The sequence below is a fragment of the Saccostrea echinata genome, unplaced genomic scaffold, assembly GCF_033153115.1.
Source record: "Saccostrea echinata isolate AGI-Se365-2 ecotype Australia unplaced genomic scaffold, CSIRO_AGI_Sech_v1 ptg000064l, whole genome shotgun sequence".
NCBI lineage: Eukaryota > Metazoa > Mollusca > Bivalvia > Ostreida > Ostreidae > Saccostrea > Saccostrea echinata.
This window is the reverse complement of record NW_026889813.1, coordinates 3,024,736-3,095,266: the sequence shown is the minus strand read 5'-3', so window position 1 is coordinate 3,095,266 and position 70,531 is coordinate 3,024,736. Positions and strand designations below refer to the sequence as shown.

The following is a 70,531-nucleotide window of genomic DNA, read 5'->3' as shown; positions in this document are numbered from 1 at the left end:
ATGTGCCGGCGCTAACTTAGATTTCCCAAGCAAGAATCCAATGTCTGTATGATCCATGGTAAGTACCTTAAGGTAAGCAACTGCAGAGATAGCAATCTCTGAGGCATCACAGAAAACGTGTACTTCTACTCTAGAAGCGTCCTGCAAGCCTGACGATGTGTATGGCCTATGGATGCTAACATGGGCCAAGTCCTCTAGTGAATCACACCAATTCCGCCATTCATCCTCAAACTCAGGTGGAAGAGGGTCATCCCAGTCAAATGATGAATTCAGGGCCTTTCGAAACAATATCTTTCCTTTCAGCGTTACTGGACTGATGAAACCAATGGGATCATAAAGGCTGTTTAATGTAGACAGCATCACACGCTTTGTAAAGGGCTTCAACTCAAGAGACACATCAACCTTAAAGGAATCAGTCTGTAAGTCCCATGACAGTCCTAGACTCTTTTGTAAAGGTGCCTCGTCCAGTCGCAAATCAATGTGTTTCAAGTCCTTAGCTCTTTCTCCTTCATCAAATGCACTCATCACTTCTTGAGAGTTGGAGGCCACTTTGTGTAATCTGAGCTTCCCACCATTCCTCAAGGCTTCCTGAGTCTTTCTGATAAGTTTGACAGCCTGCTCCTCAAGTGGCACTGATACCAATAAATCATCCACGTAGAAGTTTCTGTGCATTAATTCTATAATTTCAGGATCTGGATGATCAGCAACAGATTGTCTCAGGCCGTACGTGGCAACAGATGGCGAGGGTGTGTTGCCGAAAACATGCACAGTCATCCCTAAATTCAATCAGTTCATTTGATGGGTCATTGTTCCTGTACCACAAAAAACGTAAGTAGTTTTGATGCTCTTTGGTCACACGGAAACAATAAAACATTTGTTCAATGTCCGCCATGACTGCGATTCTCTCTTTGCGAAATCGAAGAAGCACACCTAACAAGTTATTGGTCAAGTCCGGTCCAGATAATAGAACTGAATTCAATGAAATTCCATTATATAAAGCTGAGGAATCAAAGACCATCATAATTTTACCTGGCTTTTTAGGATGATATATGGCAAATATTGGCAGGTACCAACACTCATCATTAGACTGCAAAGGTGGGGCTATTTCAGCATGTCCTTTGGTAAAGATCCCTTCCATGAAAGTTAGGGCATGATCCATCTTTGTAGGATTCTTCCTGAGATTTGAGTCTAGATTTTTGGCTCTCTTGACTGCTTGAGTGTAATTGTTTGGAAGTCTGGGTCGTCCAGGCTTAAAAGGTAGGGGAGCTGTCCATTCCCCCTCTTGGTTGCGATGGAACTCACTTTCCATAATATTGAGGAAAATAAAGTCTTCCTGAGAAGGTCCTGGCTTATCATCATTTGGCGTTCTCTCGAACACAGAGGAAAACTCTTCCTGGTCGATGCGAGGAACCTTAACTGTGAGTAAGCTGTTGCAGGGCAACAGGATAGAAGGCCTACCATTGTCATGCAAGTATGTTTTGTTCACCGAAACATGTGCAGGTAAGTGTGCCTTGTTCAAGCATGTCTCACCAATGATCGTCCAACCGAGACTCAATTTCTGGGCATACGGAGCATCATTGCTAATTTTCTGGTCGAGGACGTGGTGTGCCACAATCAAGTCACGGCCAATGAGAAGCAATATCTTTGCTTGAGGGTCTAGTTCGGGAATGTGACATGCTATTTCTGAGAGGTGTTGAAACTTTCTCGCTAAAGCTGGGGTTGCAATCTCATCTCGATTGTTCGGTATTTCATCACATTCCACAATAGGCGGCAACAAATGCTTTGTGCTGCCATCCAATGATTCCACAATCAGGTTTTTGGCGATTCTGCTAGTCATAGTTTTAACTCCTGAGCATGTTTGTAATTGATAATCCTTTGTCTCAGAGTTTATGTTTAACATCTCAAAGAGTTCGCTTATTGCTAATGAGCAATTACTTTGATCATCGATCAAAGCATAAGTCTTCACAAAGTTATTTGGTTCTCCTTGTGGATACACTTTAACAAGAACTGTTTTTGAACATGACTTCCCTCCTTGGATACCACTACAAATCTGTGCACATTTATTATTCACAGTAGTTCTTGCTATATCTTGCTTTCTCTCCCCGCCTTGAGGGCTCTTGTGGTCCACATGAAGTGCTGATGGATGTGCATCACTTCCACACACTGTACATGTTACTTTCTCATTACAGTTCCTTGAAAAGTGCTCGGTAGAATTGCAACATTTAAAGCAAATTCCATGCCTTACAAGCGTGTCTGTGCGTTCTTTCATTGGTTTCATGCGAAAAGTTCTGCACTTATTCAAGGCATGAAAATCCTTCAGATGAATAGGACATTTCCTTCTAGGATCAAAATGTTCCTTATATTTTTCACTATTGTTAGCTTCAAGATCCGTCTTTCGGATTATTACCCTGCGCTGTATGTTTTCTTTCCTCCGTTCTTGTAAACATAGTCCAGGGTCATTCCTAATTTGACTCATCTCCATTATGAAGTCCACAAAATACTTGAATGGAGGATGTGGTTGTCCAGAATGTCTCTTAAAGGCCGAAGCTCTAGTAATCCACTTCTCTTGAATGTTCACTGGGAGCTTCCTCACAACAGGTAAGATTCCACTGGAAGAGTCAAAATATGACAGAAGGGTTGAATAGGTAGGGTCCTCCTTAATTGCACCTATTTCAGTCAACAGATCAGCCAATTCATACAGTTTTTTACTGTCACTTATAGACACAGACGGAAACTTGTCCAGTTTAGACTTTAAGGCGGCCTCAACAAGTTCTGGGCTACCGTAGCGTTCTTGTAGGCGCTGCCATATCAGTCGCACAGCTTTCTGGGGATCCTTAGGATTTGCTGTTCTCATGCTCATGGCAAATTTCTTTGACTCTGCACCTAGCCACTTAATGAGTAAATCCAACTCCTCTCCGGGTGTCGCATGCAGTTCTTTCAGGATTCCCTGGAAGCTGGTTTTCCACGCTGTATATGCCTCTGGTTGGTCTGTAAAGGCCATGAATCGTGAAGTTAATAAGTCCTTTTTTAGTAAAAAGGATGTGAAATCACCAATGTCACGCATAACTATTGGCCTTGGAGGGTCGGTATGTTTGGCCTCATGCAAGGGCTCATGCGGAGTCGACACAAACTTAGGCTGAGGCAGCTTCACAAACCTTTCAGAGGATTGGCTGTCGAGTGATGATAGGAAACGAGACACAATTTCATCTTTCGGCATCTGAGAATGACGCTCTTCCTTTATGTGAAATTCTTGTGGTGTCATGTGATCTCTAGCGACTTTCACTTCAGCTTCTGCAACAGCTGTTTCCTGTTCTTGTTTAAGTAAGCGTAGATCCAATTCAAGTTGTGACTTCCTTTTTTCTAGAGTTAACTCATGTTTCAAATACTCTAAGCGAGTCCTTTGTCTTTCCACATTTATTTGTTTCTCAAGAAGTATGGCGGATGGACTCTGTGAAGATCCAGATACCTTGCTGCTACGACTGTTGTACTCTGTTGCCATCCTATTTGAAATATTATCCGCAGCCTCTAGCATACGAACTGCAATACCGGCTAGGAAGCGATCTACAATGCCCTTTCTCCTGACAAAGGTGTCAAAATGCCTTGACCTTTCATCTGAGCTCTCTACAGTATTTGTCCTGATAAGGAATTCCACTAATGAATCGGATGACGCCACAAGCTCCTGACGCAGACAACTAACATCATCTTGATAATGCTGAATCACTTGGGGTTCGAGTTCTGACTCCTTAGAGTTGTAGTCAAAAATTGCTGCTTCTGTGTCCTTCCATATTCGATCGAAGGCTGTAGTGAATTTCTGAAGTTTGGATTCATATAAAGAATGTCCCTTTTCCGTCAAAGTTTTTTGTCGCACAGAGTGATGAAAAATATTATCCTCTTGCTTAATACGTAACTGATTTTCATCATTTGGGTCACTCATGATTGATATATGTAAACAATGTGATATATATGTCAGATACTAAATCACAATATTAGTTTATGATATAAACACACTATTTTAACACTGTCAATATCAGCTTAATAAATGTATCAGTCATGTCACTAGGATACACACTAATTATGCAAAAAGGACTCTTGTACAGTGCACAAAAATGTAAATATAACTACCAAACATGCAACCATTACATGAATGAAACAGACACCTTACACAGTGCACTCAAACTTGCAGTCATTTGACGACGACTAAATAAATACCTATAGACTTGTCCTACTATTGCGTGATATATGCAAAATGATAAACATATATTCAAGTATGACAATATTTGACTGTAAACGGTTTTCGGACAAATAGTAAATACATATATCAACCACGCTGTTTATACACAACAGTATACACACATGAATGTTCTCCTTAAAAATGCATGGCAAATTTAAGCAACATATCAAAAAGTACTGCAGTTTAAAAGTTGTTCACAATTATTACACATAATCACGAATGTTCATGTCCATGCACAAGGAACTGTTGGTTGATCGAGGGGCCAAGGATCTGGTCAGCACACTACCCTGGAACTCCTGTTCGAGCAACCATGCATATGGAATATGGAACTGCAACATCTGGTGTAGAGTAGATGGTTATTTTACTGTTCTGCCTCAATGCTGCGTACACGGGCAGACGTTACCCTTGTCTTGCCAGGTCCAAAGTAAACAACAATAAACAGTTTTCTGTTTATTTATGACAAGACATGAAAGGGTAAAATACTGAAAATAAACAAATAAACAACACATCACAGTATGCTCATAATAATAACATCAGAATTGCTTACACATATCTGAATAAACTTACAAATATAATTTCTCATATTGACCACTTTACGAAATGATGGCACACGTTCGAATTTCCTCACCGGAAATAATGTAAACATTGCAAAACTATTATTCAAAATAATTTTAACCGCACACAGAGCATACACAATATACAAAATTACACATATAACATTACTTACACCATGGGAACACATACTCAGCTGCAATTAAATAAGACGACCGAAGTCGTGAGTAGCCATGCCATGCTGCTGAACGCATACGCAACGTTTCTCTAACGTTAGGCGCATATAAAACATAGAATCTAAAAATAGAACATAATAATCCGGAAAGTGTCAGAACAATAATTATGCTGCTCCCGCAATGACGCTTTACACAGAGTCGATAGACAATGGGTAGCAACTGTTCCTTCGCCATGCACTAGGCACTTTGAAGTGAAAGTGGCGGGTCCTTCGGATGAGACCTTAAAAACGGAGGCCCCGTGTCACGGCAGATGTTAGCACGATAAAGATCCCTCACTGCTCAATGACCCTGAGTGCCGAGTAAAGGTCAAAATTTGAAGCCCTTCACCGGTATAAAGTGACGTCTCTATATGAGAGAAAAATTCTCGAATTGGACGTAAAACAACATACAATCAATCAATCAATCAATCTTTAATGATATAATTATTTATCTACATGATTCTTTTTCCGTTAAAAGTCATTCTTCAAGTTGTTCAGATTTAATCATTCTTTAAGTTGTACATGAAATATGGAGATAACGAACATTATTCAAGCTCAAAGTCCATTTTAATACAAATCGGGAGCAGAGCAAACACGGACCTCAGAATTTAGAGGTGGGATCAGGTGCCACGGAGGAGAGAGCATCCCCTGCGACCAGGCACACCTGCCGTGTTCTCCTTATCATGATCGAGAAATAACGGAAAAATCCTTTGACAGTTCAGTGTGTAGATAATGGCCTAACAATTAGTATGAAAAAAGTCAGTCAGCATATGACTTAATGATAGATTGTATTTGCTTACAAGGACATTGTATCGACCATAGAACTTACGAAATGATGACTTTAAAACGAGACTGTTGAAATTCTAGTTTCATCAACTTGTTTGTCAATAACTAGCCTCGGTTAAGAAATTGCTCTTGCATTTCGAATCAGCTGAGAGATATACACCCCAGATGCAGGTGATAAGGGAACAGATGAAACAGATGTTTCAGACTCTGTGGTATTTTTTTTTCAAGCTAACTGGGATATATCATGTCAACATATGAATGGAAATAACTATTGTTAATTGATAATACGTCATCGATATATCTAAATATCGAGTTGAGGGCCACAGCAAGAGATTTCTTTTTCCCATGTATAAGATTTTGAATAAATTCTACTTCATATGAATACAAAAATAGGTCTGCTAACAACGGGGCGGAATTGGTACCCATGGAAATTCCAACAGATTGTTGGAAGACCTGGTCTCCAAAATCACATAGATATTGTCAATCAGAAACTCTAGCATCTTTTTAATATCAATTTCAGAGTACTTGTGTGTATAATCAGAATGTTTTTAACAAAATAATTTTGCAAATGATGAATGACAAGGTTAGTAAATTTACGAGATCCATTTTTATTGAAAAAAGCAGCTGTCGATGATGTCAAAAAGCCTGGACTTTAATTTATCGTGGTGAATGGAAGTATGCAGAGTTGAAAAGTTGTTTTTATGTCATTGATTTTGGTAAAATTTTGTGATTTCAAATTTATCAAAAGTTCCTTGTATTTTTTAAGTATCCACATCTGACTTACACCACTTCTCGAATATATTGTTGCACAGTACTCCTGAAGTTTCTCCTTCACTGCTGTTAATATTTTGTGAGGAATAAAGAAAGGGGCTTGGTAGAACATTTACTGGACACCGCTATGTATCTTTGTTTGTAAGGTTTTTTATGAAGTTTCGTAATCCAATATAAATATGGTAATTCAAATTCATTTTGGTTGTTGGAAATATTGAAGCTATGGGTGTACTATGGATTGCCACAAATTAAGCCATTTTCTCTGTAAGGCAATGACATAAATCTGTGCGTCAGCTGTAATTTTCAATGGCAAAGACGAAAGTCAACTGTTTGTTTTTGTAACATTCTGCATTGCTTACCGGTACTTAAATCTTTTAGTCATGGAGAACTAAAATAAACATATATTGGCTCCTAATATGCTAAGATACCAAAGAAGGATCTCTAAACTTTGTCTTCAAAGTAGCTTCAAATGATCCTGATCAAAAAATATTATTATATTTTCTACTGCTTATCATTTAAGGTAAACAGAATTATGTTGTCAAGGAAATCCCCATAATAAATACAAAATTAACTAGAGATGTAGTTTGACAACCCTGGTATTCCAGAGTCGGTTGTTTCAAAAGAATTACATCATTTGACGAAATCTGTTTACTGTTGTTAAATAATTGTCCCTTTTTTTATTGAAAAAAGTTATTTTGATATTGATGTCCACAAATTCTGTCCAGCACATATTTCAGAGGGCGATGTAAACCATGGGGATTTCATTTTTACTTATTTTGATAGTTTTTTGTGAAAAGATTAGAAACTTCTCCTATATCCAATTTTTTATACCATGTTATCATCAAAGAAGTCGGCAACATGCATCTTTTCTTGGCAAAAGTCAAGGTTGAGGAATTAATATTTTTCCGTTCTATTTCATGATTTGACCCAAATTTATTCCAATACAATTAATTTTGATGTTCTAGGCATATTTCTTTGAAAGAGATCTGTGGCCTGGAGTAAATAATTAAAAACAAATAAAACCCTGTCAAGAGTGAATGATTTTATGAAACATTGGTTTGTCATGATTGCTGACGTTCACATTCATAGCTACATGTAGAAATAAATTATTCATTAAATTTAACAAATTGTGTAAGATACATGTCTACTCATTCCAATTTCAATAAAGATAGGACTCGTAGTAAGTGGTTGCATGCCTATACCTGCACTAAATAGTCTAACAGTAAAGTATTGTGTACAATTTGCAAGCTCTAATACTTAAACTGTAATTTTTTTTAAAAAATAACTTAGTTTAGTAGAGGGATTTTCTTTTTAAAAATAAGGTTAGGGTAGTCTGACAACAACACATGATTCCGTGAAAATTATCCCATGTCAATTATATTGTCATCTTAGGTTATGGTTTATGATATAGCCATTTGCAAGCTTCTAGAATTATAAACATAAACTTAGAAAGGGATATTAAGTGTAATTAAAAAAAATGGTTTGAGAAGTAACTAGTCTTCATGTCATAGACCCTTATTCAATCACGTCAAATTTGTCTGATTTTTTAAAATAATTTATGACTATTGAGCATTTTTTTATCTAATAAAATGTTACAGATATGTATTAAAGCTTTATCGAAATAATGATGTCATACAGGACTTCCAACGTCCAATCTGAATCCTCCGTTTCTTGAAGTTTTACTAGAGAGACCTGTAAAATCAATGGAGTCATCATGTTCGATTAGATTTCCTGCATCTTCATGATTTACCATTCGACGATCAGTAAAGTTATTTTTAATAGTATGGCTTGTTGCCTTGGTCTGTAATTTATTATCTTTTGTGGCAGGATGATTAGCGATAATAAAACTGGTATCATGGTAAAGCTCTCGCCTTTTAAAAATGGTCAGTCCAAATTGTAGCTTGTAAAATCTCTTTCTGTCGGCCGCTCGTTGTTTAGCAATTTCATCTCGGATTGATTTGCGGTACTTAAATCGAGAATGAAAGCTTTTAATGTGTTCCCATCGTAATGCGAAGATTCCATATAAAACAGGATTGAGAGCACTATGAACCATAAAAATTATTTCCGATACTGACAATGCATACTCCAGTTTCAATTTATAATCACTGTAAATCCTTAGGAAGGATATGATGAAGTAAGGAGTCAAACATACTAGAAATCCCACGATCACAGTTAGTGTCATCTTGATGACTTTCTGTTTGGAAGCAGACACAAGGTTTGTTCGCACTGATACTCTTGGAGAAGCTTTTAATTCCTCATATGGCCCCTCGATGGAGTGTTGATGAGAACTAGCTCGTGCCCATACCACTTTTGCTATTTTATAGTAACAGAATAACATTACCATCGAGGGAACAACTAAAACATAAGTCATAAGGAAAGAAAAGTACACTTTACGTTGCCACTGTGCAGTGTAGCCGTGACTCAAGCACATTTTCACAGATTTTCCATTTTTTATTTGATTCTCCTCAACAAAAATTGCTAGCTGTGGCAGAGCAAACAAAAAAGCTAAAACCCAAGCACTGACAACTTTAGTCCATATTTTCGGTCTTTTTGCCAGGGATTGCATGGGTTTGACGATAACCTGATATCGATCAACACTCATTCCCGTCAGCAAAAAAGTGGCACTAGATAGGGTAACACACTGCAAATATACAGCAAATTTACACAGAAAAGGTCCAAGAACCCATTCATTGAAGGCGAGAAATATAATCTCGGTAGACATGGTTATAAAAGCCACCGCTAAATCTCCGATGGCCAAATTTATGATAAAAATATTGACCCGCTTTCTTCGACGAGATTTTTTATATGTCAGCAAAGCAATTAAAAGAAAATTTCCAATGAGGGTAAATATCATCACTGCCATCACTGAGGCTACACGAATGATCAACTCTCCTGTCCATCTTTGAACAGTTACGCTACTTTCTTCATCACAGTCGGAAGTCTGGTTTGCATTACCAACTAGAGCGGCAAAAGAATCATTCCAAAACTTGGTACACCTCATATTCTTAATCCAATCCGATCGTCATGTTCCTGTTTGAAAGAAAAATGGAATTTAAGAAATCACACCTTGAACTAAATTTACATGATAAAACTTCATAATATTTAGTATAAAGTGTTAAGAAAATAAAATACTGATTTTTAATTGTTCACGAAGGCCTTTTATTCAAAGAATATTCATCAACTGGACAAATATTAACTATTATAAATGAGAGATTTCAAGCGTACTGTGCTACAACATATTCTAGAAGTGTTAAATTTGAGATAATTTGTAATCACAGCTTTTTTTCAATAAAACTGGAACTCGGAAATTTTCAAATTCATATCTTAAAATTGGTCATTTACAAAGTTACTCTGTTAAAAATTATTGTGATTCTTTACGCAACTACTCTGAAGTTGAAATCAAAAAATGCTGTTCATCATCGAAAATATCTAAACAGCTGGTTAGCTAACAAAGGGGCATGGTCTCTAAAGACTACATGTAATCTTTAGAGACCGTGCCCCTTTGTTAGCTGACCTGTTTCATTATCAGCCGGATGCTCAGCGACCTGTCTGTTTGTGATTGTGTTAGAAAGTGCACATGGGGAAAAGATGTGTTTTGATAGAATAATTCCTTACTGATAGCATGCATTAAAATAATGAAAAGGTAATTTAAAAATAATTTTATATTATTTCTTAATTATTGTTTTTAATGCATTTCAATTTTTTTTGGGTCTATTTTAATAAAATATCAAATTTTTAATTTTACAAGAAAAAATGTTTACAAGAATTACTCCCAGCATGAGAGTGTATAATGTTTAAAAGCAACTTGATACGATCGCAAGTTTCTGGAAAATTACAGCATTTATAAAAATTGAGAAATATTGCTACTTAATTTTGTTTTGAATTTGCTGCAGATGCGAATGACAAAACGACAAATTTTCGATACTTTACATTTATTGTGATGTCCGTCATCACGCCTACAGAAATCATCATTTGACATAGATCCAGGGTATTAAGAGCAGTACGTGAAACGTTTGCCGCCGATTTGATGCTTTGCATCAAAATATTATCTTGTATTCTTATGAAGCAGAATGAATCTAAAATATCTGCATGAGAGGAGGAAAACTCTTGCTTTGGCCTTCAATTTAACATTTAGATATACCGATGATCGAAAATCAATTGACAATAGTTATATTCATTCATATGTCGACTTCATATGCATAAGTGAATAAAAGATTGCACAGATACTGTTATATCTGTTTCTTATTTGAATGTTTTACTGACTATAGACTATATGGCCAACTAGCAAATAATTAAACTATGCGACAAAAGTGGAGACGTTAGCTCTTCAATTTCCATTAACTTCCCTTATTGATGCAGTAATATTCCATTATTACCTGTACATGGTGTTTCTAACAAGCTCTTATCGTTTAAAGTCAGCACTTCGTAAATTCTATGATAGTTATAATGATCTTGTTTGCAAAAACATGTATAATCTATCGCTTTGTCGAATTTTGAATGAAATATTTCATATACAAGCATCACTGAAGAGACATATTTGTCAAAATGCGCATCTGGTGTATTAAAATTGGTACCGTATATAATTTACAATACATTCTTAGGGATTTGTTTCTAAACTTATTTTGACTATCTGACTAACGGCGGATGTGACAGGTCAAGAGAGGATGTTTGCTACTTCTAGGCACCTGATTCCACCTCTGATGTTTCCAGGAAGCCGTGTTTATTTCCTCTGTTCACGATTTTGCATTTTTTAACGGATTTATGAGATCGTTCATTATTCATTATCTTCATCTTTTTCATTTAACAATCCCAGTGGTTATATTTTCTTTACTTATTGAAGCCATGAAGGCATACGTTGACGATTCCCATACCGTACAATTATTAACATGTTTCTGGCTCATGTCATTAAACATTGCCAGTAAAAATACGATCCTTTATCATTTTCTTTCAAAATACTGTCAGTGTAATTGATATAGCCGGATGCAATATGTGTGTGAATTGAGGTAACAAGAAAAAAGAAAAAAAAAGAATTTGCTTCGAAGCTGTCATTTTCCGTTAGGGATGTTTAAGAGACGAGAGGCACATTCTGATAAATTCATCATCGTAAAAGACGTGAGGGTTTGTAAATGAACCTAATTAGGGAAAGATCGAGAAGATCTCGAAAGGCATGTTTAATATTGATTTAAACTTATTCTATAATGTTAAAGCTCCATAGCAAAAAATATTCCTGCTGTCATTTATCATGTTACTTGATTTGCCTGGTAGGAGTTATAAAGATTCTATCTTTTATATTTTAATTATTGCCGATCCATGTTTTAGAACTGAACAACTGTACTAATGAAATACATACACACGAATATATCTGTGATATCTTTATATGAAAACAATACATTGATCTTAAATGTAAATATACACATATACGTGTGATGAAATTACTTATGCTATATTTACATGCAGATAATGGTCTTTTGCCAGATAGTTTTTCTGAAGTTTGGCAAGTTTGACCTTTTTTGTATTGTCTGGAAAAAGAAAGGTAGTATTCACTAGTTCTAGTTATTCTAGTGAAATTCTAGTGAAAAATTGATAGTTCTTCAAGGGTGCATGATCCATGATTTTTTTAACATTGAAAGTATAAAAGAATCAGTGTACAACCAATTAACAGATTTTTAATGCAAACACATTTCTGTGTGTTTTTAATGATTACAGTATGCTGTTTTTACGAAACTTGAATATAAATGTCCTCTTATTAAAAAGACGTTAATTGGTCCGGCGCTTCGAATTTACGGTAATTCGAATTAAGAATATTCATTCCCTTACAAAAATTGCTAAGGCCACTTTAACATTGTAATATTTAGTTTACTATAGTTTAAAAGTTGGTTTACTGTGCAACTCCGGTACTGTACTTTGAAAGTATGAAACTTTGCTCTAGATTTTTTTTTTTTAGAATTAGAGCATTCATATCTCTGAAATTCTTCTCAAATGAAAATAATTTTAGAAATAATATTTTAGTGTGATTTAGAAAAAGATGTCTTTAAATTAAAAAAAATGCATTTCATATTTGGAACAAATTAAATATGAAATGAATTTCGGAAACTGGGTTAAAAGTTTTAGTTTCGAGAGAAATGGTTTAACAACACCAATTTATAAACTATGAAATTATTTGACAGTCCATTTTGTTTTCACTTTTGTTGATTTTGATTGTCTTAATTGCATTGGCAAATGTTTTGGCATCGTCATTGTTTGTTATAAATCTCTTTGCTGTAGCAGAGATTTCTTGGGATTAGGGCGTATGTATTAAAGCCCTTTCACAATACCTTATTAATTTCAATTACAGTCTAACGGAGAATTGAATAGAGCCTTACTTTCCATAATTTTAGCATCAGTATATATTAACTTTTATATGCTTTTCGTCTTCCCAATTTAAACACCAAATACTCAGCCATTTCAAATATTTTTGTTTGTTTTGTTTGTTTTGTTGTTGTTTAACGTCCCTCTCGAGAATTTTTAACTCTTATGGAGACGGCACCACTTGCCGATGGAGAGCTGCAATTTTTGACCTTTACTCGGCACTTAGGGCCATTGAGCAGTGAGGGATCTTTTTCGTGTCAGCACCTACGGCGACACGAGACCTAGGTTTATACGGTATCATTCGAGGGATTGGACCGGTCTTCACGTCCCACAGTGGGATTCGAACCCACGATCAACTCCTTACTCCGCAACACTAGAACAAACGCTCTAACCACTGCGCCATGCGGGCGACGTCATTTTAAATATATATTTTACTTACTTGTACAAGGATAGAAGAAGAAGTTTTTTAGAATAAGTTGTATGCAGACTTCAGTTGTCTTACACATGTGTGTTTTTATTCAAAGAAATAAATTTAAGATGTTAACTTACTAACAAATCCTCAAACCAGTAATGTTTTGGTAAATCCTTATATTTTCATTTATGGTACCTACTCTAGTTGGAATCCACAATAAAGTTGATAATAAGTCTTCTTCTTCTCGATTAAAAATAATTCAGGGTGGTATTAATAGTACTGGCCCCAAGAGCCCAAAATGACCATAGACTTTAGTCAAAATATTTTGAATATCTTGATTTTTATTTAACAAACATATTTAAATTTGCATCTTTTTATAATATTAAAATACAAACAAATGATGAAAATTCTGTTTTATTTTTCAAAATTATTTCAAAAGTTATACTACGTAATCTGAGATTTTAACGTGAGTCTGCTTTCAGTTCAGAGACTTGTATCATGGAGATCTTATTGTGTACTGTAATAAGACCATGCATTGATCTCTGAGTTTGATACAACTGTGTATACAAATAAGGATATATGCTTTTGGTATGCTTATAGAACAGAGAAATACTACAAATAAATATATTAAAGCAAAGTGTAATAAACCCTTTGAATATAATAAAATCGCAAATGAAAATAGGGATAAAAAATATATCAAATGAATTTCATCTTGATTCTTTTTAGTTTTAGAGAAACTTCCTTCGAAATTGGAAACTATATCTATTAGTGTGTTCATGTGAGAGACTAATAAAGCTATAATAGAATCCATATGACTAAATCAATGCTCTTTTATATAAATTACAGTAGAACACGCTAGCACAAACCTCCAGGGAAAACCTAAATATCTTCGATATATCCAAAATCCTTCATAGCCTATTCACATTTTTATCACACCCGCTCTCATATGAATATAATGAGAAAATCCAGTTTTTGCTTTGGGAAATTCCTAATATCTGTCCTATGAAAGCATAAATAAAAATGGCACTATATTAGATAGATTCTGTGAAAGTCAACAGAAAACAAACAAAAAACAAGGAAAAAAAGTACTGTATCTCATTTAAGTTATTTGACAAAGTAAGGGCCAACTAACAAAAACTGTATGACAAACGATATGACTTCAACTTTTCAATCGTCAACTTTCCTTCTATATGTAGTAATATCCCGCTATTACCTGCATATGGTGTTTACATCTCCCAACCTATTCAGAATACTCAAGAGCATGCTCCAAATACGATCAATTTTTAAACCATGGCAGGTACTGCCAGATAAGTTGATTTACAGGGATCTCTACAACTTTGTTTAAAGACACAATTTCGTATATTTTATGGTCGTTAACACTGATAATACGGAAATGTCTACTTTTAATATTAAATCGCAAAATTTGCAGGCCGCTAAAATAACCGAAATTTTAGAATTATAATAATCTTAAACTGAATATAGGATGTTGTTGATCAAACGTTCAAACAAAAAATAGATAAATAAGTATATAAACAAAAAAGTATGACAATTCAACTTTTTGGGAATACAAACATAAGGTTATTAGGTCACGCGAGAGACTCGGGTGACCTATTGTATCTGTTTTTGTCGTTCGTCTTGCGTTAAAATTTCGATTTTTCAGCTTCTTCATCTGGGTCCCAATTTAAATAAATAGTATCTATGGGTGAAGGGGAACAAAAATTAAGAATTTCATGATCCCTGTTCCCCTTGGGACATGAGGGATTGGGCTAAAACCATCAAAATTAATGCAATTTCTTCCACAGCACTCCTGGATACCAAGCAGACAAACTGTTGGCAAGTTTATAATTAGCATTGAATTCTCTATCGAAATTGTGAAATTCATGGCCCCATGGTCAGGGGTTCTATTGTTAAGGTAGGGCTCTATAGATCATAAAGTGAAAATGCATAAGTTCTTCAAAAAAATATTCCTCTCTGGGTATTTAGCAGACAAACTAAGAGCAAATATACGATCACGAGTGTTTCTTCCAAAATTTTGAATTCACGGCCCCTGGGTTAGGGGTTCTGGAGTTGGGACGGGGCTCTATTGCTCATGAAAATCCATTAATTTTCTGAAAAAAAATTCTCTGCTCCTGGGATTAAGCAGACGAACTAAGTGCATGGTTATAATTAGCATGAGCGCTTCTATCAAAATTGTGAAATCCATGGCTCTTGGGTCAGGGGCTCTGGAGCTAAGGCGTGGCTCTATTAGTCATATAGTAAGAATGCATAAATTCTTTGAAAATCTTCTCTGCTCTTGAGTATTCAGCAGAAAAACTGAATGCATGATTATGATGAGAAAATGCCTATTTCAAAACTGAAATTATGGCTTCTGAGACAGGGGTTCTGGAGTTAAGTCGGGGCTGTATTATAATCATGTATGGAAAAATATTTTCTGCTTTTAGAGAAATTATTCCCCTTTCTCATTCACTTTGATAATTAATCAATGTAAATAATGTTATTGATAGGTAAATTGAATAAAATAATTATATAAAAATTCAAATATTTATTATAGAAGGTACTTTCATTGTTTTTAATCGTCAGGTAGATTTATAAATAATAGATGAATAAGAATGAGACAAAATATCTCATATACGAGGGTTGTCCCAGAAAGTCGTAGACAATGTTTATAAGTTTGTAAACATTCAACCGATACTAACCAAATTTTGCATAGCCATAAATTATTCAGTGTTCCTTGAAATAGTGAATACTTCAGTAAATATCTTTCACAGTAATAATTTTATGACGATTTATAGGAAGGCCGATATGGTCTGTCGGCGCACGAACGAAATCTGGAATTATTTAAGCAATATGTTACTATTCAAATTGCATTTGTTTCTCTGGTAACATGTAGAACATAGAACTCAAATTTAAAGCAGTGAAACCAGAAACAAAATCTTAGTAATATATCAGATTTTCAGACAAATGGCATTAGATTCAGAGGATTGGTGTCGTAATTTTCGAAGTGTTGTTGGAATTGAGTTTGCTGCAAATGACGTCGTCAAATGCATTAGCGGCGCAAGAGAATGTAATAAAAATATTTCGAATGTGGTTTTTCCACTTCAGAGACGGGAAAAAAGATATAGAAGTGACATTACAGACTAGAACGTTAGTAGAGAAATTGTTTATAAGTGGCTTAAGAGATTCAAGGACAGTTCCACCTCGGTACCGAAAATAGTTAGGCCCATACGAAGTAGAGTTCTGTTTGCTAAATTCAGAGATGAGGAACGGTATGGGTCACGATCGACGTCAAATTTTGTGTATTATCTGCTTCCTACAATTTAAGGCTACCTTTCGAGGACTAAAATTTAAATCTGAAAAAAAAACCATGGACAATGGCGAATTTTAATGAGCCCCTCAGTCAAGAGTAGTTTGCCAGTTTAAAAAAATCAATGAGATGCTTAAGAGACACGTGTTATGCACATGGGATAGTACTTAAAAATTATCATGACGTTATAAAAGACGTAAATTAGGTCACTTGAGTGACTTTCGTGCGCCGATGTACACTTACATTTTTTCTTTATTTTTTACATTATTATTTCATTAAATGTGTTATTATCATACAAATTGAATTCATGATCATGAAATAGTGCTTTTTGCTATGAAAAGAAAAGAACTTCCTTTCAGCAAATAGAAACTAAGTTATTTTCCCTGTCAACGACTTTTTGGAAGAACTCTCAGTATGAACATTAAATTCAAAGTTCAAGAGATGCCAGTTTGGGACAGGGATTGTGCCCTGGAAACTATACAGGTAAGTTTCTGAGTAAATATTTTGCTGAGCCTTGATAATCGTTTTTTCTTTCAGTTTAATTCGTATTATCAAAATAATTATTTAACATTTACCATTTCATGGGTCCTTTACAGGGTTGCTTGTTCTTTGGTGTAATAAGAACCTTTATTTAGTGAACAAATCTACAAAAAGTTTTACTGAATATTAGACACATCTATGATAAAGGAAGCCAAATTTTAGGGCACACCTGAAACAAATAGAAATAAAATTGTAGGAATATCTAAATGGTTTTGAGAAACCATTCTTAAGAGTTACAACAAAACAATTCTTTGCATCATTTTGTAGAGAGACATTTGTGCTTAATTTTCTCTAGGACAATAAAGAGCAATGGATGTAATTAAATTCACATTATTTTTTTAAGGAGTATGCTAGCTTTTTCCTATCATACAAGAAATTTACTGATCCATACTAATGAATATTTAATTAAAAAAAATACTATCTTTCTATTCAATAATCGTTATTAAGCCGCAGATACTAGAAGGATCAGATTCATTACACGCTTGGTAAGCAGCTAGGAAAGAGGAAACGAGAAAAATCATTGTGAACAAGTTACATGTGGTTTATATTAATATGAGGTTTCTTATTTCGCATTTGCCTTTTTTCATTAAGAAGGTCAAATACAAACAATACCCTTAATGCTACATGTTTTAAAGATGAATGGTGAAAGTTTTTGTTTGTTTTAAAAGAACGTATTAATGGGAATTATTGTCAAAGGAAATTAAACAAAATTGACTAATTGCGTTTACTAGTTATAATTTTGTTGATATTAATGGTATTTTTGTCATCAGGAAAATTTGGAAGTCTTTGATGATTTCAAATTTTATTGGTTTTTTTCTAGTGTATTCAGGCCTTTTCCAAAAGAGAAAAGACGAAATGACTCCTCCAAAAAGTATGAAGACAACTTCTGAATAAATAAGTACCGAATTTTGTTCTCCTTTAGCTTTCTTTTAAACTATGTGAAGATATATGCATGTACATACTTTTTCCTTTCTTTTAATGTTTCATTTTAAAAGTAATGATAAAAATTCTAAATACATTTCTTAATGTTTCATTTAACTCTTAATTTCATGGTTGTTATTGTATTTTCAGATAAAAATTCTGTGAGTTTTATATATACTTGAGATATGCTTCATGTGCAAATTTTTAATACATTCAAGCACTTGCCATTTTAAGAATTTACTACCTCTAGTTTCTTCAAATAAAATTTTGTGATCTTACAAAGTGGAAATGATACTTTTAAAGAATGAAAATCTTACCTTTTTAAGCAGAAAAAACATAATCCCGACCAGTTCCTCTATACATTTTAGACTACTGAAACACGGAGAGAAGTGTAATCAATATATATCAGGACAGATGTTGCAGAAACAAACACGTTATCGGACGAATGATATTTTTCGACACTTGGTCATTTATTCTATATGAAAACTGCCATTTTTTCTTTTAACCGATGTAGCATGAAGATATTCAAAAGTAAAAAAAATAAATAAATAAACAAAAGCTCGTTACACTAGAATAATAGATTACGAGCATCAAGTGAGAAGTATTGTGAAGATAACGAAATATTTGTGTTAAAGAAGGGCTTAATCGAAAGTTACAATCACTAGCTGATTATTAAACATTATTGTTTATTGCTGCATGTCCGAACACTGCCGGAATTCTTTCAGCAAATTAGGCAAGATATTCTCTGGAATGAAGAGTCATCAATGTTAAAATCAATTCACCAATCAATAGAATACATTCTCTCTCTCTTTCTCTCTCTCTCTCTCTCTCCCGTTTGATTGTCTTTCAGTGATTGACACAATATGTGTTCAGTGCTTCAAATCAGATAGGTAAAACGAGACTGTAGCTCTACTGGTTTTTACTTAACAAAGGTAGAGAAAGGTAACACTTGGGACTTGAAATTATGGCAACAGCACTTAATAAAGTAATAATCCTTGGTTTAGTCTCTTTCTGAGTCAAGTTTAACCGCATTTGGATAAAAACTGTAATAGAAGAAGCATATTGAAAGAAATTCACAGAAATGTCTATTTTAGTAAGCATGGCAAAACACATAGTTCATCAAAAACCAATAAATAGCTTTACATAAATTAAGTGTAGACTACTTGTTGACCAAGTTATATAGATATTGGACAAAACTATAGGAAAAGTAGCGTTTTGAAGGAATTTCTTAGAAATTTCTATTTTCAGTAACCAATACTGATAAAGATGTATAGAAAGTATTGATGTGGGGGTGAATGCAAAAATGAGGATGACTTTAAAGGAAAACTACTAATAGCATGCAGAGACTGTTAAGCAATATCTATAATCTATCTTTTAGTATCTTATGCCCTTACATAAGTACAAACACCACTTATGATAAAAATGATATTAAGATATCGTTAATGGATGCAGTCTCTTCCACTGATATGTGACTTTACATCATTAGTGATTTTTGCATTTTTAGTTCTCCAAAGGTGTTCTGATTGCAAGAGAGCAGGCTTCCCTCTACTACAAAGTTACAAAGTTGTATGAGAGTATCTGAAACATATATGCAGGACTACTTAGTTTTCAGTATTGACTTCTGTTAATGCATTAAAACTGCTAGTATTAAATCTTAGTTATTTTATAATAAGCTAGTTACATTTCAAGATCCAAATTAAGTGCAAACATAATTAGAAGGAATAAAAGACAAATAACACATCTACGCTGATTTTGCCTCAAATCAATTAAAAGAAACACAAGAATACTTTCTTTGTTTTGGTTTTCATTGCATTGGGCATGTTGGAGTTGCATGTATTTTTACAGTTGTCAATAATCTCTGAAATTGAAACAAATGCCTCTGCATTTTTAATTTTCATATCTACAAATCAGATCAATATTGTTTTACTTTTAACATTTCAGAAAAACATAGAGATAATTTAGATATTTTATAGTTGATTCTTATCTTGGATAAAACAAGCTTTTCGGGGTTATTCCTTAAGCAATTTCATTCCCCGATTATTTGGTCCCCCTTAAAAATGAAAATAAAAATCGACAAAAGTCATAAAATTGGAACAAAATGCAAACTTGACACATAAATACACTACGTAAAAAAGCAGCCTGATTTCTGCAAGCGTGTTTATAAAGGTGCGGTCTGTTCGGACAGACTGACTGACCAACAGAGGGACTATACTTTCTATTACCCCCCCCCCTCCGCTCTCACTTGTAGATGACTTGTAGACGTCTTTATCTTAAATTATTTCTTTTGAATATGTAAAAGTCTCTTTCCTGTTCACAGAACATAATTTGCTCTGATACTGAAATCAATTCAAAATTATCATTCTTAGTAAACTTGTATTATACAGGTGTACCTGTAAGTCACAAGTATGACCTCGTGCTTTTTCTCAAACACAAATTTTAGAATTTTACATTTAAGAGACTTTAGAATTACTTACTCATAAATGCTTGAATTTGCCCTCGTCGAAATAACCTTTTTTATATGTAAAATTTGAAGATAAAAAAACAGTTTAATCTCATACGTGTATATCCAGTAAACAACACAAATTCTAAACAGAACACTGGAAACACAAGAGGTAGGATCAAGTGCCAAGGAGGAGAAAGCATCCCGCAGTTTTTGTTTCTTGTAAGTATGTGTCTTTAGCATAATCCATATTGTTTTGTGCAACAATAGATAAGAGTTGGTAGTTTTGTAACTATTATACGTCTGTAGAGATCTTTCCTTTAATTAATCAGTTTTGATAAAGATGAAATCTCTGTTTTAGTAATTCTTGAATGCATATATAGTAAAGTCATAGGGTACCAAAAAGGCGGAGAAAGTTGGGTTTTTAACAAAGCTTCTTTTTTCGTGTATTTAGATGCAAAATGATTTGTTACATGGGCAAATTGAAGTGAATGAATATTTGTTTTGAGGGTTTGATTTCCATGTTTTGCAATTTAATCTTAATAAGATATCAGATTATTGATAAGGGGAGCTTAATAGGAAAATTTCGCGATAAATATGTGTTTTGTATTAGAAAATTAATATTAGAACTGAAATAAAAAGAAATTGTATCGGTAACTAATATTTCAATCTTTTACATGTATTTTTATTTATGCTTACAAAATAATGTGAAACAATATATAAACATCTCAAACATGAAAATGAATATCGTTCAATTGTTATAAATGAAAGAAATGACAATGTGTTGTCATTAATATTTGTCAATGAACCTAGAGAAGTGATTGAATTCAGATTATTGTAAAACAATTAAAGATTAGAACAGATCAGATGCATATCGTCAAGACACTAATACCTTCGTACATCGAGCAAGTTTTCAGAATATTCTTTTCCGTTATTGATTTAGAAACTTCTTTTCGCAGAGATACATTATTAGACCGAGTGTATCTTTCACATGACAGACAATTAATTATCATGGTTATTTATTTCGGAGTATGCTCTCAAAATTAATATTCTTAATATTGTTCTGTGTATTGATATTCCGTTTTGCACGCTGCTTTTAATTAAGAATAGTATAGTTTATAATACAATGAACTCGATGACACTGCTCAAAATATGAAAATACTTACAGTCCCAGCTATTCCATTTTAGAATGGTTCATTCAAAATTTCTTTGTTTGTTAATCAGTCTTTCCATATTGCATATTTAAACTCATATTTTGTGAAACTTTTTTTTAACTTACCTGATCAAGAAACCAAAAAAAAATTAACTTGATCTTTCATTTGTAAAATTAAGGTCACATGCAGTATCTGAAACACAAATGGGCCTTATGAATCCTCAATGTTAAATTCTATGCAGGTTAGGTTTTCAGAATGTTTATTTGTACCTGTTTCAATGTGTTTAATCCAATCATTAAAATTATCAACATCTAAAAAAAATCGCTCACATACTACTTCAGAAGCAGCACAAGTAGCAAGCATAACTTGCAACATCCAAGACTGTTTTAACTTTCATCTGTAATAGATAACATAGATCTAGACAATTCAAAACATGACTGGCAATATGCACGAAAATATGCATAGGCTATACTAGAAATAAAAATAATAAACTTACAGCCAAGTGAAACAACAACAAAAAATACTATAGTTAACTATTATTAACTGTAGTTTACTTAGGTTAACTATAATAAATCAAAGTTTCAAAGTTATCGTTATAATACATCAAAGTTTTCAAAGTTATCACTATAGTAAATCAAAGTTTTCATGGTGAACACTATAGTAAATTAAAGTTTTCGACATGAAGCCTCAAGAAATTAAAAATTTATTACTACAGAAAATAATTTTCTGTGATACATGTAGAGGTTAATTAATTTCACAACATAGGTATTATCCAGTTATGCTGATTATCTCAGTTTACAAAAGATATCCATTGATGCCTTCTATTTCAAATTATTCCATGCACTTTGCATGCAATTAATTTTTTGAATTCAGTTTTATTTTTAATTTTATACATTTTGAAAAGAAAATTATGGTTTTCAAAGATTTCTACTGGATAACATTTCTAAAATGAATATTTTTTGGCTTTTATTTCAAGTGGCCATTTTTGATAATAGTAAATATCATAATTTAATGTTATCAAATATGTAAACAAGATGTATAGAGTAACCATCTTAAATGCAATGATAAAAAGTATATTTGATTGATAACTTTAATAAATCAAAGTTTTCATAATGAACACTACAGTATTTCAAAGTTTTCATAGTTTCAAAGTGATCACTATAGTAAATCAAAGTTTTCATAGTGTCAATGTTATCACCATGGTAAATAAAAGTTTTCATAGTTATCACTATAGTTAATCTTAGTGGCAAAGTTATCACTATAGTTAACTATAGTTTTCATAGTGGCAAAGTTATCACTATAGTTAACTATAGTAAACGATAGTTAACTGTAGTGGGTTTTTTTTGTTAGGGAAATAGCACGCTCAAATGTTTTTATCATTCTAATAGAAAATAAAAACTTGTGCATACCTTGAATTCATGAATTTACCAATGATATAAAAATGTATAATGCAATTTATTGTTTGACAAAAGAAGACAAGAACAACTCGTGCAATATGGGTTCTTTTCTTAGGTCTAGTTAAAATATATTGGGATATGTAAATTTTGCAGTCTATGTTATGTTAAGATTTATGCTTTATTCATCGAGTTTATCTTAAGTCTAGGTTTTTTGGCAGATATCACAGTTAATAGAAATAGTATTACGGAATGTTCATGTCTTGTGATTGGTTATCTAGAGAATTACTATAACAAATTTGGATGTCATTAGCTTTCCTATCGTCAGCTTTAAATAACTATGTAGTAATATTTCTCTATCACCCGTATATGGTGTCTCCCAACTAATTCTGTATGAAAAAATATAATTTGAATGCTATTATTTTCAAGACCGGGGCAGGCTACAGACAAATAAGTTGATGTAACATGACTTTCAACAATCTCGGTAAAAAAGACATTTGGCAAATTCTATGATTGTTATAATTACCTTTACTTGCAATTATAGCATAGTTGACTGACATGTTTTATACCATTGTTGGGCCAGTATATTCTAGTATACTATTATGGCGATGTATTACTCCGTTTAACTTACCAGTTCAGAGCGTTCACCGCGGGTGTGACCAGTCGAATGGGGTTGCATACTTCTAGGCATCTGATCCCATCTTATTAATAAGTAATTCTAGGGTTCTTTTATCTCTGTTCGCAATTTGTACTATTTACAAGATTTATGAGATCATATGCTTGAGTTTCTGATTGACAGTATCTATGTAGTTTTTGAAGATCAGGCATTCCAACCATCTGTCGGAATTACCATGTTTACCAATTGCGCCCAGTTTCTAGTAGACCTATTTTTGTATACATTTGAAGCAGGATTTATTCAAAAACTTGTATTTGAGAAGAAGAAAACACTTGCTGTGACCTTCAACTCGACATTAAAATATATCGACGACGTATTAATTAAATAGCAATAGTTACTTCCATTCATATGTCGACTCCATATATCCCTGTGAACTTAGGAATTTGGGTATTTTAATAGAAAAAGACGTTTATGTAACCTAACAAACACGCTTTATGATAAATGTGATAACTTCAACTTTTCAATCGTCAACTTTCCTTACTAATGTAGCAATATACCCTTATCACCTGCATATGGGGTTTATATATTTCACTTGATTCGATACGCAAGAGTATGCTCTACATATGAACAATTCATAAAACGAAGCAAGCTATTGTCAGATAGGTTGATGAAGCAAGAACATCAATAGTCATCATTTCGCAAGTTCTATGGTCGATACATTGGCCTTTTCAAGGAGTACACGACAGGTGCGACGAGTCGGCAGGCGACGCTCACTCCTCTATGGCACCTGATCCCACCTCTGATGTTTTAGATGTCCGTGTTTACTCTGCTCCTGATTTGTATTGTTTGAATGGACTTTTAAGTTTGAATATTGTTAGTTATCTCCATATTTAATCTCTAAGGATGTGGGGACATTATGTTGGATTATAATACTATGCAAGGGATTATGTAGTGTTTTTGCTCTTAGTCAGTTATATGTTAAGGAAGGAAATGGGAAATGTGATCTTTGTATCTTCTTATTATGTATTACTTTTATATATCTCTGTAAAAAAGTTACTGTATACATGTAGGAAAAGTAATATAGATACAGGTATCCATAGTGAATAGGTTTGCACCGTACTAAGTACCAGTTACATCGCAAGTTTCAGCTGTGTCACGTGACTGGTATAAATTAGACTTTTTCAGCTGAATGTTTGAAATGAAGCTAGTGCAAGAGCATAGAGTTTTGGACGAAAAAATTGATACACATTAAAAGAAATTTACATCGCAAACCTAAAATGTGATGGAAGCCGGTTTGTGCTGTTTTGGAAGTACTCGTAATTTTGCCAAAATGCGTACATTGGCTAAAAATTCCTATTTTGCTTCAATTCTGTTGTGAATAAAAATAATGTAATGTATACCAGAATCAGCTCCAAGCACTTTTACTATATACACGAAATAAGCAATCAATATTCAATATTTCAGCTCGAACAGTCTTGTTTATGCCCTGCACTTTTGAGATTAATTGGGAATACGCTTATCGTATTAGCGATATTCTTTACATTCTCTATCGCTGCACAGCTCCACAGCACCTAGATAAATTGATAATCTATATTACTGTTTTAAATCAGTTATTTCCTTTTAGTTTTATTGATTATATTTAAAATTGATGATGGTTTCATATTTATTGAAGCAGTTTTGTTATTATTAAACCAATGGATCCACTCCACTAGATCACTTGTAGTGCGTCAAGTCAAAGCTTATGACGTCATTTATGACACACGATTTGATTCTTATCATTTGGCAGTATTGTAATGAAATTTTGTTTTCTTTGATAAATAATGAATAAAACAAATATATGCAACCTTTTATTTACGCATCATCATTCCGTGTAATTTATTTCTGTTACTTATTAAACTTTAAATGACGCCACAATAATATTTGATTCACGGTGCCTCACAAACGTGAACTTATACCTTCCTTTACATTGCTGATTAAATCTTGTTAAAACTGAAAATAGCACATTTGTATCATATATTAGTTTATGGGTGATCTGCATACAAGTCAGCCGGATAAATTATCAGTGACTATTTGGAATTGATTTCTAGGACTTTTTAAAATTATTTTTTGGTACAGTTTATTCCAGGTTTCGAGAATATCTATGCCGATGCACTTTCAAAAAGATGCAGATTTTCAACTAAATGATAAATCTTATCGGATTTTTTTTTTTTTTTTTTTTTTTTTTTTTTTTTTTTTTTTTTTACAAATTTGATTTATAGACCTCCAAAATAAATATTGAATTGATTTTTGCAGTCGTATCATTTACATCCAGAAGTATTATAATTAAATTCATGGTTTTACAGTATCATGGTCTGATAAGCGTTCCATTTTTTATTTTATTACATTAATCGTCTTTATTATGTCAGGAAATTCGTGTAAAGTGCAGTAATTTTACGACTTGAAATTGAATTATCACTGCATAACTTCCAATTGCAATAAGCATTTCCTACGTTTTTAGAAAAGAGAGTTGCTTTGGTGTAATATTTAGGAAGTTCATCCCTTTGCACCATCTGGAGTAGATGTGTTACATGTAAAATATATTATTTCTTTGGTATTTCTTTGGTGTCAATACTCATTAGTTCATGTTAATTTTTACCTTATTTTCTTTATTATTAATATTATTATTATTTGAACCCTTTTTGGACCTAAAGTGAAATCTTTTTGGGATATCTAAAAGCTATTATTCTCAGTAAACTTTTGCCTTTGAATGAAATTTTATTGCAATTGTTAACTTTGATGTTGCTATTACGAGTGGCGTTTAATAGATTATGCAAAAGGTCATTAAAAAAAATAAGAAAACCACGTAAAACAGTTTCTTTCAATATTTTAATTCTTCAAAGTACTAGTATTTCCCTGTTAACCTTTACACATTACTTAAGTCTCCGTACCCATGACCATACATGTAATACCTCCCCATACTCTTCTTTTGGGGAAGCTCAAGAGACACCGATAGATAGCACTCCCTATGATAGATCTAAAATTGTATCATCCTGCTGTGATTGTTTTCTTGAGTTTTTGGAGTAAAACAAGCTACAATGACGGAAATCTAGCAAATATGGGGAACCGCAGAGCTCTGTAAGCGTTTCCTTAGCATGTTAATGCCTATTTGAAGTAGCGTTGAAAGGTAAGAAACTCACCATGGTGATCTGTATTTCGACCTTCCTTACAGAAAACCTGCTTAACTCTCCTCAATACAATTTTAACATAAAGCCATCATTAGTTGTCCATCCATTGGGTGAAGTTACATGTACGAGCGGTGATCAAAAAGTTCTCGAACTATCTCAATATTTACAAAACCACAATTCAGATCAGAGTGAAATTTGGCACACGTATAGTCATACGTACATGTTCTATAAATAACAAATAATAATTAATGTTTTGCTTCGTGTTTGTGACGTCACAAAGTGAAAATGACGTCAATATGTAGGTGACTTGTGACAAAAAATGGTTGACTCTGTCGAACTCGAGAAAAGAACGGCTGAAAAGGTTTAACGTTATATCTTGAAAATTCCTTTGCAGTAGAATATGATAATTTGTACAAGGTTTATGAAGACAATAGACTTACCAGAAGTTCAATCATTAATTAGATTGATTATTTTAGTGAAGGCAGGGAGATGGTTAAAAGTAATGTTTGTTCTGTTGCCCAGCGAAAGCAAGCCGGGGAAAAGATGTGTCCGTAGTTACTCAATTTGTTATGAAACACGCCAAGTTACGATTAGAAAAATAGTTGAATATCTTAACAATAATATAATTATTAAATCCCTAAATTATCGTTTACTTTACACTTTAAACATATAAGATATGATAAAGAGAAGGCGTCCATACTTTATCCACATTGGAAAAACGACGCTCCCAAGACAGAAGACTCGGGTTGTTATGGCCACCATGTTAATTCTGAGAAGGTATATCCTTATCTACCTATCCTATTGTCGAGATTTGGCAATTTCTGACAGATGGACTGTTCTTGTTATAAAAAATAACTTGCATGGTAAGAAATATGAGACTCGGAAAATTTGTTAGCTTCTGTGAACAGACCGCCACGGAGCATGTCACGTGACAGCCTTAATCACGTGATTCGCGCATGGGCAGAACAATGGCAGATGTGCATTAAAATCGGAGAGGACTACTTAAAAAAATAATAAACACTGAAATCTCATTTTATTTCTTTTCAGAAAGTAATTTAGTTAGTTCGCGAACTTTTTGATCACCCCTCGTATTAATATAGACCACTCGTGTAAAAGGGGAGAAACTGTATGACCCATTTGGTATTTTGGATTTTTTTTTTTTTTTTTTTTTTTTTTTTTTTTTTTTTTTTTTTTTGCAATACGAGTAATAGGACGACAGCTTTGTCTCTGATTTCATATCTTAGTACTGAACTTCCTTTTGGGCTATTAAAAGTATATCCTTTTTTGTCACTCATCAACTAAGTTTAACATACATGTACACTTACCTTCTGTTAGATTTTTTATTTTTCAATAGATCCTTTGCACATAAAACTCGTGTTTTCATTTCGACGACTGTTAGGAATAAGACGCTCATTCACCTGATAGAAACATTTCTAAATTTATTCCCTTGGCCAGAGAACTCTATAAACTGTCGTGATAATGAAATGCTTATTGTCTTAGTAATGCCTTTCACTATTAATCTGGAATTTCCATATAGCATGTTGCCAACAGAACTCACATTTTTTAATGTCCCGACAGATTTAAATAATCCAATTTGACTGCGATCTTTTAACTCTCGTTATCCACTTTTGAATTTTTAATTCATCTGAATACTACTGCTTGAAAAACTAGTCTTTCCGAATATCTTCTTCTGGATTCTTGGGATCAGTGAAGTGGCCATGCTCACTTTTAAAGTAATTTTTATGGGAAAAAAGCATTCGGTTTCGTTGACTAGGGCTTCTTCAACAGATTTTTGTAACTGAGAAAAATAAAACTGCTTTTACAATTATATGATCAACTGTATGTTGCATTACTGAATGAATGTCCCTAATTTTTTTTTCTTACAAGAGCCTTTAGACGCCTGCGTGGCGCAGTGGTTAAAGCGTCTGCTCTAGAATCGTGGAGTGAGGAGCTGATCTTCTCGTCGCGGGATCGAATCCACTGCGGAACGTGGAAACCGGTTCTGCGGATAAGACCGTATAATCCGAGGTCCCGTGTCGCAGTAGGTGTGGGCACAACAAAGATCCCTCACTGTTCAATGGTCCTGAGTGCCGAGTATAGATTTAAGTTTGCATCCCTTCACCGGCAAGTGGTGGCGTCTCCATATGAATGAAAAATTCTCGGGAGGGACGTTAAACAACAAACAAACAAACAAACAAGAGCCTCTAGGAATCAGACTGTGGATCTTGATGTATAAGTAATTATATATCTGTATTTGTTGATCAAGTAGTACTTCACTAAAACTCTTACTAACATACAGATCTTGCACTAATGTTCCGAAACTGGCATTTTAGAGGTATCGATATGGAAGACTGTGCTTTAATTTTACCCTAAAGGGTACATGAAGAGGACTAAGAATGAAATTAAATCCTTGGCTTTTTTGTATCATATTCCTCTATGGCACTTGATCCCACCTCTTATGTTTTAAGAGGTCCGTGTTTGCTTTGCGCCTGATCTGTATTTTTCTATGGACTTTGAGTTCCATTACACTGTTCGTTATCTCAATTCTAGATATTTCACTTTCAATGCAAAGTCTTAAATACATTGGCAAGATGACTGAAAACCATGATGGAATTATGTGGGAAAAGGCCCATTTGAATTCACAATAAATTGTACACATTATTTTTAGGTATGTCGTAAAGAATTTTTAATAGTAATGCCCTATTTGATAGCTAGAAGAGATTTTATATGACTTCTTCAAATATGATAACCGTATTTGTGAATTTGAAAGCTATCATTTAAATAATATAACATTAACATGGTTATGTTTAAAATTATTTGGAATTAATATGAGAGAGATGTTCATTTCTAATGAAAACGTTCATTCTTTTTTCTCGTTACAATATTAATTTCTTTTTTAATTTGAATCAGATTTCACATCAAAGAAGGCACAGCAAGCTTATGTTTAAATTTCTCCATTACCAGAGAAGTTGTTTTTCTTAACATCAGATTTCTGTCTTCTTTCTGGGATCTCTGTCTATTTTCAGATTGACTGATTAAGTCTCAAGAGGATCGTTAGACGATAAAGTGTTTGTTTAACCTCCTGTAGATAGCTCAGGGATAAACCTTTTACCTTCTTGATTGTCAAGATTTTATCGTGTGTATACTTTGTGTTTATTCTTGTTACTACAGAACTTATTTTTTAATAATCTAGTGATTTTCTTAAGATCTTTTTTTTAAATATATGAATTTAAGTCACTTGAATAATTCTAAATTATATATATATATATATATATATATATATATATATATATATATATATATATATATATATATATATATATATATATATATATATATATATATATATATATATATATATATATGAAATCAATAGGGAGTAAGAATTTTGATAAGAGTGTACATGTCTATAAATCAAACATTTACAAACATAAATGTGAATTTGAGAAGGGTTAAACGTTGACTCGCCAATGTTATTTCTCTCATGAGTCTCTTAGGAGTTTTGCTTTTCTTGTAAATTTTTCTTTAATCCTGTGGATAGATTTCCTGTGGGGGGGTTTCAGTATCAGGTAACCAGAATTATGCGTCAATCTATAGATTAATTGTTTTAGAAATATATTAAAGAATCGTATAAGAAAGTTAAAAGGCGATATGCGAACAATTTGTCCTTCCGTTTTCACTAAATAAGAGGTGATAAATGAATTAGAGAGATTATATTTCCTTGTAACAATATGACATGGTTCCAGTAGATAAGGCCCGTAATATTCTTCGTTTTGTAAGGCTCATTACTTCAACTGTATTTTAGAAGAGCTTGGTTTTAATTCTACATCTGAAAATCCAACTTACATTCACAGTTCACCTTCTAAGGATTAGATTCTTTAAAATCACATTTCAGTGTACAATACTTTTATCATTAATATTACAATCACCCAAGGTAATTTCGAACTACCTTACCTATACTGGATTCCTATAAACTTAATAAAAATCCTTACAAACAAGGATACATTGCTGGGTCCAACAAAAGTTCTACCAATCCCTATCTTTACTTCTTTCAAAAATATGAACTGCTGTACAGGAGAAATGTGCTACAGCATATTCTAGAAGTGATGAAAGTCAAATGTGGATTCTCAAAAACTCCAAAGAATAATTAGAAAATTTAAAATGACCATTTTTTTTTCTATAGTCAATAACATCAAAGCATACGACTTTTAAACTTCATAACGACTTTTCAACCATCCCTTGCCATGAATTTAAAACTGGGCTTTTTAATATCATAGACAACTGCTTCTTCAATGAATATGGAAGCATATTTTTGTATCTTGTGATTAGTCATCAACAAACTTACTTTTCAAAATCACTCTGAGTCTACACACAAGTACATGTACTTTGAAGTTGATGTTAAAAGGATGATGAAGTTTCTCATAGACAACATTTATGTAGTCTTCGAAGACCAAATCTTCCTTTAAGCTCTTTGAATTTAGATGGGCACTAATTGTGCTCCTTTATTAGCCGACCTGCTTTTTATTCCAATGAAGCAGAATTTATTTAATGACTTCTATATGAGGAGAAGAAGAAAACACTTGTTGTGGCCTTCAACTCGACATTCAAATATATCAATTACGTTTTATCAATTAACAATAGTTACTTCCATTAATATGTCGACTCGATGTATTCAAGTGAACTTGTAAAAAAAAAAAAAGACACCACAGAGTCTGTCATATCTGTTTAAACTTTGAATATTTTACTTACAATAGACGAAAACAACTAAATTGTATGACAAACGAGAGGACATCACCTTTTTCATCGTCAAATTTCCTTATTCGTATAGTAATTTACCGTAACCACCTGCAAATGGAGTTTTTGTCTCCCAATATATTCGATACTCCAGAGCATGCTCCGAGTATAATCAATTTTTAACCCGAGGTAGACTACGGTAAGATAAGTTGATATTACACGGATTTCAACAATCTCGTTTTAGTCATCATTTCGTAAATTCTATGGTCAAATATATCTTATTATTGTGTTGTATGTGTTTCATACCAATTGTTAGGCCTTTGTTTTATTCTGAATTTGAATACAGAATGATCCGTCTACCTGATCAATACTAGGTCTCAAAGCTGGTGTGACTGGTCATGCTCACTTCTCCTAGGCATCCGATCCCACCTCTGGAATTTTCTGGAATCCGTGTTTATGCCCTGTTCACAGATGTGTATTGTTTGTAATTTTTATGCCCCCGTATCGAGGATTCGGGGGTATATAGTTTTTGCCCTGTCCGTCCGTCGGTCCGTCTGTCTGTCTGTTTGTCTGTTTGTCCGCAAAAACTTTAACATTGCTCATACCTTTGGATTAGTTGGAGCTATGCCTTTCATATTTTACATATCTTTTCCTTGTGACAAGACCTTTCTTAGGGTACAATCATATTTGACCTTTTGACCTTGACCTTGGAGTTTGACCCAGTTTTGCAAAATTTAACCGAACTTTAACCTTGGCCATAACTTTTGAACAAATAGTGCTAGGACTTTCACACTTCACGTATGTAATTCTTGTGACTTTGGATACCAACAACTTTGACCCAATGACCTTGTCCTAGCAGTTGTACCTACTTTTAAAAAACTTTAACTTTGTCCATAACTTTTGAACAGTTGGTGCTAGGGCTTTCATATTTAATATGTCTATTCCTTTTGACAAGACCTTCCTTTGGATACCAACAATTGTAATCCATTGACCTTGGCCTTGGAGTTTTACCTACTTTTGAAAAAGTTAACCTTGGCCATAACTTTTGAACAATTGGTGCTTCGGCTTTTTATATTTTACATGTGTTTGTGAGAAGGCTTTTCCTTGGGCACCATTAATTTTGACCATTTGACCTTGATGTTTGATTTACTTTTGAAAAACTTTAACCTTTCCCATATTCAATGGTTGCTGCTAGGGCTTTCATATTTCACAGGTATATTCCTCGAGACAAGACCTTACTTTGGATACCAACATAATTGATTTTAATTTGAGAAAGTTTAACATTTGCCATAGTTTGCCATACGGGGGCATCAGTGTTTCACAAACACATCTTGTTTTTTTTTAATCGATCACTGTTCGTTATCTTCACCTCTTTTCATTACAACGACTAATAATGATAAAATGTTAATGGTTTACGTATTAATGTACACTTACATGCATGCTCGTGATAAAATGTTGATTTTTTATCATGTTCATCTTAAAATGATTCCTGTATAAGATGAATTTTTATCGTTGGGTCTGATTAATATTTTCGTTCTGAGTAAATGGTCTTTTCCAAATGATCCAGTTTTCCACTGGATGTATGTTCTTGAGTCGCATCCATGAATTTAGGGAATTATCCGTGGCAAAATTTGGTTTTGGTTGACGTAAACTTGTCTGTTTAATACAATTCACAAAAGTTCAAAGCTTTCCTGTCATTGTATAAAATAGATAGATTAGATTGTTGACCTTATATACCAAAAGGCTAACCATGTCCTATTCCAGAATTGATATTTGTCGATAAAAATGTCCATTAGTCAATGTCATCTTCAGTCACAAGTCAGATGAGAGATTTGTGTTCGAGGAATCAGAAGATATGTAAAAACATAATCGGATCAAATAAAACCTATCAACACCAATTTCTTCAATGTATTGTCTTGATTCCGGATCTGTATGGACCTTAATGCAATTGTCGGTATTCACTTAATCTTCTAGATTTCACATAAAAATCAACACCTCTTATTGTTTAAAATATTGAACATCTTTCTGTGTTTTCTTTGAGTTTTCTCACTTCCTCATTTTCCAATAGATGAATATTCTACAACACGCCAATATCGTCTACATAAACATTTTAAGTATACATGGGTGAATCTAAAGAATTAGTTATTGTGTGAAATAAATGCAAAGCAAGAATTATTGGCAGGAAACTAAAACTACAAAATAATATTAAAAGTAAAAATGTATAAATGTAAATAAAAATTCAAGTAAAGCTGCTAAAACAATTCAATTTAACCTCAGGATTTTAAAAAAAAGCATTTTAAAGACATGAAACTAAGAAATACATGTAAAAGAAGCATAATGACAGAAAGAAGGCAGTATGTACAATGAAAACACACTTTGACAAACATCAAGTTCTATCTTATAATCATTATATTTTCCTGATATTCGGTTTTACAAAACTAATAATCTGTGCAATTTGAAGAGAAATTTTGCTTCTGATTTGCCAATAACCAGATGTTTGCTAATAATCTGATAATATATGATATTGATATATGATATATATCGAATATATGTAGAAAACTAAGCAGACATATAAAATTATGATAGACTTTTTTTATTATCTGTTCTAATGTGTCTCTAGTAAGCTGACCAAATTATGATCAACATCATGTCATGTCTGCACCGTTCTGGAATCGATCTTTCCGCAGCAAAAGGAGCTAATTTAGGCAAACGTTGTACAAGGGATTTACAATGGTTAAACTTTTTTGGACTTTTATAAAGAATTTATCAGCCTGCGTGAAGATCGAATAATTTCCTTTTAAGATGACAAGTAGAAATGGTTTCCGTTATTTGCACCAGAGGCCTACACTTCTACACTTACGATCCATGCATATTTAATAGATTTGCTTCAATTTCCAGCTGTCTTAGAAATTTATTCCTGCAAAATCATTTTTAAAGCCTTAAATACACTTTGTTGTTTTTAGTTATTTTCCTAATATCATTAAAAGTAATATTTCTATTTTTGACCGACATGTACTACCTTATACCTCAACTTGAAGAGCTTGAGGTGTCAGGTACACATGACCCCCGGGGCTAGGGTGGGATCACAATGAGTAAACAAATTTTTACATAGAAATATATATATATAGAAGAACTCTTTAAAAATCTCCTTTTCAAGAACAGCAAAGCCATGATTGGTCATATTTATATGGAAGCATTGTCGGGTAGTATAAATTAAAGTTTGTTCAAATCAATACCCCTGGGGGTTGGGAGGGCCTAAATGGGTGATCAAATTTTTATGTTAGGCATACATGTGAAAAATCTTCTCAAGAACAGTTAAGCAGTGATTTATAAGACAAATTTATATGGAAGCATCCTTGATAGTTTACATTCGAGGTTGTTCAAATCGTGTCCCCCACGGGTAGGGAGGGGCCATAATTGGTGATCAAAGTTTAAAATGAGAATACATAGGAGAAATAGTTAAAAATCTTCTTCCAAAGAATTGCAAATCCATGATTAGCCATGTAAATTCAGAAGCATCCTCAGGTAAGGTTAGGTATATTCAAATTTGTTCAAATCATGTCCCTTGGGGGTAGGTGGGGCCATAATAGAAGATCAAACATAGAAAAGCAAAAATATAATTGCAGAAAAGCAGGATAAGGCCGCAGAAAAGCAGGATTTTTTTTCCCTGTGAATTATGTGAATCAGACTAGCAGTCGAACCATAAGCATTCAGATTATTTTGGCTTATCTTATAATTCATAAATATATTCTGCTAATTTATAGAATAAATGCATAAAAATGCAGTGGTACTAAGGAGATAATTAACCAAATGCTATTGAATTGACTGTATCTGACATTTTTAATTTCACTGTAGGCACAGTTAGCATGTCATCACAGCTTCAAATACCAGAGTACCTATATATCCTCAGAAGATACATGCAAGCAGATTTGTCAATGGTACATGTAAGTAAATACATGTATGATTTTTTTTCCGACAATTTAAATTTGACATTAAGCTGAACATATGTAATTTAATTATTCCCATCTAAGCCAGAAGCTTTAGTAAGCTTTTTACTGTCAAAACTTGTCTGTCTGTCTGTTGTAAACTTTTGCACTTTCTAGACGTACATATTACATTCTCTAGAATCACACCTAAATCCCAATTTTAACCATTGCAAACTTGGCCAGTTAGCACAACTCATGTTTTGTTTAAGTCTCAGATTAAGGAAATTCAAGTTTTAACAGAAATGTACAGACTAACCATTTTCCAATGGGAGAGCATTCAGGGATAATGAAAACAGTGATGTGGGTGTAGTAAAACATTGAATTATCTCAAAAGTCAAGATCACTGGGCCATATATTATTAGTAGAGGCTAAAACTTTTTTGCCCTTACAATGTAGTTATATACTAGCTCCTACAAAGAAGTTGTAAGGGTATCCAGGAATCATCATGTCTGTTTGTCTGTCTGGAAATTATCTTTTAAACCACTTTATAATAATGCCCTGGTAATCGAAGAGTCATGGGTATATAAGTTTTTACCCCGTCCGTCCATATTTCACATTTGTATATATTGACTAGACCTTCCTTTTGGTACCAACATATTTGACCTTGACCTTGGAGTTTGACCCCCTTTTGTAAAAATTTACCCAACTTTAACCTTGGCCATAACTTTTGAACAGTTGGTGCTAGGGCTTTCAGATTTCACACGTGTATTTATCCTGACGAGACCTTTCCTTTGGTGTAAATATTTTTGACTTTTTGACCTCGACCCTAGAGTTTGACCCACTTTTAAAAAACTTTAACCTTGGCCATAACTTTTGACCCACTTTTAAAAAACTTTAACCTTGGACATAACTTTTGAATAGTTTCCAATTTCACAGGTGTATTCATTGTGACAAGACCTTCCTTTAGATCAACAATTTTGACCTTGCCCTTTGAGTTTGACCTACTTTAGAAAAAACTTTAACCTTGACCATAACTTTTGAACAGTTTGTTGCTAGGGCTTTTATATTCTGCATGTATATTTCTTATGACAAGGTCTTCCCCTTGAATACCATTAATTTTGACCCTTTGACCTTGAAATTTGACCCACTTTTAGAAAACATTAACCTTGACCATAACTTTTGAATGATTGGTGCTTGGGCATTTTTGATCTCTCGACTTTGCAGTTTGACTTGCATTTGAGAAACTTTAACCTTCGCCATAAGCTGTCATACGGGGGCATCAGTGTTTCACAAACACATCTTGTTTTTCCCTACACTTTGTAATTATATATGAACTAACTGGTAACAGGAATTTACAAACTGATTTGTCAAACTTTTAAAAAGAGGAATAAGAGAATTAAATTCTTATTTGAACATGACTTTGTAACCAAGAAAACAATCTTAGGCTCATAACTGATAGAAAGGAAGCTTGTGTCCAGAGATGAGCCTTGAGCCAGTACCAAGGGCATTTTAGATATGTTCAAGGTCAAAAGGGTAAAAATTTATTAAATTATTTTCATTCACAACTCTATAATGGAAACACAGTAGACATTCCTGAGACAAAACTCACCTGTGACTTAAAGGTATATCCCAAGTCTAACATAGGGTAATTTGAACTAGATATGTTTTCAAAATATAAAATAATCATAACTTTTATGAGGATATATACTAAATACAAAGGTTGCTTAATTATGACTAGAGGCAGTGAAACAACCCTGCATGTTGGTCATTTAAGCAATGTAGAGGTAACAGGAATTGAAGTTTAAATAACATGATATAATTGTATAATATTGAAAAAAGTAACTCCCAAAGATTATACTGCCCTAATGGTTGATAATGGTCATAAGATATGCCATTTCCAGAACAGAAGTCATAAGAAAAGGTCAAGGTCATAGAGTTCAGAAAATGCAACTTTTTATTGGAGTAGTATCTGCATGGATGAAATACTTGGCATACAGGTGATTATGACCAAGAGGTATTAATCCTACTTAAGGGCCTAGGGTAGTCATAGTTAATTTTAAAAAAAAATATTGTCCATTATGAATTTCCATAAGCTGAGATTGTTTACTTTTGTATTTTCAGGTATAACGACAACACCCTCTCAACAGAATCCTCAAGATAAAGAAATCTTATGTGATGAGAACCTCAATAAAGAAGATAGAAAAAGATCAATTGTTTTAGATTTCAATGTAGAAATTGATGTCACAAATGTCTTTATTTAGTCAGGGAGACCAGAAAACAAGTTTTGATTCTTTCAAATTCAAAGTTACTTTTTGTATAATCATGCATTACTTGTGTCTGGATTAACTGACTAAGTAAGAAAAAGAGAATTTTTCAAGAAAACTTCATTTGCAAGAAGCAAAAATTCTGTTTCCGAGAAAGAAGGATAGAATTAATGGATTGAGGTTTGGGGCACTCATAGATAATAGCTTGATATTAATACCTTGGATACAAAAATATGCTTGTCTTCGCATGATATTCATATGAAACTTGGGTTCTTTTTTTTTCACATGAATTTCGTGCGAATTTCTTTTCGCATGATATTCGTGCGAATTTCATGTGAAAATCGCATGATATCATCCGTGGTCCTTTTCGTCTCCTTCTCATGCGAAGAATTCGCATGATATTCGTGCGAATTTCATATGAAATTCATGCGAGCCACTTTTCCCTGTGTATGATTAAATGGACATATTTAAGATCTTTCAAGTGCGACCCTATCAGTGTTTGCTTAATGAACTGATAGCAACTATCAGAGATTGTACATCAACCTATCATGTACATAAGTGATCCATATAATGTCGTTCATCAACATATTTTATCTCAAGGGACGCAGATTTAAAAAGTAAGTCAACATTTCACGCCTAAATTAAGGGATATATATATTTATTTATTTTATTTCACATACTCCCAAAAGAAATTGTTAAGACTAATTATTATCATTCAGTATTGTTTTATTTTAACAGATGTTGGACATGGTTACTTTTGTTTCTATCAGCGATTTTTATCATACACTTTATTTCTCCTTTATCATACACAAATAGATGCCAAACAAAACAGAGTATAATCAGAGACTGGAGCATTATAACGGTGGATAATGAAAATGAATTTCAAAGCAATAACTTTAGTTTGATATCAGACTCCTTTCTGGCCTCCAGACGCCAGTTCATGAAAGAGGAAATTCGTCACGTGGCTTTCCTTAAGGTTCATAAGACCGGAAGCTCTACAGTTACAAGTATAATTCAAAGATTTGGATGGGAGAGACGGTTAAATTTTATTCTTCCAGCATCAAGTCCGAACCTTATAAGTCAAAACGAAAGTATCACAACCAACAACATACTTCATATTGACAAAGACGAAACTTTCGACATATTGTGCAGTCATGTGATATACGATAAGAAGGCATTTCAAAAATATTTACCAAAAGATACAGTGTTCATTGGAATTGTGAGGGACCCTTTTGATCAATTTGTTTCTTCTGTTTACTACTATAAATACAGATGGAACGTTCCCTACCTTGCCCGTCTTCCTATTAGATACCCTATAAAATACTTGCTAGAAAATCCGAGTCAATACGAGCCAAAGATTTTGCAGAGTTCGTTTACAAAAAGCAGAATGTCAGTGGACTTCGGATTACCTCAGGAATTATTTCATACAACTGATAAAAACAAGATTTTGCCTTATCTTCGAAAGATACACTCAGAGTTTAAACTTGTAATGATTAAAGAGTACTTCGACGAATCTCTTATTCTTCTTCGGAGAATTTTGAATTGGAATATGATTGATATCCTTTACATAATCAAGAATACGTCAAAGTACGTGCCACTGAGAGGCTATCGGGACAGATATCTTCATAAACAACACTCATTTCTTGATTATTGTTTGTATAACTTTTTTGTTAGAATATTCTGGAAGAGAGTCAGACAACAAGGAGAGGATTTTCACGCCGAAGTTTCGTATTTTCGACAGTTGAGATCTGCAGTAGAAGACTTCTGTTCTGAAGTAATGAAAAAGTCAGCTTTGCATGCTCAGGTGTTTGAAGCAAAAGAAAACGAATTTCACTCTTACATTGTCATTAATAAGGAATATTGCATTCTCTTATCAATGGACGAAGTAGAATTTTCAAATAAACTTAAATGGCGACAGTTTCCACACCTTCGTCCAATAGGAAATCAAAATAAACGCCCTAGGAAAAGATGGTAGTAAATACAAAAAAAAATATTTAAATGAATATAAGGCTATATACGAAAAATCGACAGAGCACGTGAATAAGTGATCAATTGATGTTCCACAAGTTCATGCCATTAAACCTTGCATCATTGAATTGCTGTTGTCTGCTAATTAGAGATTTTAATTCACAAGTAATAAATGTTTTACAGATGATTAAAATGTTGACTTAAAGTAAGTCTGAGTCTGTTTGATGATCCCGTAGCCTGATCTTTTATTCATTATTGGAGTTTTCACTCGAGAAAGACTTTAATGGTAATCTAACAACAAAACTTTATGATAAACGTGATGGCTTCAACTTTGCTATCGTCAGCTTCCCTTATTTATGTAGCAATATACCCTTATCATCTGCATATGGAGTTTATGTCTTTCAGTTGATTCGACACACAAGAGCTACGTACGAACAATTTCTAAAACAAGGCAAACTATTGACAAACAAGTTGATGAAACAAGAATATCAACAGTGTCATTTAAATTCAACATTTCGCAAGTTCTATGTTCGATACAATGACTTTGTCAACAAATACAATCTATCATGAAGAAGAATTCTGACTGGCGTTTTTCATACTTTTTCTTAGGCCATTATTTACATATTGAATTGTCAATGGATTTTTCCGTTTGCCCAGTCATGACGAGGGGCACACGGCAGATGTGACCGTTCGACGGGGGATGCTTACTCCTCCATTCACCTGATCCCACCTCTGATTTGTTTAAAGGTCTATGTTTGCTTTGCTCCCGATTTGCATTGTTTCGTTTGACTTTTGAGTTCGATCAATGTTCGTTATCTCCATATTTCATTCTAAATACGTGTATAATATATGCATAAAAATAGCGGGTATTTTCTGCGGTTGAAAATTTTTAAGATTTAACCCCTGAAAGGAAGCGAATAAGTTTGTGATTTTTTTTTATTTCTGCTGTTGCATCATACCACAGAGAAGAACTGCGAACGATATTATTGTTCTTCCGCCTACCTCCTAGCCAGAAAATTTCAAAATTTCAAAAGTTAACATATTTGAATGGTTTTTCATATTTATATACAAAACTATGTAAATATTCATAAAGCATAACTTATTCAGGAAAACAAAGAGAGATAACCCTTTAATTTTGGTAAAAATTGCGTTTTTCACTATAGAAATCAACGGAAAATGGATTCAAAAAAAAAAAACAAACTTCCCCCTCCCTCTGTGAAACAAAAAAAATCTTTTGTGGGTTTTATAAATCAAGTTTTAGTGGCAAAACTGCCATTTATATTGAATTAAATGGGTGTAAAATGTAGGCGGGAATCGAGAGCTAGCGTGCATGATTCTTCATTTAAGTGATATGAATACCCAATGTTAAGAAATTTTCAAACCACTACTTCGTTTCATTGAAATGTTGACTGTTTTCATGGTGAATTAAAATTGAGATTTGGTCTAAAGAATAATTGTCTTTAAGTAAGTGTATGTGAATTATTTTTCAAACAAATTTTATTACATACCTCTGATTACATAACATTTTTGTATTTATACAGTTAGCAGTTTTCATTTTAAGAGTCCAATCACGGCTTAGTCTACCCTTACATACACGCCATTTACAACCTTTGGCGGTAAAAGATGATGCATTTGCAGAATATCTTAATATTTTAGGAATATTTGGCGATTGTATTTTTTGCGAATTCGTCCTATCCGCAAATATAGACAACCGCAGAAAATAACCGTTATACGTTAAAGAGGCATTTCTTTTACCTTTTTTTTTTTTTTTTTTTTTTTTTTTTTTTTTTTGATAAAGTGTCAAGTGATTTTCTTGAAACCTGATTTCCTTGTTAGATATAAAATGCATCATTCTTAAAAAGTAGAAACTTTCATTGTCAAAGCTTTTATTCTGAAGAAAAACTATATTTATTACGATCAACGCAAACTATGCTATTGCAAAAAATAAGGTGTCGTAAAAACTTAAAAATTACTTAAAATATAAGTAGCCTTCACATCTGAAATACATATGACTCAAGAGATTTTTTTCGAACAGTTTGCCATTATTTCTTTTCCCCTCAAAGCAAGAGATTTGACCAAAAAGCTCATATTAAACTTGATTTTTTTTAATGCAGCAATGTTTCTCTGCAAATATGAATGTATTACGGAACTGATTTATACCAGCAGATTGTGCATGCGGACTAACAGACTGACGCTTTAATTACATGCAAGCCTATTCCATAGCTGGTGATGGGTATAAGAAGAAAATATTCAATTTTAACTCCTTTCTTATTTAATGTTCCATTATGTCAGATGAACCTGATGCCTCACGCAAAGATCTTCATTATAGAAGTAGAATGAAATTTAGCGAAGAAAAGATTATAAACTGTATGCAAGTATATATTCTATGCTCTTAAAGTGAATAGAACATTCACTTTCATAAAACAACTTCATACATGTATTCAACCTTTATTGAATCACTAGATGTAAATCTTGATTTCCCTAACTCAGGTGTTTCTTCTCTTCACTTGTGTGCAATTTCTTTCCAAAAATTGAAAAGATAAGAAATGGGAAATGTTGAATTTTTTGACAGAGATACATGTAAAAAGAAACGCCTTAACATTCATCATATCTCTAAGTGCCATATACTATAAACTGAAATAGGTTAAGTTGTTTCAGGAAATGAAAAAAAAAGTTTGTCAACAGTTTAAAAGCAGGAGTCGCAATAGCTCTGTTGACCTAAAAATTAATTATTCAGCACGGCATCATTGTTTATGATGATTCCATTGCGCAAATTTGGATGGATAAACTCTGTTTTTACAAAAAATATCTATTAATTTTTGGCTATGTTTGATCGCATTTATCTCTGAGTTATATTTGTGTTTTAAAAAAAAAATCAGTATTCACGTTTCTATGATGTCGGCTTTTCGTTTATCTCGATTTTTATCATTTATTTAATCTTCAATTATTGAAAAACGAATCAGTCAGTGTACTTAAAAAAATTGAATTTCATATCAGTTGAAACATTCAAAGGAATTCATGCTATTGAGAAATAGCAATGAATAATTTTTGTCAATTATTTTTAATAACAGTTTCCTTCCAAAAAATTCTAAAAGAGATAAAAAGAGATTAAATAATCCTTCCGATATAGACTTATATCCAAACACGCCTCACTATATACTGGTTCTGTTGTATAGATGTAACACATTTTGAAAAAAAGATATAATTCTTGAAAGAACTTTTCTTAGAAATTGCATTTTTCTAAAAGTATCTCAGCCATAAATACTATTTATAGCAAGATACATGTAACAGTATTAAATCACAGTGTGTTGTGTATATACATACACATATTTATGTCATACAATGAATAAATATTCTTATGATTGTTAAAACAGAAGCTGCTGTTCCTCTTTATCATCATCAGCTGCGCATTACATGCCACAAGTTACCTAGAAAACACAAAGAAAAAAACCCTCCAGCAACAAAATTTCAAAAATCAATTTATTCCCTTATCTCCCAAAATATAACATGGTTCTTAAAAAAATAGACAGAAGCATTATGCTAAACGAAGAAATATACTGGTCTGACATTCATTTAAAACGTCATCAATCAAAAGGCTCCTTAATATGCAAATGTAGTAGAGCGTAATATTATGCAACATTATTATGCAGGTATCTGGATTTCAGAATAAATATATATATGGAATGGCGCTCCATGCTACGTGCCAAATAGCAATTCCGTATAGGTTCTGAAACATTAACAGTTGACATGGTTGTCCAAAATATATACTAATAAATACAGTTAAAGCCTGGCACCATCATCCCAAAATATTTCACTTAATCTGTTAAGTTCAAGCTGTGTAAATCGCAATATCGGTTAGTCAAAATTCCTGGATAAAAAATATATATTATCATTATAAAACTGGCACCAAATCTAATGTAATAAGCACTGTATGGTGAAGTTAAGGTTTAAGAAGGTATAAGAAAATGGTTAATATTTGAGGTAACAGGAAGTTGTCCATATTGAAACAATATAATATCCTGTCGTTAAAATGGCCCGTTCACTCTCCATTTGATCAGGGCCGAGTGCTTGTCGGAGCACACAAATACCTGGAAAAAGAAGAGAATATCATCCAACCTGCTCCAGAAACTCCATTTTTTTTTCTCACATAATAGTTGACCCTTCCACAGAAACCGATCTTTCCCGACCCTCAGAATGACTGTTGTTAAACACGGAGCGCCATTTCATATGAGATTTATCAAGTGTATTTTTTTTTTTATCTCTTTGAATTTATAAAACGAGAGAATCCGAGTCTCTTGAGAAAGTGTGGGAACATCCTTAATAAATATATAGCAACGAAAGCAATACTTACTCCGTGACATTTTCCAGGACAGAAACGTAATCTTGATTTGAATAACAATGGCTCTCCTGGCAAGAGAATAAAGGCCTTCATGGCGACTCTAGCTACCCAACCAGTCCCTGCACGATTCATTTCAGAGTAATTTCTAATGGGAATCTCCAAGTGCTGCTGAGCTGTTCTTAAGACACATCTATATAAGAAGGAAAAAAAGACTTAGTCATTCCAGCTATTATATAAAATTGATCTATATTGTCTCATTTTTACGGAAGCCCATTTAGGACCTATCAAAAATATTTTTGAATTCGATATAACGAATTGTCAAATTTGTTATAACGAATTTAATTCGTTATAACAGTTTCTTTGAATTCGTTATAACGAATTTAATCTGTTATAACAAAGAAGATGGGTGAACAAGGCGGGCGAAGTGCCTATAGTGCGACAAACATGAAGTGAAAAATAAAATCTCAATTAAATAAAAATTTTCTTTGATATTTCATGTAACATTAAAGTATATTTTATTGTGAAATCTCTACAATTTACAAAAATCTCACAAAGACTGAAATTATTAGCCTACGAAATAGCACACAAACACTAAAGAGGACAAAAAGGATCATTTTCTCACACTTTAACAAAATTTTTCGATATGAGTGGGTCTTCGCTCCATTTTTTTGAAAGTTGATCCTAAAAGTTTGCATAAAAATATACATTTTTTGGTTAACAAAAACATGGAGCAAAGACCCACTATACCTTAAAAGTACACTTTTATGACAAAACATTCGCATCTTTCCGAGAAATACTTGAAGTCCATTAAGTCAAGGGTCATATCACAAACACGATTTAAATGCCACTATTCATCAGAAGCTGCGTGGCGGAGTGGTTAGCGCGCTAGTCTCAAAGCAATATGATACTCCGGGTTTTTATTGTGAGGGGTTCGAATCCCACGAATACCATTTTATTTTTTTAATAAAAGAATAATTTTTTCCGAGATCTTTTTTTTATCAGAAAAGTTTTGTTGGTCATAATTTCATAAATTTCAATAATGAGAACTTTATTTTAAATACTTAATTCAAAAATTGAATGTGATTTTATTAATATCTGAAGCTATAGGCATTCTGCACGCCTTGTTCACCCATCTTCTTTGTTGAATTCGTTATAACGAATTAAATTCGTTATAACGAATTCTAAAACTTGTTATAACGAATTAAATTCGTAAAAATGAATTCTTTAATTTGTTATAAAGAATTAAATTTGTTAGAACGAATTCGACAAATCGTTATATCGAATTCATATATATTTTTCTACAGGCCCTGATTGTTGAATTTGATTAAACGAATTTAATTTGTTGTAACAAATTTTAGAATCTGTTTAAACGAATTTAATTCGTTATAATCAACTTTTTAATTCGTTATAATGAATTCAGCAAATTTGTTATAACAGATTAAATTCGTTATAACGAATTCAAAGAAACTGTTATAACGAATTAAATTCGTTATAACAAATTCAACAATTCGTTATATCGAATTCAAAAATATTTTTTAATAGGTCCTAAATGGGCTTCCGTACATTTTGCTCTATTTGCTCTATTTCCTAGATGCTTGCTCAATTCTGGAACTGTTGGTACGAGATTTTTATCATTAATTAAAAAAAGCTTTCGAATTAAATTTACAGCTGTAATTAGCATCGACTTGACAAAAAAATTAGAACAAGAAATATGATTTTGCAATATTATTTTGTACCACACCAGTAACAGTTTATGCAAAAAAAATCTTTGGAAACACAGATACCTAAGTGTTTATTTTTAATTATCTATGAAAAAGCCCCAAAATATGTGTACATGTATCTACATGATATATTTCATTATCTTTTCTTTGCGAACACAAGTTTTAAAATTAATATCAAAGCTAAGTGATATGATTAATATAAACTTTGGCTTGACAAAATAAGAGAAGAATCTGTGTTTGTTGTAAATGGGCACTGAATACTAACCCATTTTCAATGACGGTTTTGCTGACAACTTCGTTGGAGTTGGCGTTAATACTGTATACTTCTAAGTACTCGACCATGACACCGCGGACATCTGAAATGTAATATGATACTTACCACTATTTTACGACGCGTGCAAAGGTAAGTACAATTAGAAAAGAATGAGATTTAAATGATATCATGTGAATTTATTTTCATATATACAGTGATCATTTTCAGGAAATGTTTTACGAATAAACAGAAGTTTTTACAATATTAATTTTTCAACAAATATTAAAGCCACAGTAGGAGACACAATTCTTATATATCTATATCATTAGATTATATTGTGAATTTCAGAGACTATTCAATATCTTTATAAAAACAAAAACAAAAAAAATAAAGTTGTCAAGTTTTTGTTTTGGTCATAAGATTTTTTTGTGAAGAGGACTTTAGATCGATATTTAATATGATATTGTATATTAAACTTATTCTCATACATACAGAGATTACCTGATTAATATTCATAATGATATCCTATAAGTTGATGCATACTGTGATGACTACATGTATTTCGATGTCAAATGATATTGTATGAATTTATTTTCGTCCATATAGCGATGAACGATATTAATATGATATAAAGTGTACTTGTGATATATTTCTTCTTCACTAAAAATCAAAATGGATTTGATATCTAGCAATCATGAAATAAAAAACAATCTATACGTGGAAATTTCTTGCACAAGTATTCTTGTAAATGCCCCGATTAATCCTTGTGTGAAGAAGAATTCCAAAATTTGCTACTATATTATATTTCACTTTCTTTAAATGCTGTGACATATCTGAAACGTTGAGTGTCACATCAAAGTTAGCAGGCATTACTTATCTCTACATATTCTAGAATATGGGCAATTATAATGTTACCGTTTATAGACTCGGGCATCTTCGCTAGCCAAGGGTTTCTGATACGCTACTCTCCTCATCAGAAACCCTTGGCTAGCGAAGATGAGACTCGGGAAAACAAATTGTTTTTGTTCCAGTTATAATTTTGTCCGAGGAATTCTCGGGGACGCCTTTCAGAATCATTAACTTTCAAATATTGATAATCACCAAATATTGTTATGCATGCATTGTTTAAAATTTTCAAAATGGGCACCGTTGCCTGGAAACTAACGATATGAAAATTTTGAATTTCTTCTCTTTTTTTCTCATAAAACTGCCCAGACTATTTTCTTAAAAAAAGGATTGTTACCTGTTTCTGATTTCTGCAAAAAATGGTATCGGTTGAACGATCTTTATTACTGTTACCATGGAATCAAAGAGAAATCTTTGTTTAAATTTGAATTCTTCCTCTAAACTTATTTCAAACTATATACTTTTGTGTTAGTGTCCCCTAAGGTTTCTTGGGTTCAAAAATTTCCAAGATAGACGACATTGCCATGGAAACGAAAGGGTTATTTCTGAAAGTGTTTTTTAGAATTTAAACAATTGTAGTTGCTTAACTCTGTTTTTATCTCCAATAAACAAGGTACATGTAAGGGGGGGGGGGTCATTTCATGGTATTATATTTATTCAGGGTAAACTGAGGAAAGTCAAATTTGGGTGACATATGCCACTGCTTTCAGTGGCAAAATTTTTGCTTTTATTTCTATATATTAATGCAGATTACCTTGAAATGTTTTGTTGCGATGTCATGATTCAATTTTTTTAATATTAAACAAGGTGAGTGTAAATACAAAAAAAAAAAAATAAATAAAGAAAGAAAGATCATTATTAGTCTTTGCTTCCACCAAGATAAATTTAAAAAATGGTAAAAATTATATATTGCAAATAACATCGTTGAAAAATTTACATAAATGAATAAATACATTATTTCAGAAATATAAAATTGATTTCTGACAATGAAAAGCAATATTTGGAAGGAAATTAAATTAAAATGTTAACAGAACCTGCACACACTGACCCCCCCCCCCCCCCCCCCATTACAGCTGCTAAATAATTATCATAAGGAAAATTCATGTATCTAACATTCACCAAATTTCGTCAAATTTTGTTTGCAGTTTTCGTGTTACTTGCGCCTGAAAATGTTTAACTTCGTTTACCCCTCATTCATAATACATGTGCTATGAATTTAGATGTCTTGAGAACACCATATAAAAACCTCATTTAGCATCAAATACCACTGAAATGTTATATATCATTGATTAATTTCTTTTCTTTTTTCTCCTTTTTATTAGTGAATATTTCGTTTGGAATACAACACACAACAAACTTACCTGGAAGACCAACAGGTTCGAACTGCAGAATAATGCTCTCATTGGCAGCCAGTGCTTGCACTGGCTCTCCATTCATGTCAAGCGCCACCATGCGGAATGGGAAAGCTGTTTCTGTGATTTCTTTTGAAGTTCCTTGGAAACTGCAACATGGAAAACACAACGCTTGTCATGATGATGTACAATTATCCAAAATTAATATTGAAGACACTCATTTTTATTTTATACCTACCTATTTGTATGAACACAGGAAAGTTCCATAATTTTGTCACGTGGTCCAAACTGATTGTAGTTGAAAGTGCTCACAACGGTGGTTTTCATTGTTACATCACCTAACTACAAGAAGTAGATATAAAATCAACATCTTAGTTTTCTACAAGCACCTTTGATTCTGTTATTTCACATTATTATAATATTTGTTATAATTATTTACTCTGTTTGACTATTTCACGTTATTATAATATTTGTCATATTGACTTACTCTATTTGACAATGATTGTAATTTTTGTTGAAAAGGATCTGAATTTTAACAAAAGTGACTAGTAAAGGAACACGGTTGCACAACAGTATTAAATTTTGCTATATATTCTTACCAAAAATGCGCAAATTTTGAGATTTGTTAAAAAGAAGGAACTATATAAACAACAATTATGAGCTTCAAAGTCATAATAAATGATTACCTTTGGTGTGTCAGGTTGACGTGTGAGAGCGCACTCGGTCCTGTCGCTATGGAGAACCATTTTTTGCAGCTTCATCATATCCGGCATATCTGAGGGTACAGGCTTTAAAGCGCACGATTTTCTGTTCTTATAGATGTAAACCTCTCCTGTAAATCCAAGGGGTCTGTACGCCTCAATGACCATCTTGTCGGGGGCACATCTGGCTACAGCTATTGAGAAACACAGTGTACATATATTATTGTATCTATGTTAACCTTGCTTAGTGCTAACTTATTTTACGAACTTCCATGTGTATTCAAGTATGTTCTATGTTCTACATAAAAGAGAGATATTTTTAGATAAACATGACTGTTTGTTACTGAATAAGCGATGAAGTGTTTGTTCACAGGAACAAATCGTTCACGATTAAAAGATATTGAGAGTAACAGGGTAACAGCTCTTGAAAGCATTAGAATTTTTTTTTCTTATTTTCATACATTTATATTGTTTTATATTCTCAATTTTGGCTTTAAAGTAAAAATTTTATTCCTCATTACTGGATGGAATCTCGCAATGTTCGCCAATGAATCCATCTTGACAAAAACATCTGTTGTTCTCATAGCAAGTTCCGCCATTTTTACAGTCGACAGTACAGGCAGCAGCTGGGGTAATGAATTCTGCAAGACAATTATTGTGCTCATTGCATCTGACAAAGAGATCATAAAGCAATATTGAATTCTGTGTTTCTTTTCTGAAAGATTTTCAATTGCATATACACTGTACATTTAGAAAAGAAACGGTTTTATTACTTGTTTTCGCATACATGTGTGTTATTCTATGCTGTTCTGTTAGACTCACCTGTTTTTAACCCGCAATCGTGACCTTGGAAGCCTTTGGGACAAATACAGAAGCCATAGAAGTGACACGTGCCACCATATTTACAGCCGTAACCTCCATTGTTTGTGCAGTCGTACTTAGCAAATGCTATAAAAATATTCCTTTACAAATCAATAGATGCATGGTTTGAAAAGAAAGTATGTTCCCAAAAACTTTTTAAAAATTTCTTTTTATTTTTAAACACGTTTATACACATATAAAGATTTTAATTTTTCCTTTAAAAAATCATGCTGTATGTTAACTGCATTATATTATATTATGAAAATTTGATTTGATAAGATGAATCTCATTGATGTGTAATAAAGAAGCAAATTTACTGGAGATTAGAATAAGGTAATGAGGGTAAAGTTGGAACTGTTATTTACCTTTAATGCTTTCTTAACTTCGGGTAAATAATCATCACAATTACAATTTTCCTAAAACATTTATACAAACCTACTGCTGCCAGGCAACACGTGATGAGGAGATGTAAAATGGACATTCTGCAAAGAGAAATAAATTCTTATATTTGCATTCCCTGTTTCCTCCCACTATAAACCTGCACTCAACAGTTGCGTTCATAGGACTTTAGACGCAACTTGTTCTGCTGTGAGTTCAATTTCGTTTCTAACACTCGCACAGTACAAGTTAATACACCGATTTAACGCGTTCAGAAGTATATGTATCAAATGTTCTGCAAAAGGAATAAATATTAGTTTTTAATAATATTATCAGGAAAAAAAGAAATTCAAAATGATTATAATTGCTGATTTATATCTTTAAAAAATAAATTTCGGTCAAGATTTAATTGTATAATAAAACTTTTTACAAATTGAAAAGAACTGCTATATCTTTATTTTTTGTTCATATTTACGCATATTTTTGCAAAGAACGATAACTCTTCACACTAGGGTGTTTCACGTTCAAATGAAACGAAATATCTGTAATAGTACATCTATTTTAAGAAAGATTTCAGCTCATGAAATGAATTTTAAGAACTTAAAAAACAAAGTAAAAACATTATTAAGTTAAAATCAACATAAAAGCACTCTCTTTTTTTTCCAGAGGGTTTCGATGACGTCACAACTGCATCAAAACAAAAAAACGAAAATTTGAAGACGACGCGGCCGCGGTGTGTATCCAGATAACTGTGGTTGAGAATCAGAATATATCACGTATATTATTTGTAATTTATTGAGAAAGGGTTGATTAATCAGGTCTACTCATTTTATTATCATGCTTTTTTTTCCTTACTGGAGACAAGTAGCCGTACCCTTATGTAATCCAGTATTTCCTCTGATATTCTTGACAACATCACAGAATGCAAATATAAGTAATAAATAACGATCATTTAATGAACATGGCATTATGAATAGCAATATCTCTGCTGGCATATTTTCCATGATGTGCTAGCGCGCATCATGGAATATGCCAGCAGAGCAATTGCTATTCATAACGCCATGTTCACTGAATAACGTTGTTTATTTCTTAAATTACGTCACCAAGTAAAGTATTCAACATTTGACTTCATGGCCTTGATATGTAACACGTTATTTTATACGTGTTTTGTTATTTAAGGTTTTTCACATCTTATTTTGAAGGTATATTTACATGTATGTGCATAATTCATAAACAGCAAACCAAAACATCTTAAGATTAATAGGTTTCACTTCACATTTAATTGAATGAATGCTTGGAAATATGCTTATTTTGCAAAATCTATTAAAATGTCAAGGAAATGAAAAACAAGGCAAAATTTCAAAGTTAAAGAGTAAGTTTTTGTTTTCAAATTTACAGCAAATTTTCCATGCAACAATACAAGAATTCTATTTGATATTCAGTAAGCTGGATACATGTACATTCATTTCCTTGTTATTTTTCGAATATAGCAAACAACAATTAATAGAATAATGATTGTACATGTATTTATGTATTCAATGCGGGTATCAATGTAGAGGTTTCCATAAGGATTAAATATTTGTAAAATTCCTTTCTTGTAAAAATTCTTAGATTCACGCCTTTCATAGAGATGAATTATATCATTTATTTAAATGACGGTGTAAAACGTAAACAATTTAACACACAAGAAAGGGATCAGACACACAAGCTCTGACTGAAAGTTAGTAAAATATGATTATGTTTGATCCCCCAAAAACGACTAGAAAAAAAGTACTTTTAAAACAAGACAATCAAAACATCACAAGAAAAAGTTAGCAAAAAGATGGCACATCAAAACAAAATGGGCTGATTGTAAGACGTAAAATATGATAATGTCTTATCCCGCAAAAAACGACTAGGAAAAAAGTACTTTTAAAACAAGACAAACAAAATATCACAAGAAAAAGTTAGGAAAAAAATGGCACATCAAACAAAATTGCCATGGGTACCTATAAAACAAGACAATCAAAACATCACAGGAAAAGGTTAGCAAAAAGACGACACATCAAATAAAATAGGCGGGGATTTGAGTCACAAGCTCTGACTGTAAGTTACGTAAAATATGAAAATGTTTAATCCCCCCAAAAATGAGTAAAGTAGCTACATGTATAAACAAGACAATCAAAACTTCGTAAGAAAAAAATAGCAAAGAGAAGGCACATCAAAACAAAATGGCACATATAATATATTAATCATAAGAATAGGGAAAGGATCGAAGGGGTGGTGGTGGGTCTTCAAATTAGACGTGCCTTGTGTAAACGGTGGTCATTGTGCAGATATCAAAATACAACTGCCTCGCTAAGCTGACCACATGACTTTATACCCCCATCCTTGGCTAGGCGTAATTAATTGACAAATTGGTCAAGGCGTGGACCTAAGGATTTTTACTTTTACAATAAAGAAATTTTACAAGTATTTAATCCTTATGGAAAAAGTTAGCAAAAAGATTGCACATCAAAACAAAATGGGCCTCAAGATGTGATATGCAAGTCATACCGTGCAAGATGGCACGGATGAGATCTGCATATCACATCATACACGGTGTGCATATCACATCATATTGCCCAATTTGTTTTGATGTGCCATCTTTTTGCCAACTTTTTCATATGACGTTTTCATTTTCTTGTTTATAGTACTTTACACATTTTTTGTGGATCAGAAATTTTCATATTTTACGTAATTTACGATCATAGCTTGTGAGTCTGTATTTTGTTTTGATGTGCCATCTTTTGCTTACCTTTTCTTGTGATGTTTTGATTGTCTTGTTTAATAAGTACCCATTTTGATTTGATGTGCCATCTTTTTGATACCCATGTTTTTTGATGTGCGGTCTTTTTGCTAAATTTTTCTTGTGATATTTTGATTGTCTTGTTTTATAGGTACTTTTTCTAGCGTTTATGGGGGATCAGACATAATATTTTACGTAACTTTCAATCAGAGCTTGTTAGTCTGATCCCCTTCTTGTGTGTAAAATTGTTAACATTTATACCATCATTTAAATAAAAGACATAATTCATCTCTATTAAAGCGTTTGGATTTATTCAAATTTAGCAAAAAACTAGCCGCGGTGAGATTGTCTAGCATTAGAAGACATAGAGATAATTTTTCAATGTGATTAATCTTCTGCATTTGTATATTTCCCTTCTTAGGGGTTGGTGTACGTCATTTTTTTGCATACAAATATCTGAAGCACTTTGGCTGACATTCAAATCTTTTGAAAGGTTCATACAATTGAAAGTGATAGACCATATACTTTGTCAAAACAACTTCTTGAGATATTTCTCCACATCTTTTGCTAAATAACATTTCTTAGCCACAGTCATATTTTTACAGATGACCGAATATTAAAACTAATACATCTATATTCAAACTTAATCTTCTCGAAGAAAAGTTTCATTTTCAACAATTTTGGCAAACATTTCTAATAAAAAGCTAACTACAACCATTTTTTGGCCTTTTTGTAATTGTTTTCAAATAATTTTGCCGTGTTACACTGATTTAGAAGGACAATCGTTACATGACTTTTGTAAATCAAAACAGGATTGTCACTAAGAAACAATTGTGTTTTAGTTCATTAATAATTTATATACATAGATATACATAAATAATTGAATCATCTTGATCTAAAAAGTCATAAAGACCAAATAAAAATTTTGAAAAAGATTTTTCTGGTGATGTTAAAGTACAAAATATCTATTGAAATATTTATCGTGACAAGAGTAGATTATGAAACTTCTGAAATAGATAAAAAAAAAAAATAAAAGCAGCATATATTTATAATGCTTATCAACTCTTAGTCATATTTATAATGGAATATAAATGTTGTTAATTTGAAAAGATGCTTTCTTTCAGGCACCTTAAGGTGTAAATTGTCGTCTTTAAATGCAAACAAAAAATTGATTGCCAAGATTGGAATATATTTCTGTATCTATTTTGGTTGTAAATGATACATACATTATCAAAAAGTTCGTGGACTGATGCGATAAAATTAATACTATGTAGCTGATGATTACAAAATTTGTAGGGAACATAAAACAACAAAAGTTTAAGAAGTGTTGAAAATTTCAGCTTGTTGATAATTTGCCAAATTATCATTAAATAAAAAGAGCATTATATGATCACCCGGCGATGTCGCCGTTTATTTTTTTGACGTCCGACAACGTCATTATTTCTCCATGCCCGCTCCCTCTGCCTCAATACACTTATCTTGATGAGATTCTCTTGAGTAAAGTAAAGACCTAAACCCGTCTTGTTTATAAGACTTTACAATGTTATGAACACCTGATTTCAATGCATTAATATTGTAAATATTAAATCTATACATATGAAAAGATCCTCGCTTGATTTGCCAGCATAATTTTCTTGCCGGTGTTCAATGTCAACCAATGATCAACGTCACTTTTCGACGTGTCTGACTTTGGACACCCTGACTACAAATCGACATTAACCGTGTGTCTCTTTTCTTGCTGAATCTGTCTTGGTATTTAAACACAAGTACTCTGGATGTATTTTATTTCTCTGTAGCCTGTTTAAACATTCTCTAGGTCTATGTCAGGTTTTCCAGGGGCTGAAACTTTATAGAATGTTGTAAAATGACACCCTACCCCCTTTCGACGGCATTTTTAACCCCTATGTTGTTTGGACATTCCCTATAAAATTTACAATAAAATTTCATAGAATATATAGAATCAGGTAAAAATTGCAACTTTTACGGAAAAATTATGTCATATCACATGAGTGAATTAATGGGGATTTCGGATGACAAATGCTCATATTAAGAAGAGTTTTTCTCAGTTACACTCAGGTAGAAAATACGTAATGTTCGAGGTTGTGCCGCCTTGACATACCATTGCTTACAAAAACATTTACGATTCACTCAAAAATAAAACTTATGATATATAGTTTATTTTACGGATAGAAAAGAAGATGTTTATTTAATGTTTAAAAATTCATTGATGTATCTTAAGCGGTTTTAATTTTATGACGCTAGTCCACGAACTTTTTGATAACCCCTCGTATATAAAATTTCAATAATAAGAAGAAATTGTAAACTTTCTTTGATGTTCAGAATTCTACCTTTCTGCTACCATCCTTAACAATGTATTAATTTTTAATCACTTTATAGGACATGATAGTGAAATTTTGAATGAAAAATTAAGATCTGTGCAGTTATTAGCACTTATTCATATTACTTATATAAACATGACTAAAGTTGCTTTTTTCATAGTTTGTATCATCCGTCCTAAAAGTCAGCATGTAGCAAATTATGTTGACATCATAATGACATTGTTTGCAATTACAACCTAACGTTTTTTGTATGTTGACTAACATGTTTCCTACGAATTGTTAAGCCGTTGTTTTTTTGTTTTTTTTTAAATATCCAATTTGACTACGGATTACCTCGTTTACCAGATCAATACATAGGGACTAGCTGACAGGGCAAACTTACTCCTCATAGGCACCTTATCCCACATTTCTTGATTCCAGGGGTCCGTGTTTTTTTTTGTCCTGTTCATCATTTGTTTTGTTTCCAGGATTAATGAGTTTGATCACTGTTTGTTATCTTCCCCTTTTTTCGTTACAGGTATGTCAGATATTCAGATTTTTTCTTTCTTCCGATAAAATAATCATTATGATAAGGAATACACACTTTCTTTATCCAAAAACAGAGAGAATTCTCTTGCCGAACGTGATTGATTGATTAATTGATAGTATGTTTTACGTCCCATTAGAGAATTTTTCACTCATATAGAGACGACACCATATACCTGTGATGGGTTTCAAATTTAGACCTATACTTGACACTCAGGGCCTTTGAACAGTAAGGGTTCTTTATGGTGCCAATGCCTACCGTGACCTGGAACCTCGGTTGTTAAGGTCTCATCCGAAAGACCCGTGAATTTCACTTCTAGTGCCGGGCGCTTGGCGACGTCTTATGTTTAACGCGGCGCAGGGAACGATAATCAAACCCGGGCCTCCCGATCACGAAGTGAACGCCCTATCACTAGGTTACCGTGATTGGTTTCTTGCCGAACGTGAACATTTTATTCACCACTAATAGTAATGAAACACTCTGGCAATCTAGCTGTGGCGAGTAAGCATCTTAAAATTTAACGGATCCGGAAATGAGGATAATGGATAATTGCTAAAGTCCACGAACTAGCGACCTCCAGTTATGATTTTTTTGACGGTTGTTCTGACCCATACATTATTGTTGGTATTGATAAACATTACAGATTCTTACCTTCGAAAATAAACTTTATTTAAGTTTTTAAAATAAATCTGAGGAATGTACTTTCTGTCCGCAAAAAATAAATTCTAAATAATAAAATAGAGAGGTGGTATCATGTGTCTAGGAGTTGTAAGCATCCCCTGTTGACCCGTCACACCCGCGGCGAGCCCTATGTATTAATCCTGTAGATGAAATAATTCGTATTTAAATTTAGTTTAAAATAATGGTCTTCCAATTGGTATTTAACTAAACATGTCCGTCAAAATACGACCCAGTCATAGATTATACTTGCTAACAAGGTCATTATAACGGCATTAATATATAAGAAATGCTGTTGTAAAACGAAGTTCTTGAAATCACTGTAACATAAACTTATTTATCAGTAGCCTGCTTTGTTTTATACATTAATCTTACTCAGAGCATGCTTTTGAGTATCGAATATTTTGTATTAAGGAAGAATTGGATAGCTATGTGACCACCATCTCTAATATGAATTGAATTACTGTAAAATACAGCAAATTACCTAGAAGATACTTAAAGAAAAAAATTCTTATTGTTATCCTTCATCATTTAAATATTAAACATCACAAATATAATATTTGTTTTCATCAAAACCTGGTTGGATTTCAGGCTGTTATCTTCTTTAAGGTGAAAATATTAATTCATATGGAGCAAAGGGTTGCTTTTAAAAAAACTCCACAAAAAAGTAGCATTATTTTATATAATGTTGGGAGTTTTGTAAACTGTCATGGATGACGAATCCCTGCTGACATTTGTGCTGATTAGAAACAGAGAGTGTCTATTCTGTATTCATAGGGCATAGTATGAAAAATAACCGATTTCGAAGTCAATGTTTTTTTCATGTTATCTGGGAGTGAACGATGTACTTGTTTTAACATAAATATTAGTCCTAATTTTCAATTTGCGGTTTGACATTTAAAACCCAAATACAAAGATATTCGAATACAATACATTGGCAAAATCAATGCCAGAAAAAGTAAAAGAATTCAATAATTGTTAAATATTGACAACGAATTACCAAGAAAAATAAACTTGATTAAAAGAAAAATTTAATTCTGAAAAAAGATACTTGATTAAAGCGCATGCGTCGAGCTAAATGCGGCAGTTATATTGTTAACATTTGAAGACATTTTGCCTAGTGTAACTCATTCATTACCGGGGGTAATTGACAATTGTGTTTAGTTTCATCAAAGCAAAGCACAATTCACATTTATAGAAATAAGTTCGTAACAGTCGGATTCATTTCTAAAAGTCCAACACAATGATGTCTAGATGTCTGCAATCAGGTTTAAAAATTTTGATTTGGATTAAATGGCAATACAAATCTAAAATCAGATCTTTGATTTGTTGCTAAATTTTAATTTGTCACATCTCTCAGGATGATAACTAGCCAAAATCCATGCAAGTTTCGTTTACTTTATTTGTTGGGGGGGGGGGGATAAAAACTTAAAACTGTAATATACATGTAAAATTGCACGCTGTATTGAGTGGAGTTCATTTGTGTAGATTTTTGATGGCATCCATACATGAGTAAAATTTTCTTGAAAATTTGTTTTAAAAAAATTGTGCATCTTAATGTATCAGATAAAATAGAAAAAGAGAGGTCAGATTAACTGTTTTGAAAACATTATGAGAAGCTGTATTTAAATGGTAAACAACATAAAGTAAAAGGAAAGGATAAATATTTTATGGGTATTTCACGCATAATAGAAATATCTAGGTAGCTATAGTGCAGTATATCAGCTCAAAATCTTATTAACAAGTAAGTATCTGAGTAGGTTTTTTGAAGTTCTCTGTTAGATCTATAATAATAATCTATAATAAGAGAATCATCTTTGAAAGATATAGTAACATTTGAATTCAGGTAATATGCATCACACATAATTTACAAAAACAAATCGATGCCCCCCCCCCCTCCCACCCCCCAACCAAAAAGGTCAGGATTCAATAAACTTAAATCATTGGTTGTTTTGATAATAAATGAAATTAGTTATAAAAAGAATTATAAATTTTAGCTATTTAATAAGGCAAAACAGTCTAAAATTATATTTCCTTATAAGATACATGAAATAATTTTTAAAAAAGTCTGATAATCAATTGAGAAGTGTTTTCATAAGAATCGATTACAAACTTACGTGTTCTTTCTTTGGCAAGCAGCTAGAATCCAGAATCTTTCACCTTAATGAATTGCAAGGTTTGTCATCTAAATTATGCGCACTGTTACTTTCACAAATGTAACGTTTTAAAAATAATTAATACAATATCCTCACAAACCTTCAACCACAAGGGAAATGTTAATTTGAGATATGCAAATGAGCCATAATGAAATTCATTAGCCAGTTTGGATGCTTCAAGAACCCAAGAGGAACCCAAAGAGCAGTAAGTAATATTTGTATCAACTTTAATTGCCTATAATGAGTTATTGTGCAGTAGGTACGGGGGTCACTTTTCATGTGTATAAATATATGATATTTAAAAAGAAAACATTCTATTGATGTCAATTTTGAATATTATTTTCTTTTAATCTTTTGCACATATTTCTCTAAAAATGCATTTATTTTTGGGGTCTCCGATTAGTGTGGTGTCAAAAACGATAAAATACAAATCAATGGTGAAGAACAATGGTTTGATATTTATAATAGTTAGTATTAAATGTTGTTTTCACAACCGATTTAATTGAAATTACCTCGAGTTAATTCTTTATATCTTTTATTTTTTCTTTTTTTCTTTCATTCTTTATTTTCTGATAACGAGAATATTTTGCTATCCACTTTGATATAAAAATATTTTTTGAAATGATATTAAATGCATTAACACAAGACAATATCTGAGAAAAGTTTTGTTGATTGTGGTTTACATGTCGTTGAATTTCTTTATCTATTTCCTGGTTTAAGTTTGGATTTAAAGTCCTTATAAAAACAGAACTTTTGCAAATGGTTTGTTTCCCAAATATAATGCTTTAATTATAATATTTGAAAAATCCCATTACAAACCTTTAATGATAGGGTGGATAACGTCTATTCTAATATTGCTCTTATTTGCTATCTGCTTTAAAGCAAAACGCCAGCTTCAAAGAATCATTGTTGCAAGTTAATCTGAATGTTAATAAGCGGATCAATGCGTGGTACGCATTGAAATCAACTTCTTTTTCTAACCAGAATCTTTAGTAAATGTGTCTCCCGTGCAGAAATTCTGGGCAGGTGTTATATAAAATATCACTGTAAATAATGAGGTGTCACTAATGTGTTTTAGTAAGACAGTCGTCTAGTTTGACTAATTAAAACTGCATTTTCTATTTAATTTATGACAGTTACATTCTGTCCTTAAAAGATATATGTTTTTAAATGGTTTAATTGTTTTTAATTCACATTTGAAAAAAAGAAAAGTATGTCTAGGTTTATTAACAGTATAATGCATTGAACATTCATTTAGTTATGAAAATATTTACATGTATACTTTCACTTAATTTTCCTATATTCAAACAACTCATTTTCATAAAAAGCCACATGGCAATGTTTAATTACTGTTCAGGAATCAACTTCGCCCATGTTTGGTGTGACAGCTGTTAAATTGGTAATAGAATTTAGTGTTGCTAGACATTAATTCTATTCAATTTATAAAACTTTATAAAACTTAATTGAGGTTTCATTAATAATGTAGGATACTTAGCAATCTAGAACTTGGACTTCTTTGATATTTTGAACATAAACTATACATCATTTGACATCTTGAATTATTTTAGTTACCTTGGTAAATGATGTCGCACGATTTTCCTTGTCGGACAACTTTACTTAACATGTAAATTGAAAGAATGACAATTGCGAACACGTAAAAAGTGTACAAATGAAAAATAATGCACAATGGACAGTTCTTCCTGATATCATTTCTTATCATTGCATAACCTATCCAAATACTTCGTGACTACGCATCATGAACTCTGTCCGAAATAGACTACACTCTTATGGCATTTTTTCTTATCTTTATCTCATTTTTATTGTTTTAGAATAATGTCACCTTTCTTCCCACTGGTTTTCTTGAGCTTTGTCGGCTATGGTAAGTTTGAAACAGAAGGAAATAAATCATTCCGTACATAATGTCGAAGAACTGAAAAGAATGAAGAATGAGAGAAAAGTATAACAATGCACAAAGGAAAAACAACAACATCAACATCACAACAGCTGCTTTTTATTTCACTTCAATCATGGTTATCCTTAATAAGGAATGCTGTTTAATATTTAGAATGAATAGCTAAATGGAGTTTGAACTTAAGCGAGAACATCTGTATTCATCACAATATGCTAGGATAATGTATTGTTAAGAAGCTATTGTCTGGCTTCCTGCTAATTCACATTATAAAGCATCTTGTTTAGCTCCTAGTTTCTATTCTATTTTTTTCTAATAGTTGAAATGTTTGGCTTAAGCTAGTGATGATTAAAAATAAATTATACAAGCAATCAAAGAAATAAATATACATATACATGTATTAACATTCAGTGTAATTTTCTTTATGAAATCCATTAGAAATCTACAACATTCAAACCCCTATAACATACGAAACCTTGTCACGGCGCGGTAGAATACACGAATAAACTTCATATATTTTCAAAACATAAGGATCACCAAAATATATATTGTTTTGGCTTTATTTAATTAAAACAATCCCCCTGTGAATTGTTGTATATGTAACAATTGGACATTCAAAATTTGTCATTTTTCCTTCGCAATGTTCATTTGCGTTATTTAACTTTCCGAGTCAAAACGGCTCTTACGTTTATTAACCACATCAGTTCTGAAAAGCACTAAATTTAAAAAGAAAATGAATAAAATTAACATTTATGAAGAGAGAAAATAAGAGAATGTAAATAGAAGCATTGAATTCGTATTTTTGGATGTCGTCGGTCGTATAACCTGCTATTTAATTTCTTTGCACGGCAATGTGATGTAATACGACCGACGACATCCAAAAATAAGAATTCAATGCTTAAGTAATGTAAATTCATATAGTTAGAATCGATTAGTCATGTTTTTTACTTAACTTAAATTTTCTTCTTCTTTTTTTCAAATGTTATCATGAAAAAAAATGAAAAAAAAACCAAAATCACTCCCATATCTTTTTTGACGTACAGTGTATAAAGTGGATATTTAAGAGTTTTGTATCTTGTTTCTTTTTAATTTCTAGAATTGTTGGAATTGTTTAAACATAATATGTTAAGCTTTGTTGTTCCTAAAGTTAAGGTTTATTTGCAGGGTGGGGATACAATTGTCTGAACGCTGGTTATGATTGCAGGAATGGAGGGGCTTGCGATTACTTTGGAAGATGTAAATGCCCTCCAGGTTTCAGCGAGTATGACTGCGGTTTGGATTCTGGTGAGACTTGACTATGCAATAAATGTCAGAAAAAATCTTATTTCCACTTTCAAAATGTCCATATCGTTGAATTTACTTTGGCACCTTATTAAATAAAAAAGGATTTTAAACAATAATGATTGAGGGAACATCTTCAAATTGCAGTACATATTTATAGATAATAAAACCTTCTTTGTAAATCTATATGAAATTGAAATAACATGAAAGTAATGAATCCAAATTGTAAAACATCAGCTGCCATAACAACGGGACCGGCCTGCAGAGCCTCTTGTATGAACAAAGGAATCTGCTTCGGCGGGACACGCTGTTTCTGTCCCGAAGACTTCATTGGAACCAAATGCGAAGTACCTGTTCGTAAGTTTAAAAAATGGTTGTAAATGCAAATTTTTCATCCTTTTAAATAGTCACATAACCTTTAAGCCATATTTTATTGGATTTATTGATTTAATATGATTCAATATAACGTATTTTAGATGAAACGTGATGTCTAGAAACAGCTTGTAATTCGGAAGAGATTGGTTCTTATTAACTGTCAGAAGTCCTTCCTAATTTTCTTATATTTCTTAATGTTTTAATTTTTTATTATCATTTTAGTGAGCGCCGATTGTGGGATGTCCTCAATGAAAATAAGAGCGTACCGACCTCTTAATTTTAATGGAGAAATGTTCTTGAAGCAAAGCATGTTTGGCTGCAAGCTGAGAGAAATGTTTACCAACGTCGCAGGTTTTAAGATGTTTGAGTTAGATATACCACATGAAGCAATTTCCCCTTGTACGTTAAAGAAAACAGAAAATCCAGAGGTACATTGTTGACATTTTCTTTTTTTAAAGATAGATCCTAAAAATGAAATTCCAGGTTGATAATTCAGAATTCAGAAGACAGTGAAAGCGCAGTAAACATTATAATAGATGACCCATCTTTACCAATATAAAGGTTAAGCTTAAAGAAAAAAGAAGAAAAAATGAAACCTTTCATTTGTAAATTTGTTTTGGATTCGATTATCTATTGTCTATGTTTATTAAAAACAGACCGGAGACACAATATATGAAGTAGAAGTTGCCACTGCGCACACCAAGGGCCTGTTCAGTATGTCCGATACAGTACATAATGTCAAATGTGTCTACGGGCAAAGGTAATAAATATTCTACACTCTGGAGAAGTGTCTTAATCATGAATGATAATACACTAGCATTTGAATAAGGTATTTCCCGTTCCAATTAAATACCTCTCATAATTTTAATACTTTCATCAAATTTAGACGTATGGGAGAGAACCCAGTTGACGTCACGGCTGACCTAAACCCTATTTCTGTAAGAGTTGTGGATTCCAATGAGCGCCCTTTACAGCAAGTCCAAAGAAACGATGCTTTCTATGTTCTTGCAGAATCCACGGGAAAATTGCCAGGTACACACAAATGTGAAAATTACAGTCTATTTTACTCCGATATACTTTATCAAACTAGCTGTACAAAAATAATAAACTCTTTTAGATACCCAGGGTGCACGTATTAGATATCTGGAGGCCTATAGTATTGACAGACAGACTAACGAGGTGAAATCTATAAAGCTGATTGAAGACGAGTAAGTTGATTTTTTTTTGTATTATTGCTTGTGATGAATTCCGTAAGGTAAAATTAAATTTAACATACTTAAGTCTTATTTTTCTTTCTTTCACGTAGGTGTCCTATAGAGTCAGCTGTTAGTCTCTTGGGATTTACCCCTTCCAATGTGCCTTTCGAGTTAAACCAGAAATGGCTTGGACGAGTGGAAATGAAAGGTTTCTTTTTAATCGATGGTGAACCTCTGTACCTTGACTACCGCGCAAAACTCTGCAGGAGAAAATGTTATGAGGTATTTTGATCTAAATGTACCTTAATTATACTTACAAGAACACAACGCATGACATTAGTCACGTGACCACTAGACGCCCATTGTATCATCAATAATACAATAAACAACTTTTGAAATCTTAGAGATCCTTTTATAATTTAGCACCTTCTTTAATTATTTCATTTTGAGTTCATTTTTTTTATATTTCAGAAATCCTGTAATTCACCTGGACCAATAGAAATTCCAGTTAATAAGCCATTCCAAGATGTAGTCCAACCAATTGAAGTTGTTTGAAAACATTTTAGCACCATCTCAAAAAAATGTAATAAACTTACAGCAGTCCGTTCACTGAATTATTTTAAGGGGTGCTTAAGAATACGAGATGAACATTTGATTGGACAGTGAAAAGTCTATGTTACTTTCTTATTTGTTAAAAATCCTGTGATTGGTAATGTGTATATTGCGTTACTATTTTTATAACTATCAGTAAATTTCAAAAATAAAATCTTTTTTTAAGAAAAATGCTAAACAATAAATATGAATTCATTTATGTCGATGTGAGAAAACCGAATGATTAATTTACAAGTTTTAGGTCACCTTAGCACTCATGCGACTCATTGCTTTCTGTTTTCGATCATTGTTATCTATCGTCTTGCTTTAAGTAAGTAAAACTGTTCACATATTTATAATAAGCAAGGAGACTCCTACAACAATTCATGTCCCTCAAGTCCATAGATCATTCCCCAGGTTGGAACTTAATTGGTCATACATGTACATTGAAATTTATCTTACTATTTACCTTATCTATCATATCGAACATTAATAGACAAGCTGCATAACTATTGTAATGATCATTAAGTCTTCACTAAACTGTAAAATTGAAGACAAATTTGACTAGAGTTTCAGCTTCGGGCGGTGTATTAAAGTGGCCATAACCTGAAAACCTCATGATACTCATCTGACCATCAGTAAGGGCTTATTTTATGTTAAACGTCACATAAATGATTCAAGTGTCCTGCTTCTACTCTCCCGATTCAAACTATGCTGATAATCATAATGAAAGGCAAAGGGAACGAATTATTAAGTTTAAAATAAAAACGTGTGTGTTCTGAGCTAAACATTATCCAAATCTTCAAAAATGTAATTTACTCATGGAAAGTCTAACATGTCATGTGTCTGGATGAAAATAAAATGACCAGGTAGCCCGCCCTCTTGCAAAATTTGATGATCATTTTCCCAAGGATCCTTAGCTCAACGATGAGGCTAAGTTGATAAAATTTTGATAATGTACAATGTCTTTCCTCCTGGAAATTTTGCAGGCAAAGTATTTGCACGATTAAAGTGAGCATTAAGCTCTATACAAAATTGCTTTTGTTACAGTCAACAATAAAAAGCTAAAGACAATAAATTATAGTCGACACCATGTGAAATAAACACAATGTGATCCCTTGAAAGCATTCCTTTAAACGATTTTCCGAAATCCTTGAAAGGTCAAGCATCTTATCTAAGGACATCAATGGACAAATCTGTGGTCATAGTCATAAATAGCATAATTAATTTGGATTTCAGTATTCGTTTTGAAGCAAACATAAACAGATAAATGAATAAAGTAGGAGTTTCGATTTGAGATATAATTTAGTATTTTGACTGACATATATCCTTCTAATTATTAGACCCTATTTAAATCTGTACACTCAGTTACAGAAACGGGTCACAGTCCAAATTTTAGAAGTTTTCAATTTTTAATCTCTTTACTCTTATGGTGAACTTACAAATTAAAACAAATTCAAAACATGAAAGAAAGTAGTTTAACAAAAGAATTATGGACCACGACTTAACCTGATTATGAGGGTCTTGTCCTTTTTATCAAACATATGAGTTTTCATTTTACTTTTGTTCTATTGGAGAATCCCATGAGCTTGGCACAACCCAAATCTTTAATGTTAAACTATAGCTGTTATTGACTGACTATTTTGTCATAAAATATGGAGAAAACGAACAGTAATCAATCTCAAAAGTCCATTGAAACAATACAGATCGGGAGCAGAACAAAGACAGACCTCTAGAAGCATCAGAGGTTGGATCAGGTACCAGGAGGAGTAAGCATTCCCTGTCGACCGGTTTTACCCGTCGTGTGCTCCTTGTCGTGATCGGGCAAACGGAAAAATCCGTCGACAATTCAGCGTGTAAATAATGACCAAACATTAGTATGAAACACGTCAGTCAGCATTCGACTTAATGATATATTGTATTTGCTGACAAGGGCATTGTATCGACCACTGAACTTCCGAAATGTTGACTTCAAACAAGATTGTTGATATCCTTGTTTCATAACTTGTTTATCAATATTTTTTCTCGTTTTAGAAATTGTTTGTACGTAAACCTGCTCTTGTTCATCAAACAACTGGGAGACATAAACGTCATATTCAGTTGATAAGGGTATATTGCTAAATAAATAAGGGCAGTTGACGATAGAAAAGTTGAAGTCATCATTCATCAAAAAGTTTTGTTGTTAGGTTATCATTAACGTCTTTTTCTAGTAAAATATCCAAACATGAAACAGATGTGTCAGACCCTGTGTTGTCTTTTATTTCAAGTTCACTGGGATATATATCGAGTTGACATATGAATGGAAGTAACTATTGTTAATTGATAATACGTCGTCGATACATGTATACCTAACTGTAGAGTTGAAGGCCACAGCAAGTGTTTTCTTCTTCTCATGTACAAATTTTCAATATATTTTCCTTCATATGAATATATATATATATATATATATATATATATATATATATATATATATATATATATATATATATATATATATAATAGGGTGTGATAATAAAGTGTGTAACTGATATCCATGGGAATTCCGACAGACTGTTGGAAGACTTGACCTCCAAAAGCTACATATATAGATATTGTCAATCAGAAACCGAAAGCATCATTTCAATATCAACTTCGAAGAACTTGTGTGTACAATCAGAATGTTTTAACAAAATAATTTTGCAAATGACCAATGAGAAGGTAAAAAATTTACAAGTTCCATTTTTATTGAAAAAGCAGCTGTCCATAATGTCAAAAACCTGGACTTTGGTTTATCGTGGGGAATGGTTGTATAAAGTGTTGAAAAATTGTACGTTTTAATGTTATTGATTTTGGTAAAATTTTGTGATTTCAAATTTTCTAAAAGTTCTTTTGAGTTTATAAGTATGCACATCTGATTTACACCACTGCTCGAATTTATTGTTGTTCAGTATTCATGAAGAGATCATCTTAGTGAGGAGTAAAGAAAGAGACTTGGTAGAGCAATTATTGGAACCCGCTATGTATCTATGTTTGTAAGCATTTTTATGTAGTTTAGGATTTAGTATAAATATGGTAATTCAGAATCAGTGTGATTATTGGGAATATTAAAAATATATAAAACTGATATATGATTTTGAGGAATTTCCTCTTTAGAATAGAGCTATAGGTATAAGTTGGATTACCACTTGCAGATATCAATCCCAGCTCCTCTAAAAGACAATTAAAATAATGAATCTTACAAATAGAGACAATGTTGTTACCTGCTTTGTCAGCTGGCATTACATGTTGATCGTGTAAACTATCTAATTCTTTTTCTATTGAAGGAAAAAAGATAGATAATTGACATATTGCTCCTCAATCGCTTTATGCGACATTTCAACATTCATCTGATACTTTTCATCCATTCTGAAAAGTGTCAGGGTCTTTTTAATGTTTGGTCCATCATCTGCCGTAATTTTCAACAGAATTCATTATATTTATGAAATTATACCACCGCCTAATGAAAGATCGGTGTTCCCTAAATTTCGGCCCTTATAAAATAAATGATTTAAGGCCTTCATTATCAAAAATATTTTCGTCACATGTAATGATGTGTCTAGCAGGACTATAGTACTTTATTTTGTTGACCGCTTCCCACCAGTGACGGTCGTCATCAGAACAATCAAGCATGTAAAATCTATTGAAGTAAAAAATGCGGATGACGTTGCTATAAACAAAATAAAATGCGGACTGTTTTATAACAAGTCTCATCCGCCTACTTTATGAATATTGGAATACGAGAATGAATACGATTAATGAACAGATATTTGATTTAAAATCCTTGCTTAAAACAAGATGTGTTTGTGAAACACTGATGCCCCTGAATGGCAACTTAAAGTGAAGGTTAAACTTTCTCAAATGCAAATCAAATATGTTGGTACCCAAAGTAAGGTATTGTCTCGAGAAATATACCTGAGAAATATGAATACCCTAGCAGCAGCCATTGAATAGATATGGAAAAGGTTAAAGTTTTTCAAAAGTAGGTCAAACATCAAGGTGAAGGTCAAATGATCAAAATTAATGGTGCCCAAGGAAAGGACTTCTCACAAGAAATACTAATGTGAAATATGAAAGCCCTAGCACCTACCGTTCAAAAGTTATGGCCAAGATTAAAGTTTTTCAAAAGTAGGTCAAACTGCAAGGTCAAGGTCAGTGAGCTATAATTGTTGGTATCCAAAGGAAGGCCTTGTCACATGACATAGACATCTGAAGTATGAAAGCCCTACCACCAACTGTTCAAAAGTTATGGCCAAGATTAAAATTTTTCAAAAGTAGGTCAAACTGCAAGGTCAAGGTCAGTGAGCCATAATTGTTGGTATCCAAAGGAAGGTCTTGTCAAATGAAATACACATGTGAGGTATGAAAGCCCTAGCACCAACTATTCAAAAGTTATGTCCAATATTAAAGTTTTCCAAAAGTAGGTCAAACTCCAAGGTCAAAGGGTCAAACTTGAAAAGCAAAGAAAGGTCTTGTCACAATAAATACACATGTGAAGTATGAAAGCCCTTGCACCAATTGTTTAAAAGTTATGGCCAAGGTTAAAGTACTTCAAAAGTAGGTCAAACTCCAAAGTCAAAGGTGTTGATATTCAAAAGACAGTATTATCACAAGGATTACATCTGTGAAGTATGAAAGACCTAGCACCAATTGTTCAAAAGTTATGGCCAAGGTTAAAGTTGGTTTAAGCATTGCAAAACTGGGTCAAACTCCAAGGTCAAAAAGTCAAACATTATGCCAAACAAAGAAAGGTCTTTTCACAAGGAATACACATGTGAAATATGAAAGTCATACCTCCGAGTTATGGGCAATGTTAAAGTTTTTGAGGACAAACAGGCAAACAGATAAACAGACAGATGGACGGACAGGGAAAACTATATACCCCCCGAATCTTTGATTACGGGGGTCTAACAAAGGAAACGCTTATGATGTGAACATGTAAAGAATGTAAAGAATCTATTATCTGCAATCCCAAACTCTAATAACAACAATAAACCCCCAAAAGAATCAACAAAAACATCAAAGGATACAAGAAACTAAGTAGAAGTTCAACCCACCCTCCATCATATAAAAAATCAACTTCACAATATTTTGACGAATTGTAGCGAGAACCTGCATGCCTTTATGTTTCCTCTGAACGAATTTCATCGTAAAACTACAGTGAACTTTATGAACATTCCATAGAAATTATCTTTTCTTTTCTTGTACTTTTCTTTTACTACAATGCATAAAAAGTATGGAGATAATGAACAGTATTCAGTCTCAAAGTCCATTCAAACCATACAAATCAGGAGCAAACCAAACTAAACTAAAACATCAGAGGTTTCAAATTTCAAATGCTATACCTAATACTTTTTTATAAAACTTTTAGTAGAGAATAAAATATAGGGAGATAACGAACATTATTCAAGCTCAAAAGTCCAATAAACAATACAAATTTTGGAGCAGGGCAAACACGGACTTTTAAAACATCAGAGGTGGGATCAGGTGGGATGGAGGATTGAACCACTCCTACCGACCGGTCACACCCACCTGTTCTTCTTGTCGTGATCGGGAAATAACGGAAAATCCGTCGACCATTCAGTGTGTAAATAATGGCCTAATAATAAGTATGAAAATCGACAGCTAGTCAGCATTTGACTTAATGATGGATATATTTGCTGCAATGTCATTGTCATAGAACTTACGAAATGATGACTTTAAACGAGACTGTTGATATTCTTGTTTTATCGACTTTTTTGTCAATAACTTACCTCGCTTTGAGATTGTAAAGCATGAATATATAATCATTTAATGAATAATTAATACTAATTCATTTAATGTAATTATTTTCCTCAGCAAAGTAGGACTACACAGAAGTAAAATTCAAAGAAACTATATATACTATATTTTATGTTACCGCAAATTTTATGGGAAATGTAACATGACTTTCTCTAGTATGTACGCTGTACAAAATTCCCGTATTTTGTACATTGTGAAGTCACACGTCTACTGAAACAGCCTGAACTGCAACAAGGATGGCAAATTAGAAGAGTAACAATTCACAGAATTTATGAACATTTTTATTCATCAAAAACAATTATTTCATTTACTTACTAAATCATTTACTTACTAAATCTTAAGTATTAAAGAGCCTTAGAGACAACGTAAACTGATTATATCTTGTATAAAATACCATTGTTAAGCAGGTCCTCATATGTACTTGTTATTAAACAGTCCGCTTTTATTTGTTTATAGCAACGCCATCCGCATTTTCAACTTCAATAGATAAATTTACATGCTTGATTGTTCTGATGACTACCCTCCCTAGTCGAAACCGGTCAACAAAATGAATTTACTGCTGCATTCTCACGAAGTGTTGGTAATCTGTTTTATATCTTTAAGTTTACAACTTTAGGTACAAACCCTATTGAATACCGTTCGGTATCCACACTTGAGAATCATCCGC

At 32.7% G+C, this 70,531-nt stretch overlaps 4 protein-coding genes and 1 long non-coding RNA gene across 6 annotated transcripts; 3 read left to right on the top strand and 2 right to left on the bottom strand.

Moving 5' to 3' along the window:
* Window positions 1-8,184: 8,184 nt before the first annotated feature.
* Window positions 8,185-9,555, bottom strand: LOC133175634 (neuropeptide S receptor-like). Its single transcript, XM_061310750.1, has one exon. The coding sequence runs from the start codon at window positions 9,553-9,555 to the stop codon at window positions 8,185-8,187; it is 1,371 nt and encodes a 456-aa protein (XP_061166734.1).
* Window positions 9,556-35,442: 25,887 nt separating this feature from the next.
* LOC133175932 (uncharacterized) lies at window positions 35,443-37,718 on the top strand. The gene is made up of 2 exons (XR_009719354.1): window positions 35,443-35,525; window positions 37,629-37,718. It is a non-coding gene; the product is annotated as an uncharacterized LOC133175932 (long non-coding RNA).
* Window positions 37,719-38,341: 623 nt separating this feature from the next.
* LOC133175633 (galactose-3-O-sulfotransferase 4-like) lies at window positions 38,342-39,755 on the top strand. The gene is made up of 2 exons (XM_061310749.1): window positions 38,342-38,388; window positions 38,510-39,755. Exons 1-2 carry the CDS (start codon window positions 38,342-38,344, stop codon window positions 39,744-39,746), a joined length of 1,284 nt encoding a protein of 427 aa, XP_061166733.1. The 3' UTR covers window positions 39,747-39,755.
* A 2,416-nt stretch (window positions 39,756-42,171) lies between these two features.
* LOC133175938 (gigasin-2-like) lies at window positions 42,172-58,771 on the bottom strand. 2 transcript variants are annotated; one of them, XM_061311094.1, is made up of 10 exons: window positions 58,678-58,769; window positions 50,308-50,354; window positions 49,834-49,959; window positions 49,533-49,652; window positions 48,997-49,205; window positions 48,549-48,652; window positions 48,320-48,459; window positions 46,065-46,155; window positions 44,091-44,268; window positions 42,172-43,167 (listed from the first exon to the last, which is right to left on the bottom strand). In XM_061311094.1, exons 2-10 carry the CDS (start codon window positions 50,351-50,353, stop codon window positions 43,150-43,152), a joined length of 1,032 nt encoding a protein of 343 aa, XP_061167078.1. In that variant the 5' UTR covers window position 50,354; window positions 58,678-58,769; the 3' UTR covers window positions 42,172-43,149. The 2 variants fall into 2 exon arrangements, with proteins under 2 accessions (XP_061167078.1, XP_061167077.1); XM_061311093.1 differs by lacking the exon at window positions 42,172-43,167 and adding an exon at window positions 43,199-43,827 and having other exon boundaries at window positions 58,678-58,771.
* Window positions 58,772-58,877: 106 nt separating this feature from the next.
* LOC133175937 (EGF-like domain-containing protein 2) lies at window positions 58,878-64,288 on the top strand. The gene is made up of 10 exons (XM_061311092.1): window positions 58,878-58,921; window positions 60,546-60,595; window positions 61,790-61,909; window positions 62,144-62,263; window positions 62,504-62,709; window positions 62,938-63,041; window positions 63,168-63,313; window positions 63,399-63,489; window positions 63,588-63,759; window positions 63,949-64,288. Exons 2-10 carry the CDS (start codon window positions 60,550-60,552, stop codon window positions 64,030-64,032), a joined length of 1,089 nt encoding a protein of 362 aa, XP_061167076.1. The 5' UTR covers window positions 58,878-58,921; window positions 60,546-60,549; the 3' UTR covers window positions 64,033-64,288.
* The last annotated feature ends 6,243 nt before the right edge of the window (window positions 64,289-70,531 follow it).

What these genes read in the sequence shown, in the direction of transcription:
- LOC133175937 (XM_061311092.1), top strand. Translation starts at nt 60,550, where the DNA reads ATGTCACCTTTCTTCCCACTGGTTTTCTTGAGCTTTGTCGGCTATG. An exon ending in AAATGTGTCTACGGGCAAAG is followed by an intron (nt 63,042 to 63,167) that starts GTAATAAATATT and finishes CATCAAATTTAG; the next exon opens with ACGTATGGGAGAGAACCCAG. An exon ending in GCAGGAGAAAATGTTATGAG is followed by an intron (nt 63,760 to 63,948) that starts GTATTTTGATCT and finishes TTTATATTTCAG; the next exon opens with AAATCCTGTAATTCACCTGG.
- LOC133175634 (XM_061310750.1), bottom strand. Translation starts at nt 9,555, where the DNA reads ATGAGGTGTACCAAGTTTTGGAATGATTCTTTTGCCGCTCTAGTTGGT.
- LOC133175633 (XM_061310749.1), top strand. Translation starts at nt 38,342, where the DNA reads ATGTCGTTCATCAACATATTTTATCTCAAGGGACGCAGATTTAAAAA. An exon ending in AAGGGACGCAGATTTAAAAA is followed by an intron (nt 38,389 to 38,509) that starts GTAAGTCAACAT and finishes TTATTTTAACAG; the next exon opens with ATGTTGGACATGGTTACTTT.
- LOC133175938 (XM_061311093.1), bottom strand. Translation starts at nt 50,353, where the DNA reads ATGTCCATTTTACATCTCCTCATCACGTGTTGCCTGGCAGCAGTAG. An exon ending in ACATTGCGAGATTCCATCCA is followed by an intron (nt 49,206 to 49,532) that starts GTAATGAGGAAT and finishes GTTTCTCAATAG; the next exon opens with CTGTAGCCAGATGTGCCCCC. An exon ending in TCCTGTGTTCATACAAATAG is followed by an intron (nt 48,460 to 48,548) that starts GTAGGTATAAAA and finishes TCCATGTTGCAG; the next exon opens with TTTCCAAGGAACTTCAAAAG.